The sequence below is a fragment of the Pagrus pagrus genome (assembly GCF_965226575.1).
Source record: "Pagrus pagrus genome assembly, chromosome: 4".
NCBI classification, from domain to species: Eukaryota; Metazoa; Chordata; class Actinopteri; order Spariformes; family Sparidae; genus Pagrus; species Pagrus pagrus.
Genome location: NC_140188.1, coordinates 22,928,073 through 23,000,161, shown reverse-complemented (window position 1 = coordinate 23,000,161; position 72,089 = coordinate 22,928,073). Strand labels below are relative to the sequence as shown.

The 72,089-nt window shown below is 41.5% G+C and overlaps 2 protein-coding genes across 2 annotated transcripts; both read right to left on the bottom strand.

Annotated features, from left to right (window-relative positions):
* Positions 1-40,791: 40,791 nt before the first annotated feature.
* barx2 (BARX homeobox 2) lies at positions 40,792-51,099 on the bottom strand (the record flags this gene model as incomplete). Its single annotated transcript, XM_084350965.1, has 4 exons — positions 40,792-41,298; positions 41,740-41,824; positions 45,055-45,358; positions 50,913-51,099. The coding sequence occupies 4 exons, from the start codon at positions 51,097-51,099 to the stop codon at positions 41,014-41,016; spliced, it is 861 nt and encodes a 286-aa protein (XP_084207091.1). The 3' UTR covers positions 40,792-41,013.
* Positions 51,100-54,474: 3,375 nt separating this feature from the next.
* rbm7 (RNA binding motif protein 7) lies at positions 54,475-61,143 on the bottom strand. Its single transcript, XM_084351939.1, has 5 exons — positions 60,887-61,143; positions 60,423-60,585; positions 58,699-58,774; positions 55,680-55,773; positions 54,475-55,487 (listed from the first exon to the last, which is right to left on the bottom strand). Exons 1-5 carry the CDS (start codon positions 60,977-60,979, stop codon positions 55,128-55,130), a joined length of 786 nt encoding a protein of 261 aa, XP_084208065.1. The 5' UTR covers positions 60,980-61,143; the 3' UTR covers positions 54,475-55,127.
* Positions 61,144-72,089: the final 10,946 nt, after the last annotated feature.

The window sequence follows — 72,089 nt, the reverse complement described above, 5'->3', positions numbered from 1 at the left end:
TTAAGCAGACCACAGAAAGAAAAAAAAAAGAAGACTAATCAGTTCATTGATTTCCCATTGGTGTGAATGCTCAGCTCTCTTCAAAAGAGGTGACACAATATACAGCCAGTAGATGGCATTACTGAATCAGTCCTAACTGACAACGTGAGCAAATGTTTGTTTCATGTCATTTTGACATCTCTGTTCAGGGTGTCTCAGGTTCGAACTTGTAGCTTGGGCTGTCTGTGAAAGCTAAGTGTATTTTTTGTTTTTGTTCCATAGAAACCAAATTCAAATTCATCCCCACAAATGTAAACTGTAAATGAAAAAAACAACTGAGATGTATAAAACAATAAGCCTGCTTGAGCTGGTGTGTGAAATGAAAATGGATAGAATGAAAGCAGCCGCTATTTTGCAACAAACTCCCTGATACATTCTTACCATGATAGGTGCTCATACATACTGTACTACACATGACAGTGCTCTGACAAAGGCCATACTTCATCCTCTATAGCAGACAATGGAGCAAACATTGATTCAGAAAACCTAAAACACCAAAAGCATAATTTCCTCTCATATTTAGTAAGTGGAAAAAATACGATCTTTTTGTATTTTTTTCATAGAACAATCACTTCACTCAAGATGTCTCTAATTCCTCTCAAAGCGCTGTATTGCTGCACAACATGGCACAAATCAAAGGACAGTATTTTAATAGGGTGAATCCAATTGATGAAAATCTGTGCTTATACAGTTCAATCAGCACGAAACAAATCCTACAAATCCCCAAAACATACTTCACAGTGGTCTGTGTGTTTCAAAATTTAAATTACTTCCCAATTTCCGCAGCTTTTGTTCTCTTTTTTTCAGTCGTTTTGTTTTTGCTCAAATTTTTGCATAACTACAGGATCACGTCTGTTTACTTTTACTTTTATTTGTCATTAGGAGGAGAAAGTGTTCTCCAGTTTAGCTCATTCCAGAGTAGATCACAGAACGGCCTGCCGGAGAGTTGGCGCAGCGGGCCCTTGCCACAGTCCCCTCAGCATTTGGCGATGCGATCACGCCCAGCCCTCCCCTTGTTGATCAGAGGCAAACTTGCCGACGCCACTGTGTCGCATTCTGGGGATAGCTGCACATAGGGACGCTGTGATGTGCCACCTGGCCCCTTGGCCCCGTTGGTCAGGAACTCTCCCTGACCTCTCCATTAAAACTCGTTTGCCATTGAGAGCCACGTCAGGGAGAGTCTCTGCGGACCACTTGTGTGCATTCTCCCCGTGATGAGGACAGACCAGAGGGAGATTTGCCGACACCTTTTGGGGAAGCTACGCCTGCCTCTTCCTCTCAATAGGCTCATGAAGCCGTCTGGCCCCAAGAACTACACAGTTGGAGATCAAAGATTGTCCATTTGGTCCGCAGCCAACAGACCACTCTGTGCCTCCTCGCCCCATTACTAATAACTATAAGCTCTGAAACAGCAGGGTGTCTGATTGATGCAAAGCCAGAAAGATTTTGAAAGGAATAATTGTTAACCCTGATAAAAAAAATTAGTGGATTTACATTAAAGAAAGCTGTTGCTTCTTATTTTGCCTAACAAGCGTGAACCTAAATTTCAAATGCAACATTTTGTAAATGTAGAAAGTCAACAAGTCATGTATGTAATTAAATGATTTAGATTCAAATTTCAGTGAATCATAATATTATTACCATATCGTCATGCCCACGCTGTGTTTTCATAGACTAAAATAATTCACATTACGCCATATATACATGCCTCAGATAACATACTATTCCTGGTTTACTGTCCCTGAGTTATAATAAAGTTATAATAAATTCTCCTTTGTCTCTGCACCCCCACTTCTCATCGGATTCCAATTGTGGAGAGTTGTAAGTGCAAAACAGGTGCTTGGTTTGTTTTCCTCATTCGGTCACCTAGCCTAGACCCCTTCTAGCCCCAGACACAGCATTTACACCCGCTATAACATGTGCTCTTAGACCTCACATGTCGTCTACACCATGTTTGTCTGAGCAGTCCTCAGCAAAATGATAATATTTGTCCAGAGAGCTGCGAGTAGATGCTAGAAAGCCCCTGACGCTCGGTCCAACTTGCTGGAAAGACACCGTCTCCACCTGTTGCAGGTCAGGGGCTAATGCTTTAAGGTCAAAGGTTGTTTCCACAAGGCTCGTCTGGAACTCTTGCTTTCTCTGGCTGTAACAGTTCCCACCCTGGGTGCTGAATGTTTGAATCAACAGCTAAGACCAATCAGTGAGATGCACTGAGCTGGCTAGAAAATGGACACTGGATACTGATTTAAGAATAATTACATTTTTGTCAAATTACCGCACTAACTAGGATTATATCATTATATTGTTGCGGGTCATTTATGGAAGCTGCTGTATTAGGGCCATAAAAAAAAGAAACAAACACAGCTGAGGAAGGGAGTAATGTTCAGAGAAAACACTGAAAAACAATTTAAAGATTAAAGTTGCAAATTTAACAGAAGAAGACTTCTGTCGAGGGACCACATCACTTCACTTTGCACGGTTGGATCAACCTCATCACACCCCAGATGCCACCGCTTGTCGCATATTATGCCTGCAGTGTACGAGCTAATCAAATTATACTTGACAATCAGATTTTGCAAAAAGGAAATACTTGTGATTTTATCCCCGAATCACCAGATTATCATGAGCATCCGGACTTTGAAGAAATGGCCCATAACCAGCGATATTGTATCTGTCCATTACAGTATGTTGTTTTATTCTGCACAGGCTCAATTCATGGCCTCTCATAATGAACATGGGTTTTTTCCTTACAAATGTATAACTCTAAAGTCTCAGAGACCATAAAAGTTTTTCACGTGGCTTTGTGAGTTTAATCTCGGAAATTCTGAGTTTCTTCTGGGAATATTACCTACACTGGCCCTAATACTCTGTCATATTTATGTGTCTTTAAATAATATCTGAAGCCTGAATGTGCCCATTTTAAATAGTACGTGGCAAAATTGTTTCCCAAGAAGTGCTGGAAAACTTAAATGTCACCCCCCAGTTTGCCACATAATCTCTTGAGCTTAGCTGCAGTGTCAATTGTGGGCAAGACAATGTGAGCTGGCAGCGCGGCGGATAAATGGACCACATTAGAGCAAAAGCAACTGTTGTGTGGTCACTGGGCTCCCAGTGTACCGGGCTGTGTTCGACAGAGCAATGTAATGAGCAGATAACTAGGCCATCGTCTAACACATCCCCAAATACCATTGACTTGTAAGGCTCGTTTTAATGGTACCAGGGATGTATGCCACTTTTAGCCACATTTAACTCCGGGATTGTACACCTCAGAGGATTCGGAGGTATGGCCAGAGGCTAATTAGCTTGAAAAACAATAGCTCCCCTGATCACCATTCCATTGTGCTCCCCTGCATTGTGCGGCGGATCTGATTACAAACTTGTGATAAACAAGGAGCTAAATTAGATGCGCAGTTGTTGCCATTGTCCCCGTTTTCTGATACCCCCAGCGTCCTTTGTATGCGGTATGTACGAGCCAGAGCGGACAAGCCTGAAAGAGTCTCCGGTCCCTGATGGAGTATAAATGTATGGTAACTGACAGAGAGGGAGAGCTGATACAGTTGCTTTGCTCTCTGCGGTCACCTTCTTCTGGCAGGGCCTGAGGTAATTAAGACCATGAATGCGGTCCAAGTAGTGGGCTGCTTAAGACAGAATATTAATGTAGCTTTGATGGATGGAGTCAAAAGTGATTTCTTGCAGCAGAGCGTGGGTTGAGAGCCAGCTGGTCTTGGGTCAGAGAGCTAGATGGTGGGCAGATGCTTACAGGCCCTCTTAGCCTCTGCTGATGGAGCCCAATTGATTAATGCCCCCCAATTAGGGAAACATTAAAAGCCACGTTTTCCAAAGCACAATTCAGTGTCACATAATGCATGTGGGGCATTTTGTGTATTCCCAGGCCAATAGAGGAAGAGGCAGCTCAGTTTGCATGGAATCCACGCTTGGCAAATTTCCACCACATTAACTGCGTGGCATGCGGAGTGTTGATTCTTAATGGTTCAGCTTTTAGAAACAGCAACGTAGCGGGCATTTAGAAATGAAGACATGCGTGTCAACAACACAGATTAATGGTATTCTTTTTATAATGGCTGTGGAAAATTGCTGTTTTAAAGCATGTGACTTACTCAAACTTCAGCCTCAACTGATCCTGAACAGGCAGCTGTCGGTGTGTCATGCCCGTCTCATTACTTTTATCCAGGTTTGTGTTTTTAGATCTCCTAGCTTCACCTACAGCACACCTCTCAGCCTGAAAAATAACACCTTATGATGATTTTGGCAAACCTATAAAACTGAGGTAATAAAAACATTAGCGAGGCATGACTCTTCCTCTTTTCACTATTAAAGTGGAAATATTTATAAGACTGTAGGCCTGTCAGGCCTGGGCTTGACGTTTTATTGCCTTAAATCTTTTCATAATAAAACAGCCGTGTTAGTCATCTCACGTTTACTTTACATTCCTTTTAACTTCATCAGTGTTACGCAGTGTGCTCAGAGCTGGTGAACGGCTAGCTTTGTTTCAAGTACGTACACCTAAAAGGATCCCTTTTCATTGACCTGCTGCGTTTTTGCATTTTGCGGGATTGTGCTGAATATGACATTGTAAAATACAGCCCCAATCTCTGTTCGTTGTCGGACAAGGACCCGACAAGCACCAATTTTCTCTCTCCCGACTTTCTGCCCGACACTGCAGCCGACATTTCTGATTCCCGTACGTGATCCACAGCCTCCCACTGGACGTGCAAGGAGCCAGGGAATGTGTCCTTGTTACTCACCAAGCAAAGTCTGTTATGGTCTTGTAACAAGAAGCCCCGAGCTGAGACATCTACTGGCCGGCCTGTCAGAAATCCTGAGACCTTCTCAAGGGAAGAGGCAGCAAGAGAAAAAGAGCAGACTCCAAACTGAGAGAGAGTGTTAATATAGGTGTTAACAGTGATATCCACATCTCCTGGGGTCCCCTTTTGTCTTTTTTTAATTTTTTGTTGCACATAATTTATTGCTTCTATAGTCAGTATATTATAATTAACATTCAAAACAATTAAAGTCAAAGCGACTCGCTGATTCAGTCGGCATCAACTTTCCCTCTGTCAAAACTTCCTCCACACTCTGTAATGGAAAATCAGCTATAAAATATTCCGAGAGATATTCTTATAATATGACAGAGTGTAATTGATCATGTCCCTGAGGCTCTCCCCTGTCTAAGCCCCATATGTGTCTTAAGACGAGACAGGGTCAAGGCCGGGGACAACTGCAAGGCGCTTGTTAAGTGTCGGAGGCTCGTGCCGCTGGGACCCCTGAGCCATTCCTGGCATCCTGCTCCGGCAGGCCCCCTGCAGCACGCCTGGGGGGTCCTGTCCCATGCTGTCCCTCTCATCCGTTGCCGCCGTCATATTATGTCTAGGTCTCTCCGCACTCCGAGCTCAAGAGGCTCTTGATTGTATAGAAACCAAAAATAAACAAATCAACAAAACAAAAGGGGAAAGGTGGACAAAGAGAGCGCGGCTGCATGGGATATAGACGGGCTCCTCCATCTGTTTGGAGCCGTCAGACTTTGAGCTGGAATGATTCCACTCAGCGACGCTCAGCCACACAGCCAGCGCTGTCAGCTGAACTCTGACTGAGCGTGTAGTGTCTTTGCTGCAGAGAGTATTAAATCACCGCGGCATCCTTTTATCATATCTGTTTGGATAATTAAAATATTATGCACAAACGACGCATATTAGCGTGCCAACTGTTAAAACAAAAACAAACACTGAGTGTCTGACACGTAAAATAGTAAGGGGGTTTCTGTCTGATGTTTTCATGAGAGGATACGTGTCAGGGTGTTCCAATATTTGTAGACTTTTGTTCCTGTGCTTCAGTATGCAGCATGGCGCAACAGGACATAAATTATCAGTCCTAGAAATCTCAAACAGTTTTTTTTTGTGTGTGAGTTTTTTATTCACACACCACATAAAACAGTTAATACTGTATACCCAAGCCGATCGGATCTGGTGATAAAAGTGATTATTGATTCAACAGGATTTAGTGTAAACACACCTGTCAGCGCCGCTTGCACTTTTCATTGTGGTATCTTCCCTTCATCTCAGTTAACAAAACAATTCGATCCCACAAGATGACTATTTATGTTTTCATGTCATCAATCGAACTGTTTCCGAGACGCTGCAGTGTTGTGGCTGTCTCCATGGGAATTAAGGATACATGTTACAGAAATCTTAATGAAGAAGGAGAAACTGGATGCAGTTTGTGTCTCGTCACGCAGATTTTTTTGGTGCACAACATTTCGGAAGTGCTTAAGAAGAAGACAGATTTTGCATTTCAAAGGTTTTTCTGGGGTCAAAGTGCTTTTTCAAAAATACACCCGGAGGTCAAAGGTGGTCGGGATTGAGAGTTCAGTCACAAGAGCCGTCCTTTATGTGGTCTAAGCATCACGAAATACAATTTGCCTCTTTAATCTCCTGATGATGGATGACTTGACATTCAATATTCCATTAAAAAGGCTTTGTCGAGAACAGCTCAGCTCCGTGGGCCCGGAGAGGATAAAGTGCGTCTGCCAGTTCTGCATTAGTAATGGAAGGATTCTGAAGTTTGTGAATGAAGTGAAGGCAAGAGATCATTTTATACGCTTTCATCAAACGACCCTCAGCACGCAATTAATAATGTGTTTTCTACGGCCTGTTTATTTGACACAAAGGTGTCATGGAAGATTTACTGCCTGTATAACGGAGCCATAAAGTCAACGTTAGCTGTAGAGAATGTCAGTTTTCAGACCAGCCAACCATCTGTAAGACAATATAAAGCCCCAATAAAACCAATGAGTTATTGTGAGGATTGATTACTATGTAGAGAGAGATACTTTCAGGTCACACCCGTGCCTCAGCTGGATGCCGTACAGAGTGTGGAATCTTTAATGAAGGGTTATCGCGCTCCATGTTTGTTACCGATGCAGCACACCTGGTAAAGACCCCTCCCACTCATTTTGCAGGCCTGCCATTACTGGACACCTGCTGTTGTTCTTGTTTTGGAGTGACTAAAGGGCATTACATCAATAAAGTGCAGGAGGAATTAATGAGAAAAGGAAAGGAGGGCATCCTGGCTGCTGGCACATTAACATCTGGCTGTTGATGTTTAGAATTACAGACGCATGAGAGCATTGTGCATTGTGCTTCTGATGAGTGTTATCAGTGCAGATAACTCTTGTAATAGCAGACGTGAACAAGTGTTTTTTTACAGTGTTGTTGACAATCTATATACACACAATAGATCCAGCTGTTGAGCGACGGGCTGTCGAGCGATGACGGCACGGCCCGTGTAACGTTGCCCTTTGGTTGTCGTGACTTTCTTCATCGCTAAAACCTTTTTATTATCGGTGGTGACCAACCTAACTGCCAATCAACGAGCTTTTGAAATGAGAAAAATGCCAATAAAGCTGCTGAGGGCAGACATCGACCAATGCATGTTGTCTCAGTGAATTATCCAGCAGGTCTGACGCTTCGAGCGGTGACATAGGCCGCACATCGCATCTATAAATTCCTCCTTCATCGCACCAGGACTAACGAGCTAATAACACCTCCTCAGAACCTTCAGCCTGGGCAGGAGGGCAAGCCGCGAGCACAGGGTCAAGTGTTAAGTGTAGGCTGCATTTGTGCACTGAGAAAACTCACTTAAAGCATCATGTATATAAAGTTATAACTCAGTGTTAGTAATTGCCAGAATTGTTATTTATTGGTCTTTTATCATTGAGTCATTTAGTCATTTTTATTTGTACTGTTAACTGCTGTCAGCTATGACATAGTGCAACTATGGCTTTTTTTCCAGTGTTTTGGTACAGTATTGGAGTTATTTTACTTGCCAAACAAATGCCAAAAAACAAAAGCAGTTGCACAAGGAACATGTAGAATAATTAAACCCCCCCTGGCCTTTTCTGCTTTTTCATAAATATCTGGATCAAAGTTGCAAGGGCACGTAATAAATAATCACATTCAGTGGAATAAGCTGTGACTCTCATTTCCATTTAAACTGTATTTCAGTGTTTTATTAGCATCAGGCGTGTTGAGACTCCGGCAGAGCATTGTCGCTAGCCCCTGAAGCCTTGTCGCACTGATGCCGTGCAGGTGCCTCATGAAGATGTGTAAGGAAAAGGCTCTTTGGGGCAACCACCAATGCCTACAACTCAACCATCACAACAGCATGAAACAATGCCTCCGCCACATCCCTCTCGGTCCACTCAACTGATGGGTAACTGGAGTCGCCTTGAGAGGAGCCCCGTGCAGCGTTATCAGGGGTGGGAAGGGGGTGTGAACAGCGGCAGAGATGCCTCCGAGGTCAAGCCTTTAATAATGATTACAAACTGGAGCTGGCTGCTGGAGCGACAGGCTGCAGCTGTGGGCCGGCCGGCCTTTGAAGTGCCCCCCGCCTGTTGCAGGGTCCCAGGCCCCCTCGCATGAGGAGACGCTGGAACTATGTGGCTGCCTGTGGGAAAGAATGTCATGCGACGCCAGGGTGACGGAGCGCAGGATGGCTGAAGGGTGGACGGCTCGGCTGGTGCTGCTGGTGGGCTTGTGGGCCGAACGTCGGGGACCACTGGGGATGGCACAGCGGGGATGAGGGAGAGGGAACAAGGCTGTGTGCATGTGCCGCTGTGTTCTTTGGTTACACACACAATCACACACACACACACACACACAGAGGGTGAAGGGGTTCCATAAAGTTAGTGCCAAAAAAGCACACAGGCGTTGACTGTGACAGACACTGTGGCTGCGCTGCAGTTGATGCAGTCTGACTGTTCAAGTTTAAATGTTTAAAATGTATAAACGCTTTCATTAGCAATACATCAGCTCTGTAATTTTTCATGCAAGTCAAACTCTCCTCTCAAACTAGGCATGGTAAACAGATTGAATAAATCCAAGTGGCGCTGTTTGTGCGAATGAATCTGTTGCTGACACAGAGCAACAGCGATGTTATGGAAAATAATTCAAATTTAGGCTAAATTGCGTCTCTAATTACAGCTCTTCACTGTTTCAGCGGACAAATTATTGAATTTAACAGTCTGATTTTAAAAGTTCCTGAAAGCCCTTTGTTTAAAAGACACACATGCATAATAAACGTGTGTGTACTTCATCAAGCAGCGGAACACACAGCCCCACAAACATATACTTCTCTAAAGTAATTTATAGCTTTCAACAGGGAGAGAAATGGAAACCTTTTAACCTCTGTTGCGAGATGTTCCTAACATGAAGTTCTTAGAAAAGATTTACGGCTGATCGACTTAATAACTACCTGCCTGACGATGCTGCGGGTGAATTATTATGCACACATAGTTCCTGGCCATATCAGGGCAACACTTCAATTATTACTTAGCTTGCAGAATGAGCATTTGACAGGAAGACTGCCATGATTTGCTGTAGTGATGACGCTGATGGGGAAGCATGCAATTATTTAATTGTTCTCGTTCACCTGTGAATGCAGGATTGCAGTACGGTGCTCACTTCAGTCTGGGCTCACAGCCTTAGATATTGTAGGGCATAACACGGGGCAACACACAGGAACTAGACGTGAGTGTGCATTGAAGGTGAAAGTTTGTGCTTGAGGTTGGAAGTAGAAAAAGAAATGGGAATTGGAGTTCTACTTGCAGCTTTTTCTGGGGTTTTTGTGAAAGCATGTAATTAGAAACGCTGAGAGAATGTGATAATGTGAATTTGGTGAGTCTGTCATGATACCGAAGATAATATCACTTCTTAAAGTCTTCCTAAAATTTGACATTAATGGCACGGGTGAATTAAAATGGGTTATAGACAGAAAATTGACAAATGGTGTGTTTCGCACACTCCAGATGCCAGAATAAAATGTTCAACATTTCTACAATGTGTCACATCACATTCACAGTGCGAGCTAGAGCTGACTTTCATGTCGACAGGTGGAGAGGACGGTGTCGGTGTGACAGCTGCCAAGTGAGACAACGTTTCGACATTTGTAAGCATGAAATCACCAGGTATTTTTAACAAAGTGTCAGGACGTTATCCAGCAATGTTCACGGCAACAAAACTAACCGTAAGCACAGCGCTGTCACAACATGAAAAGCAAAACTGAACCTAAAGAAAAACAAAGTCGCAGTGGGAAGAAATGTAAACTTTCACAGTATCTGTTTGCACATTTTCAATTTAATGTTTTCAGAAATTACCAATGAGAAACAAATCTTCATCAGTCAGTCAACTTTACGAGTTCTTGTAAAATGTTGGCTGTTTATTACGAGACCCATCCAACAACCTGGGAGTGATGGCAGGGTGTGCTTTGACCTTACGTAACGAGTTCGACTCGTTTGTGTCTTTTGATAAACATTACTATATGACATTGTCATAATAGCATATGATAACCACCAAACATTTGGACAAAGTCAGGGTGAGAGCTGACTTAGTGCAATCTTCAAAAGATGGTTTGTGAATTTATATTCGACTCTTTTTTTTATTAACAATCACATTAAAAACAAGAGTGAAAAATGCATTTTGCATGTTGCTTGGTCAAATTCTCTCTGATGAAGCAACATGCAAAATGCTTAGTATTTCCATGGCCACCTGTCAAATTCATATTCCAACAAATCACCAGGGTAATCGCTAATTGCTGCTAACTGTAGCCGATGTTAGCTAGTAAGCTCAGTTAACCGTGTAGCTAACCGTGTCATATTAGTTAAGTCTGAGCACACCAGGAGCTCTGAGTACCAGAGGAGTGTTGGTGTGGTTTGCTTTGAGCTCTTGAGGTGAAAAACTGGCTAGGGACTAGCTTATTAACATGCTATCTCACTGCTGTGCACGGGGTATCTTTAGTGTATTTGGGGGGTAATTTCTTGAATATCTTGTAACATATTTCTTCAACATATCAACCCAAGTTACACCTTTTTTATTCACTGATTTTTATCATATCTCATCAACAGTAACATATTTGTGTAAAGCTTTAAAGAATAAGAGACATGACATCACCAAAGATACATACAGATATAAAATAATATTTTTTTTTCTCTTTAAAGGAATGGGGAAAATGAAGAGGAGCAGCACCGAGCGCGGCGCAGTCATGACATCATCCATTCCATAACAATGATCCATTGTGTTGTATAGGCTTCTGCTCTCTGGCAATGGCGCTCCATAAGTTTTATTTGGCATTTTATAGCTGTTAGATCACAGCAGCTCAGTGCCATGCTCAAAGGTGGCCACTTGCTGATAGTCCACTGAGAGAGAGAGAGAGAGAGAGAGAGAGGAGATGGAGGGTGGGGGGTGGAGGGTAGAAGGGGGATCCACTTCTGGCAAACATTGTTGAGAGAAAGCGAGAGTGTGAGAGGGAGGGATGAGAGAGAAAACCAGCGAGAAGAAAAGAGACCACCACGGCTACAGCGGCAAGTCCTGGGTTTCAGCTCGGTCGCTCTGATGCAGAGCCGGCCTTTCATCTCCTTCACAAGGATTTCCGTCCTATTTCCCCGCAGCAGACGAGTAATTGCTAAATGACAGTGAAGCAAAATGGCTTAATACGCTGGAAAGCCTGGCTTCTCTGTAAAGGGAAGAAACGGGACTATCCCTTCCTCTCATGTTATGCTCATTTGAAACAGAACTTTCAGAAGGGGTGTCCAGGATGTTTTGAGGTCATTGAGGATTTCAGAGTGTAATGTTAGCAATAGTGTGATGTCACAGTTCTGTGCATGAATATCCACGTGTTACAGCAGGTAGAGAGGCTCCCGCGCTGCTTCAAAATATTTTTTAGAGTTTAAGGCGCGTGATAAGCTGAACCTCAGTAATAACAACCGTGTTTTATTGAGGAAGGAATCAGGCTATTAAACAAATTCTAACTCAAACTAAAAAAAAAGTTGCACCGTAAAATAAGCCGTCCATTTTATTCAGCGTAATGGCCATGGCTTAGTTTTTGAGATCATAAATACTTTTATTTGCCGTTAAGTTCTGTCCAACTGCAATACAAGTGCAAGCAGGGGACACTTTGACTGTCTCTGTTGTTGTTGGAGGGAGCAGAGGTCTGTCTGAGATTTGCATGTAAAAGTGACCAATTGGGCCCGTTGGAGAAAAGTTGTAAAGCCTCGCCATCACCAGGAAAAACAGACAGAAATATATTGTGTGACTGCCGAGGCCAAGCAAGCTGTTCAAATGTCAGAAAAAGAAATATGAAGTCAAATGAGACTGTCATTGGACTTAGTTAGCTCTTTCTTCCTCTCCTCCTTCCCTTTCTTTCTTTCCACTCTTTTTTACAGGTCCACACTGAAGCTGTCAGAGGTCCGTTCAGTATATTTCCCTGCAATAATCCAAGACTCAGTGCTGTATATTTTAAATGTCCAACTGTGATCTATAGAAGCCCATTACTCCAGCATTATTGAAAAGTAAACATACTTCAATGCAGATTAAAGGGCTAACTTAATGCTATTACTGCAATGACATGTCCCCCTGTTCAGATATTTTTAAGTACCCCGCTGCACCACCCCCCAAAACCCAACTTTTTACGACCTGCTTCATAAATGAAACCATTCTCTGCAAATGTGCCTATGTCCTCTCCTGTGACCAATAATGGCCCTCGGTCTGATTGAGTGTGCCATAATGTAATTTGGATATTAGACCGGGTTAGCTGCATATGTATTGGCAGACCTCTTGTCTCTGCGCTCAATGCAACCACAGGACTTAAGGATAATGTTTCCCTCTACCACCATTAATATCAGGGGCTTTAAATACTGCCGAGACTCCGACCAACAAGTAATATTGGGCTACCTGGCACCTCTGTCTGTTGACATTAAATCCTATTTCTGATTCAATCTTGTATGCCGTCATTTGAAATGTTTCCCTAGTAACTTTGACTGTTTGGTAACACACTGACTAGGGCTGTCTGAGTCAGTGACTTTACTGTGCTGGTATTTGACGGAGCAATCACTTGAGGGCTGTTCAAAACAATCACTTGTTGTCATCTGCAGCATTATGTCATTGATTTAAAACTGAAGCCTTTCATTAAAAAGAGCAGGATGAGCAGGAAAGTCGATACCATTTAGTTGATTTGCATATTAGTTTTTGCATTTATTGTGTTTCTTGCATTTTACTAAATCGTCAAACAGACTTGTATTAATTTTCTGTGGCGATGTGAATCATTTATCACACAGTTAAGTAATTTAACCTCGCAAATTTGTGGTTGTTTTAACCTTAGACTCACACTGTGATATAAAAGAATAGGCTCATTCTGAGCTCCCTAGTGCGATCAAACCCTGCAATCAGACAACATGTTCTCGGTTGCTGTATAAACAGTTCCAGCAGTGTGACTCACTCGATGTGCACTGTGTAATTTGGGGGTTGGTGTAAATACAACCTGTTTAAACCGACGCTGACCATCTTTTCATGACAGAGCCGGATGCATTATCCAAGCACCGTAACTCCGAAAATAAAATTACAAGGTCGAAAACACACCGTAGATGTTTTCCTCCACATTAAATCATATTAATAAAAAGCTACCTTTTCATTTCCTCTGCAGGTTTTACCGCTGCATGCACCTGCAAGAAAATGTTGTCACTAAAAGGTCACGGATAATAAACGCTTGCGTGTGTCACATCGCACTTGCGTACGTTTTGCAACCTGTGGATTGATTTATTGATGAGATGATGTATTGATTTACTGACATAATGAGTAATCATGTTTTTGTTTTGTTTGATAGGGCTTCACTTGTACGCATCAGATAATGCCCCTTTGCGGTAATTCAGGGTTTGGCAGCGTCAGTACACAGCAAAGTTCAGGCAGCTTCACATTGGTTTCTTATTTTATAATCTGTATTTTTCAAACTTTTGGTCTGATTTTTTGGACACTGGGTCCATTCGTTGTTGTCCATCAGGCTCAAGTGTGGGTGAGTGACAAGGACATTGGGTCTTGAACGCACCAGCTGACTGCAGGAGTTGCTCTCTGTGACCGTGTGGACAGCAGTCCATACCGGTGAGACAAAGAGAGAAAAACTGGAAGAGAGTAGAGCTTGCTATTGGCCGACCACCTCCTCAGACTTGTCTCGAGGCTCGGTCCCCCCCTTCTGAGCGATAAATGGGAAATGAATCCAGCGATTGTTATGTTTCACCTGCTGCAAAGTCACCCCGAAAAACACAAAGCGTCTCTCCAACTCCTGTAGCTCGCTGAACTACTTAACCCACTATTACATCACCCCTACTGGATGTGTGCCAGACGGGGTTTGGCTGCCTGCCAACTGACTTTCTGTCTGTTTCTTTTTTTTTTAAACGCTGCACACAGATGCAAAAATCTCTTGCAATGTTTCTTCCAACCTTTCTGCATTTCATTGCCTGATGGCCACCGCGCTTGCCCAAAGCTCCTGTTGCTGACAGTTTGTCAGTCGTCCCTGCGAGGTTGACAGGTTACCTTTTATTTATGCCACTGCTCACTTCATGTTTGCCATTTGACAGATGGACGTGTGTAACACCAGATTCTCTGCTGAATGGTGAATTGTACGTCTCTCTAAGTAAGCCCCGCAGGAGAATGCACGCTGAAAGACGTCCTCCTCCTTATCAGTCAATGGGCATAAGTCTATCAGCGGCTCAGGCCTGGAGGATGGGCTCTGTTTTTTAACTGTTATGAATAGGTGCTTTTCTTGCTTCCTTTTCCGTGAACCCTCTGCCCCGGGGCAGAAACTGTAGATGTCTTTGCTTGAACTTAACAGAACTTGTAAGAAAGTAGGACGGAGGGAAATAAACCCGTGGAGCTCAGTGAGTGTTAGATGAAGTTTTGGTGATCCCTCAGCGCTTGTATATTTCATTCAAGTGTTTAATAGTTCATCAAACACGCTTCCTTTTAAATTCTCACTAAACTGAGAGAAATCAAATTATTTGCACACAGACTTTGATTTCGCACTTCAAAGTCAATAGACGTGTATCACTCTAAATTTTAAACCACCCATAACTGCTTAACCATAATTCATGCTCACCAGAGTTAGGACCTGCATCAAATTGTGCTCACTCATAGATAGCAGCCACCTTCATGTGCCTGATTTTTTTAAATTAAGATTTTATTTCCTGAGAAATTAACAAAAATGTTGAAAAATGCCTTATGTTGCAATTAAAAAAAAAATGAAGGAACAATGCCTGGATCCATCCCTTTATCCTGATCTGAACCAAAAGTAAATGGGGTCTATTCTGGGCCGGGACCCATCCTCCATCCGACTTTCATGACAAACCAACCAACCAACAAACAGACACAAATGAAAATATAACCTTCCTTGCCTGAGGTCAAAATGAAAAAATTATGAAAAATGTACTCAGTTTTTTTCATTTGCACAAATATCTTTTAAAAACTGAAATGACTGAAATACTCCATGAACCTATTTAAAATCTTCTTACATAGATTCACAGATTCATTCAGAATCAATTCAACCCTGACTTAAAAAAGAGCAACACAAGAATAAAAAATGACATAATGTGTCCATTTGAACTGGGCACCTATGTGTATGACACAAAAAGTAACTTACTACTAACAATATTAAAAGTAAAAGTCCTGCATTCAAAACAATACTAAAATTATTATTCATATATATATACACTAAAATACAATATTAAAAGTACGGCAGTTTTACAAGAAAAAATTAAAATACTCATTATGTGACAAAATGACCTCTGTTATGATATATGATTTTACTGAATTAATATTACAGATGCCTAAATTTGCAAGCAGCATTTTAGTATTATCAGCAGTCAGTGGAGGTAATTTTAGCTACTTGAAAAACTGTAGGACAGTATATGAAGTATAACGCAGCATATTTTATAAACTTATTTGATGTTTTGTAAAAAAATTAAAAATTTGAATTTGTAAAGTAGCCGGTGACTACAGCTGCAGTGTGGTGGAGTAAAAAGTACAGCATTTGAGTCAGGTGAGGCCCTGAACCCCTGAAATAAAGCACCAGAAACCCTGTGAACTTTTTCTCCAAAGCACGTTTTTAATTTTAATTAACTTTATGTCATACCTGATGGTTTTCACTTTGTTCTTGTTGTGAAAGACTCAAAAGTCAGTTATGTATAAAAGTTTGTTCTTTTTAATTAATTAATAACATTTTTTGCAAATGATGTCATGACTGAACACTGAACTCTTAATAAATTCCTCTGTCTTCAACGGCTATTACCCCACTGTCCAATGATGAATCTACACAGCGATGGTGATGATTAATGTACCTGTTGATAGAGGCTAAGTCTTTGCTGTAGCCTGTTTGTATAGCGAGATGTCCAAGCATCAATCTGTCCGCAATGGCTTTATCAAACTTACAGTACTAAGCATTATCCCTTAATACTGTATACACTGCTGTCAGAAGGTTTGAGCTAATCTCGATTGTGCACATATGCACAAGGCAGGGCAAACATTATTCATTGTTTGGACAGGACTCTGATTTCTTTTTCCGACACTGCATATTGCACAGATCATATTTGTGACTCCTCTTAACTTGTCAAGTGAGACCTTGGCAGATGCCTCCAGGTGAAAACGGGTTTAAATCCCTCCAGGGTCTTTTTTTGTTATGATTCTCGTGCAGGTCTCCTTAGCAACGGCTCTTAAATCCCCCTCCATCTTTATGTCTATTTGCCAGTTTGCAGGGTATATAAAAGTGAGTGACAGGTATTGATAGGAAGGGATCTGATTCGGAGAATTAAGTGGGGAAATTGGCATCACAGTGACAGGGGAAAATAACAGCGAGCAGTGGAAAAAAACAACATGGCCCTCTTGTAAAATAAAGACAACCTCTAATTCACCTGGCGAGAAAGAAGCTGAGCGTGTCCAGTCCTGAGGATCGATGCCAACGGAGTGATCTCACCTGTTTGATCGAGCACTTGGAAAACAGTTTATGCTTCGTGGTAGATTGCTTTGAGGCGTTGCACCCAGAAAACAAGACAGCAGACTTGCATGTGACTCTTTGATAATCTTTATAGAGAATTAAAAGGGACAACTGTTAAATTCAGTCGCGACTGTTGAAAGTTTCTATTTAAACTAAGATTTTTTGGGATGGTGACGCAACGCTCTGCATACTAACACAAGCAATGGATGATTTATAAAGCACTGTTCACACCCAGCCTCGGCCATGCGTTATGTGTTGACAGCCGTGCCAAAATGCCAAGCCTCACGCAGATCCACAAACTTTGTGCTTTGTCAAGCAGTTGTGTAATTGCTATTTAATTTATAGACGGAGAACGCCTCGCAGGCAAAACACAGGCTGCGGGGAGCGGTGACGAGGGATTTCATGCATGGGCCGTATGACATTTCACATACAGCACGTATCTCCACAACTGGGAGATGATTGATGCCCCTGTTCTTGTCGAAAAAATAAGTATCACATTACACCCAGACAGGTGTCTCCATCCCCATGAATCCTTACATTAATTTGGCGCTTATAGAATTTGTCCCAGGTCCGCAGACACATGTCTCCTTGTGTGGAGCTGTGGGGGGCACACACCTGGAGGCAAAAAACAGGAGTACCACTCAATAATTTCACAGCAACACACATCATTTTTGCTGAGCTCTCAGCTTTTAGAGTAGCATTGTACCACGAGAGGATGTAATTCACCCGCGTCTGTATTATTCTTTTTGCTGTTTTTCATTTGTGAGCAGAATAGCCTGAAGCATTTTTGATGATTAAAGCTAATACAGCGTGCAGCGTGTGTGCGTGTCCGTGCATGTGTGTTTTAATTGTGATTAAACAGAATGCAACTTGAACTTGAATGGGATTTGAAAAAAATTAAACAAACTACACTCGAAGCTGCTGTATTGCATCTGCGCGGGCAGCAGAGGAGTGAAAGTTCCATTCTGAAGGATACACCTGGGCCTTTAGGAGAGACTTGTCAACGATTCACAAGTACAGCCATGAAATCTCCGGGGACGCTCTCTCCTCTGAATGGCTTTATTAGTGCCTCTGCAGTCATTCCGGCTTCTCTTAAATGGAGCAACACTTAGAAGTGCGATGAAGTAACGCGGGGCCCATTAGCTCACTTCGCTGCACGGCACCACGCCGCCGGTGCCGAGTGATATTGCCAGCAGCTGGGTTTGACAACATCCAGCCCGCATGAGGTTAAGAGCTATAAGGTGACCAAGAAAAGCAACCGGCAGAGCTCCTCGCTGTGTTTGTGCTTGAAGCAAAACAGTCAAATTAAACATCTGGTGTTTAATACGTTAAGGATAAAGCAATAAATAAACATTTAGAGATGTTTTTACGTCTGGACTTCCTGATAAAATCTATTTCTAGCCTTCCTATAAATAGTAGATGCTATTTGTGAGGATATTTTTATGATGAGCGCCTACCTTTGTAATCTGAGACTTCACTTCCTTGAACCTTTATCTGATACTTGACTTTGTGAATGTGTGTCATACGCTGGAAAGATATCAGGCCATCGGGGTCGGCGTCAACGATTTCTTCCCCTCTTTGAATGCACTTTGTGACATTGATCCAATGAAGGAACTGGAAATATGCTTGTCATGTCAACTGTCACTGCTGTGAGAGTATGCGGCTCGAGGACAACGAGTGAAAATGTTCGGCGCTGCGCTGCAAGTGTTGCAAGAGTCATTAATGTGCGCCTGTCACAGCGCGGTGATCCAGAGGTGCTGAAAAACAAGCCGTTGAACCTCGCCGCGGCCTCCGCCATTTTTTCACGTACATTCCTCAGCTTAACATGTCAAGAGGAGAAACACATTATGAGACGTTGCCATCCCTGTGGGTATGAATTAAGCGTGTGACAGGGGTGTGTGCGAGTGTGTTTAAGTGTGCCCTGTTCATTTGAAGGAATGTCCCCAGTCTACCCAGTCGAGCAGAACAGCATCGAAACCGCAGTGCAAGTATCACCTCAGCCGAGCAGCGATACCGAGAGGCCACGTTCAAGAGCAGATACCTACATCTCACGTTCACTTCACTTCGCCCTTTTAACTCGTCTGTCATCTGCCACCGCAGCTTGAGCGGAAAGAAAATTACACGCTGAGCGCTGAAATCTGACTCATCGCGTAAGGTTCATGTGTTCCCAAATTTGAAAAGCGTATCTTTTAGCTTTAAGAGGTCACATGAAAGTGTTAGCCTTCCACACGCCGCTGTGAAACGGGGTACTAAAGAGCAGTAATTAAAATTTATGGTCACAATGTGACAGGCTAATATGAAGCTGTCACATCTCTCGAAAAAAAAAGGTCATTATTAGAAGAGAGCTGCCTCAGAAACTGACTATATTTAACAGGAGAACTGTACTCACTCACTCATTAGTGCATACTCACTTGACGGTGATAAAAAGGAAGCATGGAAAACTTATATCGGCGTGCAATTAAATAGTTGATTTAAGTACATTTATTTATGTGCCATTTTCAAAAACTTCGTCACCAGGTGTTGACCAACGAGTTTTCACAGAAAATAAATGAAGTCATTTTACACTGAACGACCTGCCCCGTTTCATCAGAAGAAGGAGACAGAGATGGATGGATAACAAGGAGAAGAGAAAGAAAAGGAGGAAAGGTAAACGATTAGCTGCTGGTATTTCATGCTGGATGATACTTGGCCGGGCCTCCCTTGTGAAACGGGCTCTCTGTGCTTCAGTGACTGGGCCCTTGTCCCTCCAGGCTGATTTACACCCAACCTCTTCTTTTCTCTGCTCTGTTTGTTTGCCCGTTCCTTAGCAACTGCAGGTTATTTTCCTAATGCACTGTTACCTGTCCTGTTTGTCTCCTGACAAGCATAGTAAACGCTCATGTTTTTTATTGCCAAATAGCATTGTTGGGTTTGGGGACAGTACAACTGGTTATGTCTTCCTGGTGAAGGACAAGCCCTTGTCTGTCTGCAGTCGGACCATCCCTTGCAGACAGTTTCAAACAATGTACACATTATTACAAATGCACTTGTGCACAGGAGGGCTTTGATTTTGGGTAATTGCAGTATTTTAGTTAACATACGCCTTGTAATTTGGTATTTTTATAAGAGCTTTAAAGCTAAAGTAACTGTGTCGTATCCTTTTATTTCTTCTTATCAAAACAGAGTAAAAAGCACAGCACGGCTCTGACTGACAGCCTGTGGGCTGGCTGATTTAACCGCAATGCATTAATGCTAAACCATTACATGCTTGCTCAATCCATCTTGGCATGACTAAAGGGCTGTCATTGTCCGTGTAAATACATCTTTTTGCAAGAGTTAGGTGCGGTCATTCCTGGGTTGGGTAATCTGCCGACCTGGGAAAGCAGTGGGGTGGGATCGGCGATTGTCCCTTTTGATCCTTTAATGATGTTATTGTTTGATGAATTAATCTCTAAAAGTCTTAATCTGTCTTTCCCATAATTTTCTGGCTCAGCAAGTTCTCACTCAGTGGGACATTAATACGAGTCCACTGGGCTGTATTTTGTTTTACACGGCATTATGTCAGCTGCATAAAAACGCTCCAATTGTGTCATAATATGTTATAAGATCAAGTAATTCAAGCAAACAGTGACTTCTCGTATTTTATTTCCATAAGATGCACACATTGCCGGGGCTTTGCGTGTTCCACCTGCAAGTCGGCAGCACTTTTAAGAGGGGTAGTTAATTGTGAGCACTCACTCCCGCCTCCATTCCATTACAACAGCATTAGCAGTCATTTGCACAGTTATCCATGTAAATAACTCCCGTTTTTATTAACTTTTCTTGACACCGTTTTCTTTAAATTGCGTTTTTTTTTTATGGTCCACTTTTTCAAGATAATTGCATTTACGTGAATTACTGCACACACGGCTGGTTGTAAAGTGCTTGCAGGGACAATAAAGAACCTCCTGGGCCATACACACATTCATGTAGTCTTAGAGACATCTTTTGCCAGAGTATGAAGTCATGTTATAAAATTCAAAACACATTTCACATATGGTGCTTTAAAGTGCAACGGCTCCTTTGGAGACGAAATATGAAAAAAGGTTAAGACAACGTAGAGTTTGATCTTATAAATTCTCCCTGATTCTTGCCTTGTTCTTTTTAAAATATCCAGAGTAGATCCTAAATTGGGTCTGAACTGTCCCCTTCAACGCGGCTGTGGGGCAACAGGTGCGGCCCACTGTCTCCTCTGATGGATATAATAGCTGCTCTCTGGCTGGGATTCTCAGAGGCAACGTAATCCAGCCCTAATCTCCCTGTAATTCAGGGAGGATTGGGTTCTTCAGATGAGCAAGTGGAAACCTTTGCTGGTGTGTGAGAGCTGAATGCGTCCACGTTGGCCCTACATGAAAACCAGGCACGGGTTTGTTTTTGTATCCATGTCTGTCTTTTTTTTTTTTAATCTGTTTTAGTCTACATCCAAAACCCATATTCAGGGCTTTGGTTCTAAAAACAACTGCTGTTGTGGTGGTGCTACTGTTTGATCGTCCTTTTTCTCACTCAGTAACAAGATTTTATATATAAATCTTAAGTAAATATACATATACTGTATAGCCCTTTTGATGTGAAGTATCACATTTAGATAAAAAGGACTGAATGGTTAAACACAAAGCAGTCAAAAGTCAAAATGAAAATGAAGATATAACAGCAGTTCATTGCGAGGCTCTAGCAAAATCTCCCTCCTCCATGAACGTATTTATTGAGCCCCACATGATTTCTGAAGTGTTGTATTTACCATATGTACCACCATAGCCAGACATTGCAACAATCTATCTAACTGAATTTTCTTGCTTCACACTAGTGAAACATTCTCCATCGTCAAAATAAAGTCAGTTTAAGCTTTTCGCATATGCAAAAACCTGAGTGACTTTGTAGTATTTTATTTATTTGCCATAAATTATATTTCATGCTAGATTATTGTCTGGAATTTGGTGTTGACTTATTCTTTGTTGTTGTTGTTTGTTTGTTTTTCTGTAAGACTTAGGCCATGTGTGTAAATATACCTGAAAGGCTTTAGATCTGACAATAGGTGGGGTTTCTACTGACAGCTTATCCACTGTAAAAATCAATTGAATGCCTTTTTTTAATAAATTGTCATAATTTCTTATTTTCAGAATGGCCCTTTTAGGGACATGTGTTGAAAATCAGCATAGGCAATAAAGATTGTGATACTTGCATCAGGCAGCTGTCTCAGTTTGTCTGTGTATAGTACACTTATCTCAACAGTCCAGAAAGGTGAGCTGCAGCTATTTATTCACTCTCTAGGCATGAATGGTTTAAATGGTATTAATCACTGCTGTAGCAAATACATTTTTAATCTTTTGTCCCTGACCACATGTTGCACAAAAGTCTTTCCCATGATTCTCGACTATATGGCTATTATCATTATCACTGTCTTCAGTGTGGCTGGATTTCCGACCATGGAGGGGAAAAAAAGGCTTTATTGCATGAATATGTTCACTCAGAGCTGTCACACTTGCAATAATTCCGCTGTTCATTTTAGTAATCTCTCAAGTGACCATGACCAACCAATAAAACTCTATGTGTCATAGAAAAAGAAGAGTCAGGGCTGAATGTTTGAGTCATTCAGTGTTTCAACGCTGTTGTGCATTACTTTCAGCAGCCGTTGTTATTTTTAATTAAATATTTAACAATTAGTTGTGCTGCTGTTGTTTCTGCACACATAATTTATCGCATCCTGTGCAACAAAACATTAAGAAACCCTGTGATATCAATTAATGAATAATCAAAATAATGTTTAATTATTGTGTAATGAGGCTCACTGGGATCCATTTTCTTGATGTAATTAATATTTTTCTTCATTTCCTGCAAGGTCTCCGAGACTATCTTCAAAAGGTAAAAGCTTTCTCATTTTTGCATGAACCTTCTTTGACGAGGCTGTCACTTCAAACCTGTTCTTCCCTCTCACTTACAGAGAAATGAATAAATGCTCAACTGTAGGTTTGACTTCCTGCGTGTGTGTCAATAAATAGTTACAAATGCCTGCTGACTGAACAGGATGCTTTCTGCCGACATGTGTCACGGTGTCATCGGTTCAACTCCCTCTGAGCTCTAAGCTCACCCAGCAGGTTGCTGTCAACACACAAGTGCCCAAACCAAACTCACGCAAACAAACACACACACACACACACACACACACACACACACAGAGAGCGAGCGTACGTGCCTCTGAAGACACACATAGACACACAGATCAGCCAGGATTACTGTCAGAGAGGTTAGTACATCATGACTGACTGAGCAATCCACGTGCATGTGCCAACAATTTCCTTTCACCTGGGGACAAAGGAAAGGGGAGGAGAGTGAAAAAAAACTGAAGAGGATGATGGGGGAGATACCGATTGTTTATTTATATGGAACATCTTTTTCAAGGGAAACAGAGCAGAAGAAAAAAAAGGTTTTATTTCCTCCTGTATTGTCGAGATGACAGATTTATTGTCTCAATAAAAAAAAGAATTTGTAACAAGGATCCTTGTCTAATTGGTATTGAGAAACTGTAGACCTTATGAGATGGAAATCTACAATGATCCAGCTTGCTTTTTCCATTGTGTGGATGTGGGAGGTCTCCAAACTCACTTTGAGGTTTTAATCCAATTAAGAAAACAATAATTTATGTGTGCACAGTGCCAGAGGAGTCTGCGAGACTTTTGTTCTCAATAACTCACGGCCTAATGCTGCTTTTATAAATGAGCAGTGTAATAGCCTGGAGATCTTTACTGATTGAAATGCTGGAAAAAACACTTAAGAGACCCAACATAGTACTTTTATTTAATCTTTGAATCATCAGGCATTCCAGAGGAAAGTAGATAAAGACATAAGTTTAAATAAAAAAACGTAAAGCCTGAGTGCAGGACTGTCAGGACGCAGTGAGAAACAAGGAGTTTCATATGTATTCAGATCAGGACAGAGACTGACTGTGAAGACATTTCGCTAAATGTGCGGAAAGAGTGGAGTGTCATGGATGACAGTTAATGGAAAACACAGAAGTATCAGGTGTTCTTCGCTCTGTCTCTTGGCTGCCGCTCTGTTTGGGTAACCCTGCACACGGACAACAACCTACAGGGAAGTGAGCACGTGCTCCACAAAGCCATATGAGTATTTACATCATGCATGCATACACGGTGTGTGCATAGGCTCATATTGTACGTGTGCACATGCTGTATGCAAAAGACTGCTGCATGCAGATGTACACATGTACAGTATATTGAATGCATTCAAGTATGAAATCTGCAGCTTTGTGACTAAACAGATATATTCTCCCTCTGATGTGTCACCCATCCTAATGCTGCACATGCACAGGGCCCTGCCCTGGTATTAAAGGCTGAGTAAATCATTTATGTCTCACAGATTTTGTCAGTCAGTGGGGAACACTGCTTTCTTTGTGCGTGGCCACTCAAGCTAACAGAAATTTACCAGATGTGTTTCAAGCCAGTGTTGATAAAGATAGCAACCATTAGTTTTCATCCTACGCCGTGCCTGAACAATAGTCCCCATTGTGTCTTGTCTTCCACTGACTCGCCCTGAATACCAGCTGAAACGATGATGCATTGCTATTGACAGTTTTTCATAATATTTCAATGAACATATCACAACATTGCAAGTGAAACATAATGTTACGACGTGGTTTCCAAAGTAGAATTCTGACATAGGCAGAGACACCTGTAAGACAACAGGACCCTGTATTTGTATTTGTTCATACGTGCATGACTCCATGATTGCACAATGATATAGAGACAGCTGGAGATGAACGAAAGCCTCTTTTACAAACTGTTAAACTTACACGTAGGACAGAAAGGAAGAAGCCTCGTATCTGCAAACTCTATTTACATGTTGGAAACTTTTAAAATTCTAAAAGAAAACACACATTTAAAAAAGCAATAAAAATAGCTCACAAAGGTTTTCAGTAATACTTACATTTATGGTTGTCTTAATATTTTGAAATCAGCATTAGTAGGTGCCCCTGATGCATTTAAAGCAGCTACAAGGAACTTTCGTTTTGAGTTGATTCTGGTTTTGAGTTATCTGGTGATAAAGATCTTGATCTGGCTAGCTAGTTTGTTTTGGAAGTGAACGAAAGAAAAACTGTTTTCTTTTTTAAACACAGCTGTTTGTAGGATGCGTGGTGATTAGGTAATGTATCTATTTGTGACAATGTAAGATTAATAACTATAACATGACAATTGTCAGACTCCTCAATTCATCCTCAGCACTCTGATGATATAGAATAGTAATATAATATAATATAATTTTTGGAATCCAACCTGGTGGCAGGCTTTAAAAATAACTAACTGTATCAACATAGCCAATCTTCTTACTGATGGTTTCAGTTGTTTATGTTGGTCATATAGAGGCTTCAGTAATAAATATAAACTGTTTCATAACCAGTAAAAAGTTCATTCTCTGCATCTCATAACTTAACCAGAGTGCCCACCCTGCTGACGAGGATGAGTGGATGTGAGCCCTACAAACCATGGTGCTGACAGCACACAGAGTGATTTAACAGCAGGGAGTGGAAAGAGAAGGGATTCAAATACCAGGGGTTGGTGGCTGAGGAGAGAGTCGGTCATAAGGAAAGGAAAGGAAAGGAAAGAGAATCTGTGAGGTAGGACAAAGGTACACATGTGCTAACTATTTCCTATAATTTATCATAGACCTATTACTGTTATCGAATGATTATTATCATTTCGGATATGATTTAAAAACTATTCCTGACTTGAAAATATGCTGATTTTGATTATAAACATGATAATCTGGTTATTTTAGCTTCTGTTTTATAATACAAGTGAAGCTGAAAGCAGTGAATGCATCCTTCAAAAGCTAAAAAAGCCTCTTCTGTCAGACTCACTGAAATTTAACCCTCTCAGAGGTGAGGAAGGGTCAAAGCCACATTTAGATAACCACGTCTGACAAGCTGACCTCTGACACAGGCACCCCGCTGCTGCATTTGCTGGATGAGAAGTAAAACTAAGAAAACACTCTCCTCTACACCTTTCTGTTGTTTTTGATCTCATTCTCCTGTCCACCGTGAAATCAGTTTGCCCCCCCAGCCAAGAGTCACAAATTCCTCTCGGATGAATCTTTGTGTGTGTGTGTGTGTGTGTGTGTGTGTGTGTGTGTGTGTGTGTGTGTGAATGCATGTGTATGTGTGTATACGTTTGAAGGCTCGAAGGGTCATCGGTCTCTGCCATCCTCTTTCTTCCCTCTCCGACATCCCAGAATGCCACAGCACATGAGAGGACGGAGGATTAGAGAAAGTGTCCTCTCAGATGACTCGTCCATCTGTCCCCAGGATCGAGTTATAAGGAGTTGTGATATTGGGGCGATTCATTTCAATCAACAGCAGATCCAATTCAAATAAGCCCCTCAACTGCAAGGAAAATCCCCCCTGAGGCTCTGTTACCGTGTTCCTTTGGTGGAAGGAAAAAAAAGCACAGGGAGATTTCTTCTGTTTCCCTCGTTCTTTCATTGGGTGATCAACAAGCTCGGCTGCTCCTCTGCTTCATCACTCACCAAACCTAATAGTGAGGCCATTTTCATCATTTCTTCATTTCTTCTTCCCTTTTTTTTTTTCGCCTCCAGTTTAGTCACTAATCAGGAAGCACCTAGTCCCTATTTATCATGGAAATTGAATCATTACCACCCACACCACAGGAAAGAAAAACATCATCATTGCCTAATGCATTTTGTGGCTGCATTTATAGTGATTGCCATTATGCATTTTAACAGATGCGAGGGGTTAATGATAATGCTTTGATCTTCTTTAAACGAGTTGGCTTTAGATTTGACCTTTGAACATTTTCATGTTTTAGCACAATTCTAATTGTACCACAGGGAAACGTTCCAAAATAGCTTCATGTAACTGATTATTTCCTCTCAAACACGTCCACACCGTAAGATTGTGTTATTCATCTTAAAAATAATAAAAAATTCTACATCATCTCTTTCTGCCTCACTAGTAATGATAACTTTCATCTCATTTGTTTTTTGATTGTTTGTTTTATGATATGATTTAAACTCATCTTAAAGCAACGAAATGTAACTTCCTGGAGGAAAATAGTTGATTATTGAGTCTCATCTTACAGATTGTCAAATACTGATGCTTGGCAGCAAAGCGTCACGATTTGACACCATAAGGACGCGCAACGTCCAGTCACATTTTCAAAATAAAGGCACCAAAATTTCTCGGTTAGGTTTAGGAAAAGATCATGGTTTTCCTTAAAATTGACTACTTCCTTAATATAGTCACCACTGACTATTGGCTTCATATGGGAGGCAAACGCTGACCACCTGGGTCAAATAAACCATCCAACCAGCCCTTGCGTGCTTTCATTGCAGAATTTCTGTCTTTCTATACTCTATTTGTCCTCTGCTCCCATCATTATTGCCCCCTGCTGGCCCTGCACCTTCATACACCCATATACTGTACTTTTTGCGACTAGGCGAGGCAAACCGCCACACTCACACTGTCCTCTCATGGCGTGAGAATGGGCTGATGAAACATAGGGTAACACTATAATATGGTGAACCAAAATATGAGACGTTACCTCTTTGCCAATGGTAATTTTCATATGCTACCAACACTGTGGTGATACAAAGCTGGCTGAAAATTGGCAATCCAATCGGCAGAATGAATGTTAGCCAAGTATGTTCTGTTAAAATGTGATGTTTCTTTATGGAAGTTGAATTTTGTATTTCTCTCTTGTCATTGCTTATGCTGTGTTTAGGATTAGGCACCATGACAAATAGCTGGTTTATTGTTTTGGTCGCCACTACAACAGCTGGAACTGTCTCCAGGTGTCCTTAAAAATGATGTAAATTATTGTAATTGTTATTTATTAATTATTGTAAAGCCACCACCTCCTCCTGGTGGCAAAGAAGCATATAATGTGAATGTAATATGGCATGTTTGGAACAAAAGTCAACCTTGGACGTCTCTGAGGTTTGCAGAAATGTTGCCGACCGGGCTGAAATTGGAAACGTTCCTCTTTAAGTACTCACTTGATGGCCAATGCAATATTCTCACCAGTTGAATGGAAAATAAAGAGAAAGCATTCTTCTCATATTTAAGTTCTTCAGTCAACCTATACGTTATAATGATAAGTGTGATTTTGTTGCATTGCAGGTCACATAACAAACTAGAGAAACAGTAGAATGACATGGTCCATCGTTCATCATCAAGAGTAGCCTGGATCAAGGAGACCAAACGCATGAGCCCAAGACTCAATCCCAATACTCCCCTTGCCTCTAACACTTAGCCTACTGTAGGTGTGTCTACAGGTAGTTTGTCCAGATTCTTGTTGGGATACATGCTTGTCGACATGCGTCTCTATCTTCATCAGATAAACGGTAAATGGCTTTGTGATAAGATCAGGATTGCCAGAGAAATCACTGCAACTGACGACAGCATATCAGAGCCCAGTCACATCTTTTTACATCAATCACACGACTACTGATGACATATGTTGGCGAGTTGTCCCTTCTCATAGGGCGAGACTTTAACCACTATCCCTCATTAACTCTGTTCTGACGGGTGAGGGGTCACTCGAAAATGGGAACTCTGAATAAGAAATCATCAGCTCTGCCAGATCTAAACATCCAGCATATGACCTGATGCAGTTTACATGGCCAGGATGCTTTCTTTCCTTCTGCCCAGTGCATGCTGGGATAGGCCCCAGTCTTCGATGATGGATTAGGTGAACTGACAGTTAGAATGAATGAACTGAGCGGATTAAGGAAATGGAAATCACTTAATGAACGTCAATTTGTACGAAACGTAAACCGGATCAGTGGGGAGAGGTTCGACCAAGATCAGCAAAAAATGATAATAGCAGTATTGTCTCAGGATGTGTTGTGCATTGTCGAGGAATGTTTTTCTTTCACTTGCCTTTCCTTTTGGCACCTGCTGACACTGCCATAAAGTGTGTCTGTCTTTCCGTCAGTTAACACACACACACAAATCCTGGGATACACACACACACACAAATCCTGGGATACACACACACACACAGATCCTGGGATATAAAACACACCAGCGTATCTCTCTTCCATCTGCCGTGCCCTTGTGTTTCATCACCTTTAAGTGCTTATGAGATGATCTATATTCACCGATGGCTCAGAGCCTTTTCCTTTTGCTTCACTAGCCAGCAATGTTGTTTGTGCAGTCAGCGCTCGGGGCAAAGGGAGCTCACCTTGTCAGGGCTAGGGACAGAGACAACACCTCCTCATCCTCACTCCCCTCCTCATTTTCCTCTGTTTATTTCTTTTTTTTCTACCTTCTCTTATAATTTTCCAACTCGTGGACGTGTGTTTGTATGTGTGTGTGTGTGTGTGTGTGTGTGTGCGCTTATGAGCGAGTGACTAAGTGTGTATGTGTTTCAGCCTGTGCATACACCCTGAGCGCATGGCCCGGCGCCAGATTCAGGCAGATAACATCTTGAAGGAAACATTACAGTATTGCATACTCACTTCAAATTACTCAAATGTTTATAGCAACCAGCGCCACAACAGGTGGAGAGGGATGAACCTTTGGCAGGCTGGCAGGTCTCGCTCTTCATGGAGCTGTGGTTTCTGATGCCTCATGACAGCAAGTCAAGAGGAACTGACTCACTCGAGTGTGTCCGATATAAAGACGGTTTTGTCTGCTGCAGAGAAAAGGACTGAAATGTGCAGCATCGACGTGCTGAAAAGCATGCTCTCATGTTACTGCAGTGCAATCTGCAAACAACAGCCGTTATGATTTGATCGACTACGTCTTTTATGGCAACAGGCGTGTGTTTCTGTCTGAAACGGCACCTTTTAAATGAGAACAAATTGTATGTCAACATTGTTATTATAACATCATTACTGTTATTTCCTCTCCAAATGCCTCTTGCGCATACACTATTGCCTTTTGAATTACTCTTATTATTATACTTACCAAAACATCCAAGTGTGAGTAATTTTACTGAAGCTGCCCAGAAAAACTAATCATGTCAACATCTGTCTATGATCTGTTCTTCACACTTGTTATTTATGACAATCATGAGCAATATGTGGTACATTTTCCTTTGAATAGCCCACAGATGAGTCACGCATGCATCTGCCTCGCGTGTAGCAGCTTGTATGTGCCTTGGCCATAGGCACAGCTGTTGCAGCACATCTTAAATTGGCCCTCGTTTTAACGGCAGCAGCACAATTATCCTCATTGCGAAGAAGTAATAATTAAAATGTAGACGGTAGGACACAATTAAAAAGGAATCTGTGATTATTTCATTCATAAAAACCACATGTGAGGCTCAGTAACAGCTAGCGAAGCATGCCAGCGTGCCGGCTCCACCTCCCATCACTCTGCTGACTCCACCCCTGGAGCTGACGGCTGACCCCTGGCTGCTCCCTGACATCAGCCGAGGCAGAGGAGCGCAGAGCCCCTTCACAGGATCACTGACATGCTCTGCTGTCAAAGCAGTTGACAGAGGAGAGGCTAAACACGTTGAGAAAATAGAAGCTCCTCGCAGCCTGCCAATCACCGATACCCATCGCCTGTTTTGTTTTCACCTTTTTTTCCCCCCAAGTGGAAATATTTGAAGAGGAGGCCGGATCGCTCACCTGAGCTCATTAGCTGCCTGCTGGCACAACACAAGGCAATTTAAGTGACATTAAGTCCTTCTGTACACACACACACACTTCTTCTCTGCAGGAAGAGGCTGTAAGTGTAAAGGAAAGGCGATTCTTTCAGCGCAGGATTGAGTCCTGGCAGGTATTTGCATCAAAAAGGAAGTTTTGACAAGGAGGAAGTTTGGTTTACTCTCTTAGAAGAAGAGACAACATCAGTTGATAAAAGTGTTTGGATGTGGATACAGAGAAGGCAACAAGCACTGTTCATGCTCACAAAAACACAGACAAGCACAGACACACATACATTTCCTTGGTTCACTTCATTTTATTTCATTTGGGCACGGACCTATGAAATGAGCTTTCAACAAATACGTAATTGCTCAGTCATTCTGCCACTCGGTTGATCCCACATTACACAGCCGGCACTATTGCACTTTTTCCCCGACTCCCTGTGACATTTCCTTGGCTTTTACAGCGGCTTCCTTTATAAACTCAAGTCTCAGTGTAAAATGAGGATTACAAGCCCATTGAGCTCACTTTTTCATGTAGCCTAAATTAAGTGCATTAGGAGCTGCTCTTTGACATCAGGGAAAACCCTGAGTTAAAGCCTGGAGGCGAGAGGGAGGACGGTGTATAAAAGAGACGCAGGATGAGAAGAAATTATATTTGCGAGACAGAAACTTCTGCGAAATGTGTCGAACTGGCGGAGTCTGAGAAATGTTTCAATACAGCAAGTTAAAGTGTTGTTTTTTGTAGTGTAAAATATTAAGTACGGTTGTTACAGCCTGCAACTTTCTGCCTCGCCGTGGCGGTTTGGGAGACTAAAGCTTTGGTTATATACAGTATCTTGTCAGCAATCGACTGGCTGCCAGCTGTAAAGACTTTCCCCAGTAAGCCACTCTTTGTGTCTGAAAGGTTTGATTTGTTGCTGTAAAGCATAGAAATGAAGAGCGCCATAAAATTCCCTGTCTAAAATGGCAAATGAGAGTACATCTCTCAAAGGCCAGACCAGGTCATGGCAGAAGAAAAAAAAAAAACAGAACAGCAGGCTTTGCTGGATTTTGTATGGATGACTCCTGCATGTACTCAGCTGTGCCTGAGAATGAGTTATGATCACAGTGAGAAACTCTGACAGTACCCGCCACCCACATTGCCCTTGTCTCGCTTTGGATTTTTCTACCCAGTTGTTCCTGTTTGTTCTCATTTTGCCATAAATAAAATATCGTTTAGCAGCACAGGTGAGGCAAATCAGAGGAAAGTTTTCCCAAACTGAAAAACTGAACAAGAGTTGCTGCTCTGGTTCTCATGTTAACTTCATGGTTTTTGCTTGAAGTCGTCCTACATGAAACATTTAGCAAACCCGGAACTTGTTTGTGCACTTCTGGCCATATTTGTGTAGTGTACTGCTGATATCTGGAGAGCAGCAACAACAACAACAAACACATACACTGAGTGATGATGACAAACCTTTGGAGGTAAAACTAGAAGTAAAAGCCCCGGAAACATCACCTGCATTGCAGTGACACTCCGAGTGTGACTAAGTCCCTCTGCTTCAGCTTACATTAACTGCATCGGGGACGCATGATGTGTTATTTTATTCATTACTCCAGAACCATCTGGCAACCCCTGGAAATTAACTTTCAAAAACTTTAAGCCCGACTTTGGATACTTTCTGAGTTGCAGTGGCGGACTCAGGATGTTTAAGAGGCAAGAGCAGCAGCTGTATGCGGTGGGGCACCAGTGCATAGGAAGTCCTGATACATTTATAGTAAAATAGTTACAAACCCTGGTTAAGAATTAAAAAAAAATGTATTATGTGATTATAACTACTGTACCTCTTTAATAAAACACACTGGGAACTATTAAAAAAATGGCTGGGTGGGCACTGTAGAGGGCACTTAATCATGTTTTGTCCACTGCAAGGGAACCCTAGAGGACACCAGCTTTAAATTATGTATGCAATGATGTTCAATTTTGACATTTGGGAATGATTTATATTGTCAGGTGACCGAAAGTTCACAATGAGGCCACATGATGACCCTGAGACAGCCCTGTTCGCCTTGCCTACTTCCTGTATCGGCTCCTAAGGACACTGGACTGGATTGAAAGCACTCAATCTGAATTATTATTAAGTGGACCTTTGAAAAACTGTAAACATGTAATTAAAAATGCTCAGCAAAAATGTGAAGTTTTCATAATTATAAATGTACCTTGTAACCTTGCAACCTTTAACCTTGTATAATTAAAGAGCTAAAACTTGCAAAACACATCAGTATCCTTTAAACGCACACATTTGTAAGCTGTTAGTGTAGGGCTGAAGTCATTACTGACAGGGATCTTCGTGGAGGTCTGTGGGGTTTGGGGGAGTCGGCGGTGATTTGGACACAGCAGCTCCTGGGTAAAACTCAACTGACAGGTCTATTACCGCCCATCTCCTCAGCAGGCGGATATAGTACACCCCTGAGCCAGTGATCATGACTTCCATAACAAGCCCCTCAATATCCCTGCAGCAAAAACATGCATGCAGACACACACACACACACACACACACACACACACACTCACACACGCACACATGCTCACTGGTTGATTTATGAGCTTGAGAGCCTGGAGGTGGGAGGCAGTGTCGTCGTCTCCCAGACATGTTGACCAGAGGATGAGCTATCGAAAGAAGACAGGGAGGCGGGCAGCACTGTAATTATCGCACTAAATACATTAGGCTGAAAGATCCCACAGTACATCAACAGGGGATGCACTGAGAAATGATTTGGGCACTTAGTCCTAAAGCATCTGCGTTGGGGATGATTGCGCAAATGATGGAAGTGATTCATATACTGATATATCTGATTCATAAGGTCTTGGCAACACATGAAGGCCTCTTTGACTTTATTCCCAGTTATGGATTTGAATTTTTGATGCTTATTGAGGTGAAATAAATCCAGTCCTGAGGCCTGCACTGACATGTCGCTCTTATTAAATCGTTTATTGATTTCATAATATGTTTTGGTTGTTACACTACAATACCTCAGTTCTAGTCGTCGACATTAACTTAGAAAAGGACTTTAAAAACTTTAAAAGGTTCATTGACTTCCATCCATTCACGTTTGCTCATATCTGAGGTAGTGAACTCTAGAGGCCAATAGATGGTGCTTGATAATTGCGTAGGTTTTTATACTTATAGCACCCCAAACAGCCAGATTAACACATTAGCAATGGGCAGACAGTGTGTGTCTGTGTGTTTAAATTCAGGTCAACTCTCACTATTCGACATTCTCCAAGAGACTGCAATTTCTCCCTCTTCTTTTCCTCTCCACTCTCCACAACGTCTCCATGAAATAAAGTACATTTCCCATCCAGCTTCAGTCAGCAGTCAACCTTACAATATCGTGACATAAACACAGACAGCGGACGTCTTTTCAGCAGATCGCTGCCGCTGCAGTCAGGCTGATGAACAGCAGTGAAAATAAATCCGCTTTTAAATCCCAAAAGTTAAAAAGAAATCTCCGAACTCTCCTCCCGTCAGTGAACGGCTCCAGATCAGAGCAGAATCCCCTGGCGTTGCCTTCAACACTTCAACGGCTCCTCACTACAAAACACTCTGCAAATGTCTGTTTTAATAGGTCACTCCATAGAGGCGGAAATTACATATTGTATGTTAAAGGATGTCTTTCTGTCAGTGTTAGCAGGTTGTAGAATTTGTTCTTTTTTCCTAATACCGAATCATTAACCCAATGTGGCAAATATGGCAGCCTGGTCAGTGGTCCTTAGCTTCTCAGTTTGACACTGTAGGTAACCTTCTAGTGTCATTTCTTGAAGCGCCCCTCTAGGGCAGTCGTATAAAGCGTGAGAAAAGTCTAAGTCGGGGGGTTATATGGGTCACACACTGGACTTTTCCTTCGAAGAGCAGGGTTTGTGTCTTGAAGAGTCAAGAATGGTTTGTTTCTAGGTTATGTTACGTAAGTAAGTTAACATCGGAAAATGACGTAACTATGTCGCTTATTTTTCCTGATGTGAGTTACATCATTTTGACCCAAAGTATGGTCTTTTCCTAAACCTAACTAAGTAGTTTTTGAGAATAAACCTGACCAAACCCCGACCGTTTCACAATATTAATATCGATCCTGAAGTCATAATATGTCATAGGCTAATATGTGAATATACATTTGTCAGCAAACTTTATTTTGAAAGTCCAACCGGATGTTGTATATTAGAGGGGTAGAGCACCATAGTTTGAAGCTTAAAGCCACTGACCAAGTGGCCGTATATAACGAGCTGTGAGTGAGAGCGTGTTGACCAGATAAACCGCATCTTTCTCTTTTAAACTTGAACTACGGCAATCACAATGTTCTTGGATGTTTTGTGATTCAGTGTTCGCAAAGTCAGAAGTGAATTGGCAAAGAAAGTTGTTAGTTAGTCTTCTCCTTCAGCATGGAACAGTCTACAGACCTATATTAAACTTCAACGCATCGTATCCCTGTACGATTTTAAAGCTATGGTGAAATTCACTGACTCTGTGTGCAAACGTTTTATCTGATCACTTCAATGATCTTTTAATGAAAGTTACTTTACTGTTGTCACGCTCTTGATCACAGTGGGATAAACTTGATTAAGTAAAAGCTGAATAAATAAAATAAAATAAGAATAAATACATATTTTTTGCCATCTGTGCTAACTCAAGCATGATTCAGAGTCTAGTCTCTTCAAAGAGCACACTCTGAATGTACTGTAGCCTCCCAGGAGTTTGCTCCTCTGAATGAATGAATGAATGAATGATTCACACAATGATTTATTCTACAAGTTTAACAGAACTGTCATTCACTTCCCTTATCTTGTAATCAGAACCAATATATTGAGATCGAAAATTAATTGCAAAAAGATGTACAAATGTTTGCCAATGATCCACAGAGATAAGAGGCCCAACTTAAGCACTGACATAATGCAGTGTCAGCTGCCAATCAAGTGCAAGCACACATTCATGACACTTGGAGTCTTCCTACTGTTTATCTTGTTACGGCCACGACAACAGATACAATTATTTTTTCCGTGGCAACTTTCCAGAGTCGTAAAATTCTATCGTATCATACTATAAACCATTGTGCAGTGTTTTGGTGTCTGGAAAGATTTTAACTACCAACAGGTACAGGAAAAGGATGATATGAATGTGGTTTGATCAAGTTGTGTTTTAATTTGTCAGCTTCCCTGACAATGCAGGTTCCAAGCTTCTTCTTCTTCTTCTTCTTCTTCTTCTTCTTCTTCTTCTTCTTCTTCTTCTTCTTCTTCTTCTTCTTTTTTACAACTTTAGAGGAAGACAAACTGATTGTAATTTTCAAAACATGTGCCTCAAGGGTTGCGAGAGGAGGGAAAATTCTATGAGTTTTAACACAACAAATCTTATCAGCGCTATAGAATATTAAATAATCCTTTTGTGCTTAATACATCTTCTCACCTCCTCAGGTGTGCATAAACAACAGGTTATTTTTTCCTTTTATCGGTTATCTAATCTGTGTCAGCCATGAGAAGCAGGTGATTACCATTTATCGGTATGGAGTAGTTTGTGTCCACTCCGGCTTCACTTATTTGTTGGTAATAGGAGTCTGAAAATTGAACACATTATACACTACTTTATGCAGCCTAATGTCTGTTTGATATGTATTTCGCAATAATATGAGACATAAATGCATATATTCCACCTAGCAAAAATGTCTTGAACACACACCTTGCACAACAGATTCATAGCAACAGCTACAGCAAGCCACATGTCTTACACATGAGAGGAGGTGATCCTCATGCCTTTACAAGCGATGACGGCTTCTCTTCCACTATTATGGAAGACAAAGGGGGGCATTGTGCGTGCTGTAGAAAGCATCCGCCTTTATTGACTTAGGTAAGCCCTGCTGTTGCTCCTTGCACTCAACATTTAGAAATAACTTCCTCTGTCATGACACAAGTGAGGGTGAGCAACACCCACTCGCTCTCTCGCATCAGCCCCCGCTAACTACCTGAGCGTACACTAAGCTGACAGGTGAAGGTGTGCGACGGATGTCTTAGTGGGTGGGGGGGAAAGGGCTGGCTAGGTTTGACACCACTCCACTCCTGTGACCTACAGCTGAACTTGGACCTGTGAGAAAATAACAGGTTCTCCAATTAGGCCGCCAGTGTTTCACCTCGCCACACAACAATTAGCCCAGAGGAGCTCTTCAGCCTGTAAAGACTTGCAAGTCGCTCGCAGACCTGCCTCCCCCTGCCTGCCAGCCAGGGCCTCTGTTTTCACAGGGATGTTTAGTAGGAAAATGTTTGCACTCATTCCCTGCAATTAACGCGGATACACTACCTGCTACAAGGGCTTTTGTTAATTTCACCAGGTGGCGAGGCTGACTCACGGCTCAGTCTATATAAGCCTGGCAAGCGGCGAGGCCCATTCTGAATAATCACTGTTAACTATAATTCAAACAAGTAACTACTGCAAATGCCAACAGATGACAGCGTAACTCCTCATAGTCATAACACAAGATGCGTTCCTCATGTAGTTGGAAGAGGTCGTTCAGTACAGTTAAAGCAACTGGGCTTCGGACTCAAACACAATGGCGTACAGACTCTTGCATGTGATCCTAGCATCGCACAACGTGAATCAGGTTCCAACACAATCCTTGAATAAAGTAAAACCCGGCCGATGTATCGGTCAGCGGATTCAATGGGACGATATTGGCCTGTAACAGATATTTCTGTATTGGCATATATAGTAAAAACTGTTTTTTTACAGAACATAATGCATAAAATAATGCCCGGGATAATGTATTATTATGAAATTCCAAGTGAAGTTATTGTTAAACTCTAAAATATCCTGCATCCATTACATATTTAGATAAATAAATATCACAAATTTGCTAAGACTTTTTTTCACTCCCTGATATCAGTCTTGGCATCGGCCCAAAAAAAACAGTATTGTTTTGTCTCTAATATGTAGATGAGTGAAGAGTTGCCATGGGCACGAGTCTCTCGTACTGTTAAAGGGCTAATGACGGTACTGAATTAAGTCATTACCATTGGTATACCTGTGCTAAGGTAACAATCTTACTTAGATTGTTAACATTGGAGGAAATACACTTAGTGCCAGTTCCAACATTACTGACCTCTAACAAGGGATGCAAATTTTAAGAAATATCTTTAATTGAGTCAGCTGCCAGCAAGTTAGACAGCTGGCCCAGCAAAACCCAACCCTCACTGAGGCTACTAATTTACAGAATACTACTTTTTTAAATTAAATACATTTTCTCATACAAGTATTTTGTATTTTAATTTGATGATTCTGATTCTAATACATTTTCAATCAGTTAAAGGTGCATTATGTAGTTTTTAATTTTAATTTTAATCAGGAGAGACGGATCTTCATTGACTGATTTTTAATGTAAAGTAAACTAACTCTTCACTTTCATGACTGAATAAACAAACTGACCTTGAGGACAACACAATTTCATACTGTTTTACTTTGTTTATATGTGGCGGACCCTGCCACCTTTCTAGCTTCAAACAGTGTTCTGGGACCTTATTTTCCTCTGAGAACAGCTTGTTTAGTCAGCTATGGAAAAAATAAATATTTCTGATTATGTATTAATAATATTGTAAATATAAAAATTCAGAGTTTGAATTCCTTCTCCAAAACTACATAGTGCCCCTTTAAATTCCTAACAGCAATTAATCAAGTAATGATAAATCATTAACATCATGCCAACGCTTTTATTAGTGCCGTTGTTTAGGATGTTGTTTAGTTTGATTTTATTATCTGTTACTATTCACAGTTTATCTTAGTTTGTAAAATGATGGCCATTGTGCATTATCCATGGCACATACTGTACATGAAGGTAAACTAAATCACATTCATGTCGTTATTCACATTTTTTGTAATGATATGAATTAACAGTTCCTCTGCTAGTTAGGCTGAAACAGGAATAACAACACTGATCAGAAATTAATTTTGAGATCGTGTAAAATCATTACAAAGATGCCACATCAACTCGTGTGTATTGCACAGGAAAAATGAAAGAAAAGAAAAACTTTTTGTTTTTGTTTCGAAAAAAACAAGGAAAGGCTGCCTGTTTTATTTTCTATACTCAACAAATAGAAAAAGATGAATGATGTAGACAAAAGCTCTAATCAATCTTAACTGTTTTTCCCACAATAAAACAATTTGTCCACCGAGACAAGTAAAATGTCCAATCATACTTCCGAGAAGCTTCTGCTGTTGACTGCACACACATATGAAGCATACTTAGAATGTTTACACAAGGCGTTGAAGCACAGTACACATTACTCAATGCTAACCCGCGCTGTTTGCTTTAGAAACCATCCATGTCGGGTATCAGCCACTAAAAATACACTTTAGGCTGTTCCCTGCTCTCTCGGGGTCACAGAGGAGCCCTTAGGTGCACTATAGGCCATCTTGTTTGCTGTACTGATAAAGATGATAAATGTCACAACACAGAGTGCTTAAATGCTTTGTTCTCTTGAATATGATTTATGGCGAACTTTGACTGGGGATAATACATCTTCAAACGCTTCCTCAGTAATGGATCTGCCTGAACTCCAACCTGCCAGTGCTACTGTAAGTGTTTGATTTACACACACAATTAGCATGACGTGACAGTACATCTGGGAGGCTTTTGGAGAGTCATATCTAAGGATCCTGCCAGCAACTTTGATTTGTTGTTGCAGTGTTTTCATTCTTGACACATCAAAATAAACAGGCGAGAACATCTGTGTTGTATTTCTGGTTGCATTATGCAAAACTAGCGTCAGTGTGCATGCATTTGGCACATGAAGTCTGAGTCAGACACCCCAAGCAATCGCATCAAATAATACCAAGTGGAGTTTCGATGATTGCTGTTTTATTAAGTGCATTTAAATACATAAACACACACTTGTATATAGTAAAAATGATTGTACACAAACCTAAAAAAACTGCACACAAGCTTACCAAACACACATTATTTACATCAGAAAAATACTGCACTTTCCATATGAAACAAGAACAAATAAAAATAAATCTGTTTGATTCAAAAAAGTGAAACTCTTTCATTACAAACCGTTGCGAGGGAAGAAGGCAGAGTGGAGAGGAGTCAGTGACAGGCAGTCGAATGCAGTGTTGTGTTAATGCAAGTCTAGCATACTGATTGGGGTACTCATGCAAAGCCTGCAGGCTGGAAACATCTCTGAGATTTTAAATGTTGAGCGTTTGCTGTGCATCTTTGGCACAGGCCGTGATTTACTCCCTCTGAGAGTCTCTGACAGCTTAAGAGTCTCAGTGGCCTCATGGCAGAAAGCAAAGTCATCCCGACTCCCGTAACAGAAGAAAAAAGATCAGGGACGGCAGTAACATTATACATACAAACTATTTTAATCCAATTTAAAACAGCAGTTAAAAATACTGTTTTACATATATATATATATATATATATATATCCGAAAGACCATATATTTTATACTTTATACACATTTCTACAGTATGATACAGTGTATGGCTTGGCAGAAATATTGATTTTCAGACTGAAATAAACAAAAATGCACGCTTTACTGACCAAATAACGAGCACAACTGAGTCTTAAAGGTCCAACGTGCAGGGTTTAGGCGGATCCACTATAGAATATAACATATCATGTTTTCCGTATCTACAAAGGGAGCGAGTCCTCTTCCACAGAGTCAGCCATGTTTCTACAGTAGCCCAGAATTAACAAACCAAACACTGGCTCGAGAGAGGGCCGTTTGCATTTTTCTTTAATTTCTTTTTTAGCGGCCACCATAAGGGCAAGGTGAGGGGTGTTCAGTTGGTTGCAATGTGCGACCTCACTGCTAGATGCCACAAAATCCCACAGACTGGACCTTTAAAGCTGTAGAAGAACTCCAATCTAAACATAGAGGTGTTCCTTTCGAATCTTTACAACTCTGTCTCCAAAAAACGGCACTTGTAATCAAAGATCACGGTAAAAAATATACTCGTATTTGATAGTTATCTCATCAACACTTTAAAAGCTTTCCTCTGAGACTGACAAGGCACTGTAGCCATTTAATCTAACAGTTTTTGGCAGTGAAGGGATTTATAATACATAGATACACAGACACTACAGTAAGGCAAACTTTGATATTTTGGCACAGCATTATGTGAGGCAGCTTAGAGGATCAGTGTGTGTGTGTGTGTGTGTGAGTGATCGTTCGTGGTTGTAATGCTTTACCTGCTTGGGTTTGACAGACACACACTTATAGCAGAGACCTGCTCAAATACAGTTTTTAAAGGCCACATTTCAACCAGTACAATCTATGCATTTTAGCTCTTTGTATGGTACACTTTCCAATACACAAAACAAAAAATGGCTACATTAGGTAACATTTGGATGCCACCAATATGTTTCCAGTCAAACTCTCAAAGCAAATGGCTCTAAACACCACACAGGCTTTTTACAGTGATCCTGAGGCACTATTTGTTTTCAGGTTGGCTTAAGTCTTTGGCTGTTTCGTTCACGCTTAGCTGGCTGCGCGTGTCTCTGACTGCATCAGGAGCTCCCGCTCAGACCCCTCCATCGCTGCCGCGGCTCCATTGTGAGTTTCTGAACTGAGATCTTGCGGCTCAAGCTGTGACGCCTCTCCTGCGTGAACCAGCGCTGCTTTCTCTGCCCCCCTCTTCATCCTCTCCTCCGCCTCCACCTTCATCCGTCGCTCTTCAGCCTCGATTTCCTCCGTGGTGGGGATGGAGTTCTTCTTGGGTCTTCCCTTGGGCTTAGTCGGGGCCTCGTGACCTCCTTTGAGCACCTAGAATAACACACAGGTGATCTTAGAGGACTCGCCTGGTAATAAATGGCAGCAGCAGACGAAGGCAGGGCTTGCTATTATAGTAATTAAGAGAAGACATATTGCCACTGGCTGCCCCTCGTGCACTCATTCATCTTTAACGATTTCAGGCCTTTTTTGTTCTCCGAGTTGTTGACCCTTCTACAAAAGTGTTTGCTCTCACTGCCGTCATCATCGGTCACAGCTCACACCACACCTTTTTTTTTTTTTTTTTCCTGCTATTGCCTACCATTAGCTTATCTTGCTATTACAGTGCAAACCAGCATTACATGAAACAGTACGTTAGCAGTAAAATCAAAGAAGGACATTTGGATGAAAAATTCTACTTTGAAGGATGACAGAAAAGGTTCGTCATTTTAAAAATCATCGTGCTCAGACATTTACTGTGCTACTGTCTCTTACCATTTTCTTCCACTTCATACGCCTGTTCTGGTACCATGTCTTCACCTGGAGCTGTGTGAGTCCAAGTGACTGGGCCAGGTCTAACCTGTAAAATCACAAGCAAAACAAGGCTGCACATTAGATGGGCAAAGACCATGTCATTCACATGCTTTCAAAATTACTTTCATCATTTTTTTTCCAAAGGCACCAGACAGAATAAGTCATTTTTTTTCTCCCACTGACAGGAAAATAAAGAAAATGATAAGAATCTTGACACTAATTGTGGTTTTTACCTTTCCACAATATATATATACGCCTAGAGGTTGCCGGAAATTGCGCACTTAAGTGCAGTATGAGACCTCTCTCATACTCTTAACTCTGTCTTTGAATCTCACATCAAAGCTGATTTGCTGGTACTGGGACTTTGACACCGTGCACCTGCAGCTCAGGAAACACTGCTTGAAACATCTGTACCGACATCGGTAATCTAATCACAGCACTTGTAGCAGGACGATTTGGGCGGTTGGAGAAAAATTCAGAATGCATCCACCACATGTGTTGATCCATGACTAATAGGGCTATTGGTCGGTGCGTAACGTGATATCTCAGGAAGGGACAGATAAAGTGAACAAGGCATCCATTTGTGAAGGAGAAGGAGCGGTTATCTGGGTTTTTTAAATGAGATTTCCTCTTCCCTAACTCCTCTCAAAGTCTTTAACAGGCAGACGAAAGGGGCTCTCACCCCCACCGGCCCCCAGTGAAAGGAACCGACTTTCATTTGATGGTGAAAGTGGAAGCCGAGACGACGAAAAGGCGTGAGCAGAATCTAAAAAGCAGAGCGACGACAAACCCCTGAGATTCATGGGATTGTCTACATAACCTTATACCTTGCATAAAAGGCTGTGTGTGGTTTTGTGTGTATGTGTGTGTGTGTGTGTGTGTTTGAACTTTAAAAAAACACCAGACGTAGACGCAATCAAACTGTCTATCAGACTTCACCATCATACATGCCCCAGTCTGTGGCTCAACAACTGCAGGCAAGGAAAAGTAATTGCAGAAAAAGGAAAACACCCCCTTATTTATGGTCATTAGCTCTCAATGGAGGGAAACCACACACTTACAGCGATAGAGGCATTATTCAAGTTACTCCCTCCGGGCTACTCGGCCGCCATTTTGTTCCATTCTCATACCTTTCACAAGGTAATCTTGGGTGTAACTGAAACATTTTTAACTGTAATGATGATGATGACATCGAGGAGTATTAAGGCACTAATTATTATAATTGGAAGCTGCATAAAATCATTATTGCTCTATGATATAAATAATTTTTAGGAATACTTTTGGTTTGGGCTCCCTACCACCGCCACACATAGTCTCAATTCAAGACCACAGAGGTTCCAAGCCAAGGAGAGGAAAGGGAGTAAAAGTAAAGTTATCTTTGGATCAAAACAAACCAAAGTGGGGAGCACGCCACACCTTTGATGTGGAGCTTTAAAGGGGGGATTTTCTCTGTTGATGTTTTTACCGCCAGCTGGGTATTTAATTAATTTTCAACACAGTGTCAGAATCAGATATTTTGACAGGACGCAGTATTTTGGCACAGCGATCCATAAGGGTGGTTGGTTTTGATCACTGAGTTGTGCTCAGCCTCGGGGCTTCTGCTTCAAGATGAGGCATGGCGCCTTTCCAACGGCTCCGGGCGAGCCAAGATGTGAAATATTTAATAATGCATCGTGGGAGTTTTCCCCACGGATGGGATGTAAATGGAATGACAAATAAATCTGGTTCATTTCAAATATGCTAATGTCTTTTCAGATTAGATGTGGTAGCAGATACATACACAATGTTTGAGACGTGTGTGGGGAAGGTGTAGATCTTTTGCATTTATAAATGCACGAACATGCTGTACATGAAAACATTTTTTTTTATGTATCTATTTTTATCACCACTGATTTAAAAGATGGCTAACAGGGGGAGAGTGCACAGACAACTAATCTGCGCTTGATGCAATAGTTCACGAGTAGTTTGCGATTCCTGCTGTGCATGCGAAGAAAAGCTCTTTAACAACAGTATGGCTCAATATATTGAGTGGGGTTATAATGGAAAAGTAGCCCGCAGGCCAAATGTGAGAGCGAGCCGCACAATAAAACTGGAAAATATAGTCTAACCTCACGTAAGGTCCTAAAAATGACCCAGAGAATGGAACTTAAGACACAGATATTAACATGTAGATTACTTCATCTCATTGTAGACAGCAAAATGTCCTTTATATACACCTGCACATGTGTGAAATGATTGGCAGTAAATCAATGTATTACATTTTCTGTTTGCTTGTGTTGGCCACCGTCCCTGTTTTCTTGAATAAGGCAGTGTTTCTTTGTCCGGGATTTTTTCTTTCTTTCTTTCTTTTTTGCTGTTGGAGCGCTCAGGGTTAAAAAACGTTATTCTTGTCTCAACTAGAAACGCTGAGGTAATGCTCTGGCTTTGACAAATTCACATTACATGAGACGTTCCCCACAGGATAAATCAAAAATTATGATGTTAGGTTAACCACTGCTTGATAATTGCAGTTGTGGCTTTGTGAGTGTGCGTGCATGCGCCCGTGTGTGTATGAATGTGTGTGTGTGTGTGTGTGTGTGTGTGTGTGTGTGTGTGTGTGTGTGTGTGTGTGTGTGTGTGTGCATGTACTGTACTTTCAAAATGCGCTCTATGCCAGGCATGCAGGTTATCAAAGTGTCACAGTTGAGTGATGCATATTTGACTCTACAGTAGATGACTTTTACGTTTAACACATCAGTGGTTTTCTTTCTTTTATGCAACTTAGTCACAAAATCATGTTAGCACAGGCATTTTTATACCTTTTTTTATGTATGTGCTTTTATATGGTGCTGTTTCTGCGCTCAGTGCAGCCGGCTTCTGCAAATAAAATGTTGTCATTTTATGTTTACAGCTAGGCAAAGAGGCAGCCAAGCCAGAGACCACTGTTCAAGAAGGTATTCAACATTTGAAACAAGAAAACAACTTTTTTCCAGATGTGTTTGAGGGAACAAAACTGGGTATTTTTGATGAGATTTTGGGACAATTTACAACCGAGTTGTGACAACATGTAAGCCAAAACATGATCTTTTCCTAATCTTAAACTCTTCCCGAGCTTTTGTGCCTGAACATAAGGTGTAAAGTTGCAACATGAAGAAATTCCTGGTTTGCAGAAACCTGCATTGCCAACATCTATTCTTCCGACTGCGTTACTTGATGTGTTGTTGGAACAGACTTTTACTGCAATCCCAGTGGACCTAAACCCATCCAATCAGACGTGTGTTTCTCAACTGCACTGACCTATCAGGCGTGGACAGGTACTTCTGCTTCTGGAACTTCTTCTCCAGGCCCATGAGCTGCAGCTCGGTGAAGATGGTGCGGCTGCGGCGCGGCTTCTTCAGGCGGGGCGTGCTGCGCTCCGTCTCCGACTCGCTGCTGATGCTGAGGGGCGTCTGGCTGGGCGAGGGCTCGGAGCCTCGCTGATGCTGCGGGGAGAGCAGGGGCAGGTGCGAGGGGACGACGCCCGGAGATGACACCTGGGGGACGTGGGGCGGCTGCCGCGTGATCACCGAGAGGAGAGGGTAGGCACGCAGCGACGAGGAGCCTGGAGGAGCAGAGACGGAACATAACATGACAGAAGGAACATTGTGAGTTTTTAGTGAGCCTCTCTGTCACTTTGGTTGTACCATTATCGACCGCTTGTAATTGCTTAGACAGGTTCATTTTTAATTGCCCGGTGTTTGCTGTGAAAAGTGTTTTGCTTTTGACCTTCTCCATGTAGAGGGCTGTGATCCCAATGACGCAGACTGTGTTTTACACCGCTCCTCTGAACCCTTCAAATGAATGATTATTTTTTCAGGGGTTGTTAAATACTAACTGGCCCTCCCAACTCAGAACCACATGCACACAGTGAGCATGATGTACATGTAGAGACACACACGCAGACGCAGAATGAGCTGTAATAAAACCCCAAATAACTAAATCAAACACTGTTCAGCTAATAAACTTTTCACCCTCTCTTGCAAATGTGTGCAGTTACACACTCACACGCACGTTTTTTTCGCTCTTTATCAGAGCAGACAGAAGCAGCAAGACGCCAGAATCAATAAAAAGTAACACTTGTCTGGAGCCGATGTCGAAGCGAAGAGAGGTTGGCGAGAGGATGTGGTGGGTCAACCAAAGTGAATGTGATATCCGCCAGAAAAATCCTCAAATATAAAACCAAAATTTACAAGCCGACTGAGCACAGCGCAGGCTGTAATGCACTGGCTGATAAGGAGGCAGCAGAATGGACACCAGGGGGATTATGGGAGTAGAGGTGGAAGATATGGAGGGAGATATGAGGCTGTGACGGGGAAGAGAATATGTGAGGTTGTCACACAGGCCAGCACACAACATGTGTGTTCCTGGTCCGTCTGTGGTAGAGCTGTCTCCCTAATCTCCTCGTCGACAACCTAGACACCTGGACACACACGTACACACAAGACCTGAAGGAGACATAAAATCAAACGCTGGCTTTCATTTGTTTATTGCTGCTGCTTGATTGTTTTCTGTTCCATTTTCTTTTGACCTTAAGGGGGGGAGAAAATGGATTTCAGTATAAATGTGACAAAGAAGAGGAGGAGGATGAATGCTCACAAAGAAGGTGGAGCAGGCACTGTCTACTTTTCTAGTCTTACAGGATGATAAGACGTGCATTCAGACGCTTACACGTGTACAATGTGCACAAACCCACGGTAAACCTCACTACCTGATGTAAGTCGGGCGTGAGGAGCGTAAGCGCTGCACATAAGTCCATATACAGGTAAGTAGAGTCGCTCTACACACACATACAGACAGAAACACACACACGAGACACTGCCTTGGGCTCATCATGACATCATGCTAAGGTGCTGAGGTCATCACTAATCCTCCAACGTGAGATTGCTGCTATTGCAACAGGTCTAGACAAGAAGACCTTTTTTTTCCTCTGGCTACATGCTCTCTCTCTCTCTCTCTCTCTCTCTCTCTCACACTCTCTCAATTAATACCTTTCTATTTCAGCTGCTCCCAGGTTTTCTTTCTGTAGTCAGATCTGTATAAATGTTAGATTTTCTGGCAGATTAATCATCTGGTTTTCATGTTTATCGAATTACGATTCAAAAGTGAACGCAATGTGTCACTCATGTCATTCTGAATGGGGGAAAAAACATCTCAGTCAGGAAATCTCTTGTCATCAGAGAGCTTGAAGTTGTCTCCGGACGGTCCCACAGTCTCAGAGGCAGCGCGAGAAAGAAAGAAAGAAAGAGAGTGATAGACAAGGAAATGTCAGCCCTTGCGGTGACTTTCCACTGACAGCGAAGCCGACTCTCTGACATGTTGTTGACAAGTGCCAGTGTCCTGTCAATAGTCTACAAATAAACTGTTTGAGTAGCTGCAGGAGAGCAGCGCGGCCCCGCGCAGCAGCAGCACACTGATACTCTTGATAATCACAGTCGGAATGTGGGGACTTGCACAAGTGCTTATGGTAACCATTACAGAAGTCATACCTGCTAAGAATAGATCGAGAAGAGCTGTTTGTTCAGCATTCCTTTTGATACCAACAACTATCGATCATGTAGTTAATAAGACAGAATTATTGATAAATTAACCATGGTTTTAAAGAGGTCATATTATGTTTTTTGGGGTTTTGTCCTTTATTGTGTTGTTTGGCATTTTTGTGCATGTAAAATGTCTGCCAAGTGAGTCCACGCCAAATGGAGTTACTCCCTCCCGCAGAAAACACTGCTCCTGCACTGCCTGAAACGTCTGGTTTGGAGTCGGGCCTTTACTTCCATAACTTATGTGCGTCACTGTGTAATAGACGTTACATCAATATATATTTTTATATATTTATTATAAAATATAAACACTCCAGTCTGTCAGCAGACATACAGTTGCTACTGCTGTAGCGGCGTTATTTTAGATCACACTACCTTGCTCGGCATGACCCGCCCTACTCTGCCTCTGATTGGCTACATCCTGCCCGTTAGGTAATGCGCATGTGCAACTCTCACCATAGATTGAACACTGGCGAGATGTCTCACTCTGTAGCTAAAACGGAGCATTCAAGACACAGTGTGTTAAGGGCTGCTGCAGCAATGCACCATATGAGAAAAATAATGTGTTTTTTGAAAATTGAAGTATGTAAACCTATTCTACTAGGACCCCATAATAGAAGTATGAACCTGAAAATTAGCATAATAAGACCTCTTTAATCAAGTCCTTTTCACAGTGCCTGCTCACTTTCATCTACACTAATTCTCTCACTCTTTTTTGTCAATGGGATGTTGAAATGGGTGATTCACTGCTCAGATATGAAAAGTATACTGTACATGCACTGTCGTACATTTGCGGTAAACACTGTGGTGACAGCTAGGAAGCTTTTCAATTAAATGGTTTTGGTTTGTTTGGCCTTGCCCTGCCAACACAGATCAAACATTGTCAGGGTGGGAAGGGCAACAGGCCACACAGCTTCTTTATCTGTTCGAACTCACTGCTTTAATTGGAATCACTCATCTTCAGGGCATGACGGATTGGAGCAACTTTAATACCAGTTCTCAACGAATGATAGGAAGAAGTTGTCGAGAGCATCTTGTTGAGTTTAATTGTCACAGCCTTTTCCCAGGCACACTGACAAGCAAAGGGTGTTACATTAAACATGAGCGCTAACTGTTTAATCTGAAAGCCGATCCACTCAGATGAAATCAGCCTGTAGCATAAACTACTTTTAGAACTGATTTATCACTGATCCCCTGTCGAGATAGACAAATGTGATGGCAGTGGCTGTACAAAAATGACGGGGAGATGACAGCTTGTCAAACATTATCCTCAACAGAAGATGGAAGATGTGTGCACATTTTTTTCTTTGTGTGTGTGTGTGTGTGTGTGTGTGTGTATACTAGCCTCTGTGTGTTGACATGGCATCAGCCTTCTCAAGCCAGCTTTATGCTTAATAGGAGACTTTATTGTCTGCAGCGGATTAGAGTTTAAGATGGGATGAGAACCCTTTTGCTCACTTGGATTTCTTCTCTAAGTCCCCAGCCAATACCAAACCAGTATGCCGCGGCCCTCGGGCTGCACACACTCCTGCCTTTTTTATTTTTTTGTTTTTATTTTTCATCATGCTGTCAGGTGAGATTACACCACAGTTGATCTTAATCTCTCTCACCTCTTCCAGAAACCACCGCTAAAAGCCCTGCCCTGGGTCCCGCTGAGAGATGGGACTCCAAATGAAATATTGTAGGCTGCCATTACGTCGTTCACTGTTCAGCGCCGGGTCAGGGCTCACTCTCTCTGCTCTGACAGGGAATTAGCTCCACGTGTATCAGCCGCTTTTACTGTGCAGAATGATTGTCTTTGTTTCATTTCAGCTGAGTAAAAGTGTCCTGACAAAATGCAGAGGAGAAGATCATGTTGGTATTGTTTGTGATCAACAATGGAGATGAATTTGTTATCAGCTCTTGCTTGGCAACGTTATTGGCATCACTGTCTCTCAGCGGCCTCCGCTGGCAGCAGGAGGTTACAGCAGCCGTTTCTTTGCAGAATGAAGAAGTCAACTTTCAGTGTTAAGGGGCCATGCAGGGGCCAGCCGCCTCTCTTTGGCCCAGGACCTGTAAGCCTGCCAGCTTCTATATCAAGCACTAAAAGCCATTGATGTTGGGGAATATACTGTGTCTCACACCCCCGCAGCTACAAATAAGTGGTGGGCACAGTGTTCTGATATGCAGGGCGGGTTACTCTATCCAACCGAACAGAGGGGTGCCAGTCATAGCGCGCACCAATCCATATCAGAGGGATGAGGGAATCGCTTTCCCTATTTTTATCCAGCCGCCCCTGTCATCATCAAATTGCAGCGGCTATTATTTCAGACTTTGGAGCAATTATCCTAATGGTTACTAGAGTGTGCAGTAGCATTTGAGTTGTTTGGATTCATCTGGAATTACAATTAAGAATCAGTCAGGACGGTTTGTTTTGACAAGGCAACGTGGGCCGTGCCAGCAGAGATTTGTCATGCTATTTATTTGCAGCAGGTAGGAGACACACCCAAAGGGCTATCTGTCTATCTATCTTGTAGAGATTTAGGCAATTCTGACAATTAACTGAAAGGGAAATGAGAGAAAGCACTCCCTGGACTTGTAAAAAATTGGGAGAAATGTGATTATGATTCAAAGGGATCAGTTGTTTGTCAGTTTCGGCCCCTTTTTTCCAAGAGAAATCAGTGTGCACAGGGAAATTAATTGTTAACAGGGTGGAATGAGGAATGAAAGGTTTACGTGCAGAGCCTTGCTTTACAGCTTGTGTCATATCAGCAATCCTCCCAGAAGCTCATTAAAGAAGGCCTTTGGTTAAGCAGAACACCAGTATTCATCAAAGTCAATGATACCTGATGGAATAAAGGTTACAGCTCAGCAGCCAGGGGCTTCTGGAGCGAGACTCGACTGTCCCTCTTTTATCTGACACGCTGCCTCTCCGTCGACTTTTATGCGCAGCTACAGCGACTTTATCAGTGCAGTCATTCATCAAAAAGCCCCGATGCACCACTGACAATCACTCACTGAGTCGCATGTCTTTGATTTTCAACACTTAACACTCGGCTGCAGCGATTTATCATGTTTAAAGTGAGGAATGTGAAGTCGGCGCTGCAACTTTCAGAGGGAAGGGTGCACAAATGAATTGTGATTGGTAATTGTTATAATAAGCATCTGACACAAACCTACACGTGTGAGTGACAAAGATGATAAATCAAGGAGGCGTTGTCATCGTCGCAAATATCAATATTTCATTTTTTTTTTGCCCGCTTGTGTGGGAATTATGAGTTAAAAAATAAATGAATTCAACTTTGTGGCACCAGACAAATGTCATTAAACCAGCATAACCGACCACACGCAGGCCATTTGCTGTGGACCCACTTCTCCTGACCCATGCACCATTTAAACCCCAAATTCAAATAAAAAACTATATTAATAATGAAATTGATCTCATGCGTAAAAGTGCCAGAATCCTCCAATTAACATCTTCTCATTTTCTCACCAATCTAATTACCTTGGAGTCACTTTTTCCCAGTTAGTTTCTTGGTTAAAGTTTAATTCTAGTCATGAATTCGACAAGAAGAAACGAAGAAAACAAACTTCTCTTACCCGAACACGAATGGAGAGGCTTCGGTCGCACAATGAGCGAAGGGCACACCGAGTAGAGAGAAAGTTTCTCAAAATAATCACAAGTCTCCTTGGAGAGGATCTCGTCTATCATGAAAGTCTTGTAGCGCCGCCTGGCAGCCTTCAGCTGCCCGGGGGAGGAGAGCCTCAGCTCGGCTTGACAGTGCATGATCTGTCCCTGTGCGCCGCGCGCTGCCTTCGCTGAGCAACTTCACTGATGTTTTAGGGTTTTGCAGGTTTGGCCGCGTGGAGAAAAAGGCGACAGCTGGAGTTCATGCGTTTAAATAACTCATTGTTTGGTCTTTTCGAAGTGCAGCTCTAGGATTTCCCTGAAGTGTCGCGGTTGAAGATCAGCAGCCTTCAAACTTGAGCTGCGCGGAGCTCCACAGTGGTAATGAAGTGAGTGCGACGTGCGCTCACACCCACTGCTATATAAACCATCCCTGAACACATCTCTGCAGCTCCATCTCTCTCTCTCTCGCTCTCTCTCTCTCTCTCTCAAACACACACACACTCACACACGCACATACACAAACTCATGTACTGTACATACACATGGCCACCTCCCAAACACCGAAAAACTTCATTCTCCCTATGATACCTTTAATAGTTTCACAATTTGGTAAAACGACTCTAGAAGTTGAGCTGTTCGTCAGAAACAGGTCATATTTTCAGAACAAAAACGAATTTAATCAACACAGACAGAAGACCAAAACACCTCTGTCTTATTCATTTGTTTGTTTTTGACCAACACTGCGCCACCTCTGCGCTCCAAACGTTTCATTTAAATGAGCAGTTTATTCATTTAGCTGTTGATGGATCCGTGTAGATGTTATTTCTTAGTCAGCTTCACTTACAGCCCATTTTTATTCTGAGTTTGCTTGAGACTAAGTATGCGCAACTCGACTCAAAAGTAACGAGGAGTAAATAATAATTTATTTTTGTCTTTCTTTCTTTCTTTCTTTCTTTCTTTATTTCCTATTTAAACACTATAAGCTATGTAAGGGGTTTGCGTCCCGTGTTGAACGTCGAAATATCCATAACAATTTTTGAGCTACTGGATAACAGTTAAGCAGCAGTCAGCCTACATGACTAACAGTTTGAATTTCTTTGCAAACTTAATTTTTGCGAATTGTTTGAGTTGTAAAAAAATACAAGTACCAGATATAATAATAATAACAATAATAATAATAATAATAATAATAATAATAATAATAATAACAACAATAAAAATAATTATAATAGGCTAATTAAACTAAACAGGATAATTCTTGAACAAAGAGGACGCCATAATAAATACTTATAAAGCAGAAAGCAGGCTGCGGTTAGAGGCCACTCAGTCTTTGCTGTCTTGCCAAAGCAACTGACGCAGTTGTACTTTATTATTAATAAACAACTGCGTGCACATGGCAGTACATGAAGGTACGCCGAATGAAAGAGTAACTGTCTGAGTAACATCTCTCAATTCAATTTCCGGCGAAATAGAAGGCAACACCGCGTGTGATTCCTTCTCCAAGTTCTGCTTTGGCACAAACTAAAGTTTGGTTCAACGACAATCTGTTTTCAGAAGAGCGGGCCTATTATTTTGAAAGTCAGACCAAACAGGAAAAAAATGTAGTATCAGTTTCGGCCACGACATTAATGTTAACAGCTCACATACCGTCACTTTCAACTGCTCTGACAGGCTCTGCGCATGCTTCTCCCTCACTCAGACCTGTTGCGCATTTTCCATTATTTTATTTTACAGATCAGCCCTTTAACGGTGTTTACAGCGTTATTGTCTCTTTTCAGACAGACAGCACGTTTCTGTGGGCTCCGTTTTTCTCTGTATGTATCAGTCACAGTGTTTTAATTAAACTAATAATAATAATAAGAATGATCACTGTGGGGGAAACTCGGTGCAGGTTAGTTTTATGTATCTGTGTCCTGGTGAAGAGGAGGATGAGGAAGAGGAGGAGGGTGATCATCATCACGAGAAGTGGAAATAAATGGAAGCCGCCGCGTTCAAAGACCGGAGGATTACGGAGGAGGAAATGTGGGAGCTGTGCATGGGAAAGCTTCTTTACAGGGGTCTGGTGGCTTGATCGAAGAGGGGAGGGGGGACGAGAACAACTGTGGAGCACTTTTTTTTATTATTATTTATTTTTTGTATTTCTTTTTTTTATCTTTGGCTGCAGAGAAAAAAAACGATTTTAAATTTAAAAAACCCAAAATCTTTTAAACGCACATTTCAAAAACTTTTTAAAAACTAAACATCTGCACCGTAATTATTATTTTTAATTATTCTGAATCGAGTGTTACATGCGAGAATATATTTTCACCTATTTTAAAGAACTTGCGATCGCATGAAAACACTGTCCCCAGTGAGTGACAGGCCTGCGCGTCGGGGCTGCTGCGGCACCGATGAACCCAACAACCCGCCGCGGTGCCAGGATCCGAGGAATCACGGCTGCAGGCATCTTGACACTTGTGGTCTGCGTCGCGGGGCTGCTGGAAAGGGAGGGTCTCTGGGTGTTTGGAAGTGGATCATTTCAGGAGACACGCTTCTATATAAGTCCACACAGCAGCGGCTACTGAGCGGCCTCTCTAATCCGCCTGCTCCAGGGCTGGCGACGCCAGGCAGATCAACCAATTAAAAGAGTTATGCCACAGCCAGAAGCGTAATAAGGGCCTTCCTAGTACCGACACCGAACAGAGGATACTCTCTATTAGAGCGATTTGGGAGCATCAGGATGCAATCTGACACGAGGCAGATTACAGGCAAGACACAGAGCTTAGTGCGCAGGGTGCAAATGCACCTCCACTTTTGGACACTGGGAGGTTTATTAGGGATATAGTTGTCGATACAGCGCTGTTAGTGGCGTAAGCACTTTCGGAAGGGTAGATTATGACCTCGGCACGGACATTAAGGGATTTGATCATCACTTTGTTGTAAGCAAGCCTGATCACAGACACTGAGGCATCAATGCTGGGAGGCAGATAGCAACATGAGATGTTAAGGATCAAAGTGCTGCTAATTCTGGGATGGGACAACAGATTCTACCTTCCCCCCCAATCCATCTGTAAATTAACAGAAACCTGTGCCACTATTAATTGGTGCTAAGACTCTTCTCATAAAAGAACCAGATATCAGTGTTCAACCCCGGTGAGCAAGAAATAAACCCCCCCCAACATAATTGCATGCTGTAAAGTGAACAGGGTGGGTGTCAAATCCATGTAAAGACTTGAAAGCATCCGAAATAGAAAGGTCAAATGTAGGAGCTGATCATGTGGCTCGGTTATATTTAACATCTTAATTGATTCAATAAAAGGATGCATGTGGCGCCACCTGTAGATTACTTCATAACCCACTGCACAAGCCTATTAGTTACACGTAGGCCATTTATAGGTGCAGATGAGGCCGCGTGTGCATGTATAATGGCATGTAGCATCAACATACAATGGCTCACTTAGTCACATACACAAAGAGCTGTAAATAGCATTCATGGTGAGCTGCCAAGAGCCGGGCATTCGTGTTGTGGTCACATGAAAGACAACGCAGCAGTCAAATCAAAGGAGCTTTATAGTAATGAAAATGTTCATTTTAAAACAGTTTGTCTTACAGACTCAGAATAAAAAAATAAAATAAAGCCCATTTTTACAAAGAGCAAGGTCAACAGATCAAACATTAAGAAAGGGTGGTGCCCTGTCGCAGTAAAACTGGTGCTGGTGGAATCTTTAGCTGGAAAATTTGTTCTTTTTTTGCAAAGTACCTGAAGAATTTTAAAGTTCTCGGAGCACCATTTAAATACCATTTGCATAACATAAAAGCTGGCCAATATCCTAAACCTTTTTTTTTCTTCTTCTTTTAAATACGTGTTTTTTTCTTCTTCGTCTTCCAAAATGACGATCAGTCACGTCTGATTTTTTTTCCCCCCCTTGCTCTTGTGACAATACAATTGTTCCCCTCAAAATTTTTGCGACATCTGTGAGGAAAAGCTCACATGAAAGAAGTGTACAAATTTAAAAACGCCTTAAAAGTAAACAAAAATGGCTCTAAGGCATAAGTTATTAAATCTTTAAACTGGTAGAATCATGTACAAACAACCTGAGTATACATGTGAGTTTGTGAACATAATTTCATGATCGTTTTTAGGAAGCTGTCCATATATTTGTGAAGAGTTGAAGTCTTTGCAGAAATCCTTTTTACGTGTCTCTTTACCGCCGCCACCTAGTGTCTTGGTAGCCACGGCTGCCACCCCTTTCGTCGTGGTGTCTGCTTCCGCCTCTGCTGCTGTGGTGGCGGTTGCCGCTCCTGTCGTTCTGGTGGTGATAGTTGTCCCTGCTGTGGCCGTGTTGCTGATGACGGTTGGAACCCGGCTCCTCCGCGTAGCGCTGGTTTCTGCCACCGCTGTGTATCTGGGACGGCTGATGTCGATACGGGGCGTTACTCTGTTGCCTTGAGCCCCCTCTGCCAGAATTTCCACCTGCGGACGCCTGCCTCTGAAGAGGCGTGGAGAGACCGCCATTCAACTGCTCAAGCTGCTGCATGTGGAGCTGCCACATCATGTTGTTCATCTACGGATGAAGTAAAAGACAGACAACAGGATGATTGGAGCTAAAAAAACATGTCTCTTTTGCTAGTTCAACTACACAGTGTACACATTTATTAATTTGTGTCCAAGAATCACACTTTAAATAGAGACTAAATTCAAGACTGTGCAGTCCAGGGTCGTTATAAATGTATACAAAAAAAAAAGAAAAGGTTACCATGGCATGCTTCTGCAGATTATCAGGAGATGAATAGGACCGCTGCATCTGGGGCGGAGGAGTATACGGTGGGGAACTGAACTGGATTGGGGTCCTGTTAGAGGAAAGGAAGCCGCTGTCAAATATTTTCTCCTCATAACAAACGGCACGAGCAACATGTCCACATAACATCAGGTGCATATTCCACGTAATGAATAACATAAAATCCATGCTGGACTTCAACAGTTTTGATTGTTATTCAAATCATTTTCAGTTCATGTTTTAATTCATTCTTTGATCTTATTTCACCTCTTGCATTTCAATTTTTTAAGAAATCCACTGGAAGAATAAAAAGGCAAACATAAAACTGTACAAGCCAGAAGAAACACTAATACAGATGTTAATATTACTGAACACGCCCAGACTTCAGTGGTGCCAATTTTTTTTATGATGCATAATCCAGCTACACAATAATTATCACATAAGACCCACTATTAAATGTTGCTGTAATTAGAAAAAAAGAAAAACCTGGGCTTATAGACATTTCTTAGCATTTCAAGCATAGCACATCCCTCTGATGACAACAACAACAACCTGCAAACAGAAGTCTGACCTGAAGCCAAAAGCAATTAGTACCGAGCCAAACAACATGAATTAGTAACACATAATTCATCCATCTAGTCACATCAACTAGACATTACAAGCGCTGCATCGACCACAGAAATAATTGTTGTGTTCGCTGTACCCTGCTGTTGTTGGAAGAACCAAGCGACAGAATTTTATTTTTTAAGAGGGTGTGTGCCAAAATCTGCTACTGAATATCTGGTGAACAAGTCTATCAGCAGAGATGGGAAGCCAAGTCTGACTGATCCAGTTCCAAGGGCCTGGATTTATACACAATTAACGTTGATTTCAGTGTTCATTATCGAACCTTTGGCTTGTTTTTCCCACCAGGCAAATGCTGCTGCAGTGAAGATGCTTCATGTCAGGTAAAAAGACAGACACGACTGAACTGTCCCAAAGCCAACAGTGGAAATTAGTGACGGTGACAAAGACAACAGCACAGAGGGGTTTAGGAGTGAGGAGGAACATAAATGGATTCTTGAAAGATTATGTCTTGATACAGAACAGTCTCAGTCACACATTAAAACCCAATTTTCATCATCATGATTCGCCAATCATCATCATCATCAATTTACAATGTTTTCCACACAGACTTAACTTGGGTAGGCTGCCCAGGCATATTTACAGTCACTCAAGTCTATTTGGTAACCAATTTTAATCTTTTTTTAATTTGTCCGAAAAAATGCTGCCATCTGATAACTAGTGGACAATCTCCACTCACTATCACCCGCTGCTGAAATCTGCTGAAAACCCAACATGTGAGAGAGAGAGACACACACTTTCTGGTATTGCGTCCCTCCTGTGTTTGAGTTGCGACCTCTATTATTTAATGTCAGACTACTTATGCCGTAGTTTCGTAAAAGCCTGTAAGTGCACCTGGTTGGTGTGATGACAATCTGTACTGTGTTGGTTTCAATAGGCTACATCATGAACAATCAACCTCCTCCACACGCTAGCTCACTGACTGCTCTTTGTGATACGACTTCCTGGTGATGCATCTACTGGCCTGCCATCTCTGCTGTTAAGTCATTTTTGGGTGTTTTAATCTTCTGTCAGTAACTGAACACGCAAAACAAAATCAGATCATTCCTCATATGAGAGCTTGCTCTAATATGTTGTTTTCCAAAAAATGCTCTAGAAGCTAAGTCTCTCTCCACTCTAGTAGTACAACAGGACATAATTTAACCAACACAAAATGCACAACTATATTACATTAGTCTGATACTGTCTAATTTAACTCTAAGGCCAATACTTTTAACTTTTCCAGTAAATGCCCTGAACATGCACTTGGCATGAAATTTGGCATGCAACATGGAAAGGATTGCACACAGAGTCTTCTGTACGTGTAAATACAGACCAGTCCAATCCCATTTCATGCAACATCTTTTGCCAGTGCTCCAATTTTTGTGCACAGGGTACTGCCAACAGCAGCAAGTAATATTCAATAAGGAGGAAGCAGGAACATATTCAACGCGCACACAGAGCCTGGTATCAATTAAAAACTCCAAATTATTAACCGTGTTACCAGAAGGCTGCATTCACAGCCCAAAAAATTAGTGATGCATTTGTTAAATCTGTTATTACAGTAACACAATTATTTGCAGGGGAAAATAATGCAGATTCATGAGGTGTTTGGCAAAAACATTTCAAAAGGTGACCTTCAGGCTTATGAAGAAAAAATTATCATTAATTTATACTTAAAACTGCAGTAATTGAAAGCATTCACAAACTTTTCTGCAAGTTTTTAAATGGAAAATTAAATTGTATGACTGATAAAGAAAAACAGACAATTAAAAAAACTAAAGAAATTAAGATAATTTTTTAAAATGGATAATTTCTTTAGAAATAAAATCCAACTGAAAACTAATTGCCGTGTATCCCACTTGATCCAACATGTTGTACCCTAATCCATTTTATTGAGCGGCCTGTTTGTGAAATGGCCTATGTAAATTTAAGTCCCCTGATAAGCATTTACACGTGTATACTGATATCCAGGACTCTTATTGAGAGGTAAACAGGGAAGGAGTCTGTGACATGTGTGCAGAGTTAAAACTAGGCTGCTCCGGCTCAAACAATGGAACCTCCTTACTGTTATTTTATACTCAATTTATAAGCACGATTTATTTGGTACAAACTGGATGTATCTGACACTGATGGCAGAATATGCTTAGAGTGGCCGATTCCAGTCACTGGCTGATTGATTGGTGCATCTCTACTTGACACATGCGTGAATGTATGCATACAGGTAAGCTCAAAATGCCACCTGCTTAAAATGTAGCCCAGAACCATTATGGTAATTGTTGTATCTGCAAAGCTAGAAAGACACAAAGGTCTATCCAAGTTGAGGCCGAGAGGTAGAGAAGAGCCAGAAGCTGCTGGAATTCTACTCATAAAACTGTTCATGGGACACTCTTACCTTTGGCCATGGGGATTTGGGGTATTTACAGGACTTGAATTCTGCGAGTTCCCTGGACTGCTGCTATGACTGCTACCTATGATGGGGAAAATGAACAGAACACAGGGTATTAGGTATTATTAAAAAAGGACAAAACAATACAGCTTAAAAAATAAGTATGACCATGATGTGCTTTGTGTGTCATACTGTGATACATAATCACAAAAATAAACACAGGGACTATCAAATCTGCCATGCTGTAGAAACAAGCAGCACTGTATTTAATAACAGTTACATTTTGTTAGAATTGTTTTGTAAAATATTTTCTGCAACCTCTTGACGGAGCTAAGGCCCAAGCTGCAAACCTGACTGACTAACGGTGCTCTGAGTATACCTGTGAATACAGAGGCTGCAAATTAAGACTTAATTTCCTCATTTCATTTGGCTGTGTGGGGATTGGCGTGAAGACTGTTTATTCATTTTGTGATTGTGAACTGGATTGAACCAATTTGACTCTTTACATAGCAGGGTGAACTCACATACACATCAATATCGTTTTGCTTTTTTAAAATGTATTATAATAACAATAATAAATTACAGAACAGTGCTCTTTTTTGGTGACATGTATTTCGTACTTGCTGTTAGCTTTATTAATAAATGACTTGAGGGGGCTATTTTATTTCTATTTATATTATTTGCCAGAAGTGAGTGACCGGCACACCGCGTAATTTATAAAGTGTAAAACTGGCAACAGTACATAACAAAAGGAAATTGTACCGCTCTTTTTGAAGAATACACTACTGAAAATTTGTTAGGGCTATTGGGATATGGGTGCATATATGCAATAAAAAGCAAATTAAATGTGTGGCATTATTTCTGGGGACCAAAAATATTCACAAAACACAAAATAAAATTTCTGATTTGTCACAGAATAAGCAATCACGTGAAACACTAAAATATCCCAATATCCCTCACCAATTTTGAGCAGTGCATTTAAAAATAGAAATCACAGTTGCATGAAGAAAGGTCTACTGATCTTTACAAATCAAAACTCAATAGTCTTCAATGCTGGAAAAATGTGTAGTAAGTTTACTAAAGTAGTGTACCTAAGTATAAATTTGAGGTACTTGTACTTTACTTGGGTATTTCAATTTTCTGCCCTTTTATTTTTCCACTATATTGTAGAGGCAAATATTGTTATTTTTATTTACTACATTTAATTGGCAAATGTACTATATCAGAGCCAAAGTGGGGCATTTATTCTAATAAATTTACCTTCAATTGTATTTAAAAAAGAAACACTGATTCCAATAATCAGGAAACTCCTTAATTTTAGATCCTATTATCGGTTAACCATGTCCATATATACATGCTTCAGTTACATACATGGTGTCACTGAGCATTTGTGCTGTTTAGCTAATCAAAGGATGCAGGATTAGACAGAAAGTCAATGGGGTTACAAGCAAGCATTGTTATAGTTTCTGGAACACTTTGAGACCATGTTAACAGCGATTTTCGACTTGTGAGGTAAAATAATTAACATATAATTTATATTGAGTTATTCCTGCAAGTCAGATCATTATAAACACATTATGTTAAGATCCTGTCCTGTCTCCGTATCAAAAGATGGCAGCCCGCCGACTGCATGGATCGAAAACCTAGCAGCAACTCGGAAATGTATTAAACATCAGTGGTGGAGAAAGTATTCACATTCTCCTCCCAACTAATTCATAAAGTCACCTCACCTGATCTGAACTGCACATGAAGAGTTCTCCCATGGAGCGATGTCCCGTTGAGTAGCTGCACGGCGTACGGCGCGGACACCTCATGTTTGTAAACGGCGAAACCAAATGTTTTCTGTTTCCCATCCGCGTCTTTGGGAATTTTTGTTTTGATGAGAGGTCCTGCCTGCAAAAAACCCAAACAATTAATGCTAACGACTCCGCTAGCTACCCAAACAACAACTAGCTAAAGCTAATGCTAGCTGCTGTTAATGAATCAATAACATCCGTTGGAACTGTCCACAGCGTTAGCGTAACATAACATATGAAAAGGAGCCACACGTAATGCAAAATAAGCCTAGCACTTCAAGACTTAACATGTTATGGCCATGTTTTACTCTGTCATGCTTTCTATTTGTTAGCATTATGTTATGCTATCCATACACTTGACATTTGCTAGCTAGAGCTAACGTTAGCAACAACAGCACCTGTACAAACAGCTCGAACAGCAGCTCCTCCGTCACTCTCGAGTCCAGATTTCTTATGAAGAGCGTCCGGTCCGTTTCATCCTCTATTCCCATTGTACCTGAGCAGATCGGCGGATACTGGCACTCTCCGGGCGGTGTGTGGATGCTAGCGTATAGCGTTATTAAGCGCTCTGCGAAATTTAAACGGAAGGCCTAGATCGTCGTAAAGTGAAATGCCGTAACACTTGGGCTTCCGTCGTAGCGAACGGCGGCTACTTTACGACACATAATGCGATAGTTTTTTACTAGATGGCGAAGGCATGACCCGCCCTACTCTGCCTCTGATTGGCTTAATCTGATGTTGTCACCCTAACCCTAACCAATGTCGCTCCTGATGCCTAGATCTGACCAATCCAACCAACGAACGCAATAAATACTAGCCAATCAGAGGCAGAGAAGGGCGGGCTATGCCTTCGCCACCCTGTGGTAATAAACTACATGAATTAGGCCTATCATGAAGCCAAACTAATTCATCCAGGAATGTACAATAAATAACAGTATGTTATGCATGTCCTAATGCGTGAACAATAGGTAAATCAATGCAACAACTAAGGTATTTAAATTAATGATTATTGTGTTATTAATGATGTTGTAGGCAGAAAAAAACTGACCAGTCACATTCATTCTATATAATTCAAAGTGTTGTAATTATGATTAATTATGTCATTCATTATCTCCCATGTTTGTGGCACTTTATTACCATAAAAATAAGTTATTACAATCCATTTTCATAAGAGTATATTACTCTATGCTGCAGATTTTCTACTTTTGCTTTTAGAATTTGTCATTTGTAATAATACATGATATATTTTATATATGGTCACAAAAAGAATGAGTATGAAAATGAGTTTTACCTTTATCTGTACAACTACAATTTCTTAATGGTAACATATAATTTGTATAATTAGGTCTGTATGTGTGCAAATGATTTTTAAATGATTAATTCACATATCGATTTTGTTTAGATGAATCAAGTAATTGTTTATAAAATGTCAAGAAATTGCCAATTTCCCAACATCCAATCTGACATCTTCAAACTCTTCTTTTGTCTAAAACATGCACAAAGATGACAAAGAGGAAAGTGTCTGGATTTTTTTATTTTCTTTTTTCTTAAATTAAAAGTTTTTGCAGATTAATTTTCTGCGGATTAACAAATTAATTAATTCACTAAATCCCTTCCGTTCTTCAGGCTACATGTACATGACTCACTTTGCCTGATTTTTTACATTTCTCTGTATTTCTTTCCTGAGTAAGACAATGAATCCCACGGTTTGTTAGATGTGTCCATGCACCTAAATGTGTTCAAGAGAGGGAGAATGTCTCTTAAATGTCAGACCTACACAGTATTTTTGGTTGATGTTCAAGCTTAAGCCCAAACAGGACGAATTGTCTGAGTTACAAATCAGTTCATAGGACTTGCCAAAAGACAACCAGTCCTTGTTAAAGAAGAGTGATTTTCTGAGTAACACGGGCTGCTGTCTCGGACACAAAATGCCTTTTGCACAGCAGACATTTTGATTTGTCATAGCAGGAACAGCACAGGTGTTACTAATAACATTACAGATGGTTCCGATCCATTCATGTATCTCAGTAGGCCATGACAGTGAGCCAGCATGAACAGCACCAGGACCATGAAGCTGCAACAGCTAAATGATTTTCAGCCATTCACTTTGTTATTCAGACCAGTGCTTTTCCTGCAGTGACATGTTTAAAATGCCCACTGTGAAAGAAAACAGCTTCAATTACTTGCAGTATTGCTTTAAGACGTAAGTAAAACAACCCCCACAGAGGGTTTCCTGCACACACTGCACTTTCACCTGTTCCTTGGACTATAATTTTCATTCTTTTTACTACTTTTTAATGTTTCAATGTCCTTTTTTTATATGCGACCCATACTTTCAACCAATTTCCTACCTTGTACCTTTGCTAATATAAAGTCAGTCTTCTTCTTCCCTTCTGTGGCATATTCAGTTTCTTAGACTGTCTGGCTGTTGCACACAGATAAGGTTTTCTTTTTTTCCCCCTCACCCTGTGGCTCGCTGTGATTGGGTCGGTGACTCAAGCGCCTGGAACCAAGTGCTCCTGGTGCCGGCAACATCATTGAGTGTGGAGGTCAAGGCGAGCGGCGCGAGAGGCTCGACTTCCACCTTAATCAGATGGGCCTCTGTGTCCGTCCTCCATATTAATTAGATCAATTTAAGCTGTAATGATTTTCCCCTTCATGCCTGGGAAACATCCTCACAGATTCTGGCCGAGTAAAGTTCAAGTAAGGGAGGCAGAGCTGGCACATGGGCGAGAATCTGAAGACTGTGCTCCTTCTACTTTTCATTCTAATTTTACGAAAGATCAGCGTGGACTGCATGCTACATCCATTATAAAATAATCCACACCTTGCAATCTCTGCGACATTTAATATTTATTCCACGCAAGGTGCTGCTGTTTCCATCGCTTATATTACTCACGTGGCAATAAACACTGCAATTTAACACCAAAAATCTTGGCTGTCATCATCTCTTGTGGGACCCTTGCTGTTGAGCATAGCTGTTAACACTTGATGTATTGGATGTACGGGATGTATTGGCGCTTTCCCACAAAATGCTTATGATTTAAAATGGTGCAAGGTTGCAATGGAAGCAGTAAAAAAAAGCCTAAACCATAAAACCACACCTGTGCAGTACACTATTTGATGACTAAAGCCCTTGCATCTATTTTGGGTCCCTACATTGCCATTACCCCATACATCTCCCTGATGTATTTCCTCCTCCCTTTTTTATAACCATTGGAAGGAATTCAGAAGAGCACTATGAAAGTGCTGTTCCCTCGGACAGAGTATACCGTGTGGAAATGGGGGGGAAAGGGATAAACATGCCGGATCTGTAAAAACCCTCATTACTGAACTGACTGAATACAAAACAATGTATTTTTTTTTTGCTTTGTTAATAAATAAAGTCATTTTTCTTTTCAGTTCTAATCTAATCGAGTAAATCCCTTAACAAAAATCACTTCATTCATTACTCTGAATACTGTGATGTAAGCTGAGCTGAAGCTGATGAGTCTGAAAAGTAGCAGTAGGTGGCAGCATTGATCCAGTGATACTGGTTATGTCAGCGTTGCGTTTGTGGGGCTTCATCTCTGTGGGGATGCCAGGCGGTTGCTATGCGCTGTTGAAGGGAAAAACACTGAATTTAAGAGTTTCTTTTTTTCTTCTTTAATGCGGAGAAGGGAATTGGATTCGATTGTCACAGGAATATCCTCTTTTCATGTTTCTCTTTTAGCCTGTAGCCCACTTTCAGGTTTCTCACAACATTAAAGGGTTCCAAATGGCTTGTTATGGAGGTGATATTGCCGTCCTTGGGACTATTTTCAAGAGTATTTCTATTGTAAAGTTGAAGTCGAGGATTTAGCAGATTTACATCTCAAATCAATGGAACTCATGAGGAGATTTTAGATAACACAAGGCCTTCGCTGTTGTTCATGCATCACGTATGAGAACATTGAGTATTCTGTGTATCAGTGACATCATGACATTCATCGTGTGTGGTTGACTGAAAAGATCCCACGTTCAATTCTAATTGATCAGTGGTTCGCATCATATGTCGCTAAAATATCTATATATTTCTGAGTGCTCATTATTTTACATGGCACATGTGCATTGAGCTGTTCGAGTTTAATGTACTGTAGAAACTCTCAGAATTGCCTGACTTTCACTTTATGATCCAAGACATTAACAAGCAGAGCACTGTTATGCCTTTTAATCTGTCTGGAAACAAGAAGTGCTCAAGCAGAAAACCATTGTGCTAATTTATAGCAATTACAGAAACCATTTTGGAGCTAAATATGAAACAGCGGTACGCACTTTAGCTCGAAAACACATCACATCCTACGCCTGATGTCATTAGTGCATCGGTTTCTGTTTTTATGACTGAGGGTTTTTTTTTTTTTTTTTTTGGGATGTCTGCACATGAGACTTGGCCACATTGTTTTAATTAATAGACGAGGGGAAGGAAAATGGGAGCAACGCTCAAGGGCAAGATGGTGGCCGGCGAGCGTTCAAGTGACAGGGCAGGACCCCAGAAATAGGCCACCACCAGCCACCGCTGCTCTGGTCAGATCTGGGTGACATCTTATGGCGGTTTAGTGCTTCCACACAAGGTTACTATAATGAGACCACACACACACTGCATGCTCACTTCCAATAATGACCTCTGGCCTGCAGGGTTTGCTGTCAAGTGATTGACTGGTGGCTCGACACATCTTTCTCCTTCACCAGCATCCACCCTTGCTTTAGGCTCCAACGTATACACAACACAAACTCCCGCTGCCTTTCTCTCCTGTTCATTAATATTCATAATTCATGTGGAATGAAGTGATTCGGGATCATTAAACGCACATGAATATTTGTCGGATGAAAGTTTAATTAAGCCATCGCTCTTTGGCGGCGTGATGTCACAGAGCTGCTTCCCATTCAATGCATCCAGTGCACGGTTTAATGGCCTGTACCCTTTATAAGTGCTGCTCAGTGCTTATCCTGCATCAACCCCCAGCTATTCGCAATCTTATTTTACACCTCCTGTGCAACTATAGGATAGACTCAATTGATAGTGAGTGCCTCCTGTAGTTCCAGTGGCAATATGTGGATCAATCATACTTAATTCAACAGAGCAGGAGAACCACTTTTGTGGCGGATGTCATTTATTATTCAGGACTTCGGACTATGCATGCAGGCTGGCTTTCAGATTGTTGAGTTAAAGGCGTATGCATATTGCATACAGTATGTCTCTCTAACAATAGTAATGTGCTGTACTATGCTGAGTTGAGCTGTTATAATCCTGTATGTAACCAGGTGACTGAGTCAGAAAGATTCTTAGATTACAGCAAAAAAGGCCGAGTACAATGCAGCAGGAGAAAAGCTACAGTGCGCGCGCTCAGCCGCACATCCGAGTTAAGCATTACTCATCCTTTCCCCGGCAGAATAATAATCATTTTCAATCAATCAATTTCTGCAGGTTTGCTTCAAATATTAAGTGCAGGACTTCAGGGAAATGTTCTGTCCTCACTTTGTAAGACACATCTGATGAAGTGACTCTCTCTCTCTCACACACACACACACGCACACACACGCACACACACACACACACACACACACACACACACACACACACACAGACAAGAGCTCATCACTGGCAGCACGCCACCCCATCTCAGCACCCTCCTGAAACAAATGGATGCAAAAATCTTCTGAGGGGCGTCCGAGCTGCTTTGTTTTCTCTGCCGTGTGCAACATGCTTGTTATCTCAATATCTGCGCCGCATGTTGCCGCCGCCCTGACATGCTGTGACTTCATTTTCATTTTCTCTGGCTCCCCTCTTGTGCTTTGTCTCCCTCTCTCTCTCTCTTTCACACACACACACACACACACACACACTCTCACACACACACACACACACACATTAAGGGAGAGATCCATCCTGTTGCTACAGTACTGCAGTGCTGAGTAGCAGTATCAGAAAGAGAGAGAGAGAGAGGGGGGGGTGTCTGGCATCGGCCCCACACCACAAAAGGGACTGCGGCAGGGCATCCAAAACCCTTTTTCCTTTTCCATCACTCCACTCAGTAACCCCTTATTCCATAGTTCCTGCCAAAGAGGGTGTCTGATGACTAATATTAACTTACACTATATGATTTAGAGCATGAGAAGGAGCATCTGTTGCTATAAAAAGAATAAGGGACATTTCTTTCTTATTCACTAATCCCCTAACCCCACTCATCCCATTAACTCTACAGAGCTAACTGTTCCAAAAAGTGTGGTGTCAGCACATTTCAGATGGCCGGCCTCACCCCTGATGCCTGCCCGTTGAGGAGCAGAATGACGCCCTTTGCCAAAGGTGCCATATGGAGGGTGTTTTATAGCCAGGGAATAGAGGGGAAATGACTGTCCTAGAGGAATAATTAAGAAATGGATCCCAACTGTATAAAGCTCATCACATCACCAGTCTCCAGCCTCTCTGGATGTTCCATCTCCAGCTCCTCTCCAGTCCTCTCTGCTGCTGCTGCTGCCGCCGCCGCTGCTTTTTAAAGCCTCCAACACCTTCAGAGAAGATAATGAGCTCTGTCAGAAAGAGACTGCTTCTCCCTCTTTCAAAAGTAAGCTTTTTGCCTTTTCCCCCACTTCATTATAATCAACAGTGGAGTGTCCCATATTCCTGCGGCTGAGCAGAACATGCCCTCAGAGACAGTCAATATTGCTGCTCATAACCTATAACTCCGAGCGCAAGCCCCCGAAGAAGAAAGTTTTCCCTTTGAAGATTCTCATCACTATGTTAATCAGCTGATCAGAGGATGCTACGCCAGCTCCTTGTGATGCAAATATTTACTTTACATGCAAAAGCTCCAGATTAGAAGTCTTTCTCTAATTTGCACTGGAGTTCAGGCTGGCAATCCTGCTGCCACCAGTGATGTAATTGCGCCCGCTGGATGAAGAACCCCGCAGTCGGTCAGACCAACATCTGTAATGTCAGTATATTGAGGAAATTACACAGGAACTGGAATGGGTTTTATAAGGAAATTAAGACGAGATAACACAGCTGCTTCCAATAGAAGTCCCTCTCGATCAAATGCCACTTGAGAAGCAGAAATTTCACAATTCCTCTGAAGTGGTGGTGTCATCATACTTGCATGTTTACTGCGGTTTGACAAATGCGTGACTTGCACGAAGTTATAAGGTTGTTAAGATACTCGACTCTTGGGCTGGAACTGCCAACTTCCAAGAAGTCAATGATGCAAATGAAATAAAATTGCATTTAGCCTTGTCATTTCACGGAGAGGCTGCCCGGGTGTTTACGGAGAGCATTAGAAGGTCAAAATCTTTTCAGCGTAATGCTCACATTGTAAATTAATTGCTTGCAGTAGCTTCTACCACTTGAATCAAATGCCGGTCTTATATTGGCATAAAACTGCAGAGCTAACCTTCAAATTCACAGTAAGCTCTCTTGAGACCTCAGAGTTGTTGTTTTTTCCTCCTCACCCCAAGCCCCGGCCCTTTATCTTCACTGTCAGGGTAAAGCACATTACTTCAAACCCGTGCAGGAGCTGCTCTAGGCTGCACTGTGTTCCTTACCGCAAAATAATAGAAAGAAAAGTTCAAGAGGAGTTTGACAGATCCGGAAAGATGGGACAATGTCAAATCCATTGAAAGCCGTTCCAGGGGTTTGGATCTGTCATTGTCACAACTAATATTGTGTGGTCCCTCTATCCTTGGCTTGTGGGTTCCTCTGTACAAATGTTCAGCATTTGCCTTGACATTCAGCTAATTTATTTATGATGTCAGAGAGCTGCAGACGAGCTCTGAACCTACCACGAAACGAGTCGAGAGACAGATGTTGCGCGGAATACATGAATCGCTATTTCACTGTCAATTGTTTTATCCAGTTAGATGATAATTTAGTGTAATAGAATAATAATTTATCAGCCACAAAAGGCTCATCTGGGTTTCTCAGGACAGAAATAAAATTATGAAAGTGAAACTTGTTTCAGTAATTCTATGAGATGTACATTATGTATTCCAAACCAGATGGGCGTTGTAGATGACTGATTTTCTTAAGTTCTTACCCCAATAGCAAAGACATTTCCCTATCATTAATATAAACTGCAGTTTATTCAGGATCATGCCTTGAGTCACTGTGTGGGTCCAGAGAAGATAGACAAAGCTTTAAGATCTTTCCTTTTTTCTTTGTCGGCCATTTAAGTTTCGATTCAGATTTCATGGATGGCCGTGGCCCTCGAGGCGAGCCTCCAGGCACACGCCCCGAGACCTGCAGGTGGGAGACAAATGTCAAAGAGGCAGAGAGAGCACATGATAATTTATGCTCATTAATCTTTGAAAACATTGTCTCTGGGTGTCTGAACTTCAGAAACTGGGTTAGTTTCAGTGTGTATGTTTGTCATTGCAAAGTTTGTGTATAGTATAATGAATTATATGTAACTACTAGATAGTGATTTACTAAAATTAGGTTGCACCATTAAAACTTAAGAAATGTCAGAGCTATATAAAAATGCAATATGCACCTCTTATGAGGTGAGCTGTGAGAATCCTGTATGTAACCAGTTGAGTCTTAGATTACAGCAAGTAATGAAGTTAATGCTAGTTTTGTCTGTCGGTTCAGTTATACTTTATATGCACAGTGATAGTATGTAATGAGTTACATTTACTTAAGAACTATTTTAATCTTTAATAAGTACAAATTTTAATTACTTGTACTTAACTTGAGTATATCCATTTTCGGCTGTTTTATACTTCCACTCCACTACATTCTGGAGGCAAATATTGTACTTTTACTCCACTACATTTATTTGCTAACTTTAACTTTAACTAACTTTTCTGATTGCATGCTCCATCCAAGCCAAAGAAGCACAATTTGGACAATCAGAAAAATGTTGTATATCAGATTTGGTAATCGGCCTTACTTACTTTTACTTGTACTGTTGATACTGAAGTATATTTAATATCAAATACTTTAAGACTTTTGCTTAAGTACTATTCATATGGGTGACCATTACTTTCATCACAACTTTTTAACTTGGCATCTTTACTTTTACTCAAGTATGACTTCTGGGTACTTTCTACAACACTTGTTAAGCAACCGTAAAGTAGGCAGAGTAGGCCAAGGAGCAAATATTTAAAAACACCTCATCTCTACAAAAGTTTGTAAGGTGCAACCTGCTTAGAATTCAGTTATGTTTAAGTATCTACTTTGTGAACATGTACACAAAAACAAACTAACTTCTACTACTATAACTATAAGTTTGAACTTACAAAGAACTGAAGTTTAAACAACAGAATTTACCATTAATGTTGCCATAGGAAAAAAAAAAAAAAAGAAGAAGCTACATTTGCAAACTATTTCCAGTCAGTCACATGTTTCTTTCCACAGAGATAGTTAATTATGGTGTTAACAGGTGAGCAGGGGTTTTACACACACAATGTAATAGAGATGACACATTCCTGTGACATGTCCTGCTTTCCATTTTCCCGGACGACACTAATGCATGCAACAATGCATCAGTTGGCTGCCCCCCTAGATTAGAGGAAAGAACCGGGAATCTTCCAAAAATAGCCCTTGAATCAACAATCCCACCAGCTGCTTCATGCTCCACCCAGGGACATCATATTCCATCAATCTTTCAACATTTATTGACGGGATGTCCACATAAATTTGTCTGACGGGCGTTGGAGCACTATGAAATATTAATTTTATACTCTCTGTCTGGTGGTCCGGTGCAAGTTCTGTCCCTCCGGCAACAAAAAGCAGAGGTTCATACATTAACTAGAAGATAATGTTGATGGAATACTGAACAGTGGGAAATGTATTGACGGCACTGGCTCACAGAGTGTATGCAGAGTGTGGAGTGAGGACAAATGACAAGAAAGTCACATTGTAACATGGGCTACAGGGTGACCTGGTTACTACAGAGACTGAATTATACAGTTACACAATCAATCCCCATAACAAAACACTGTTGAAAGGTTCTTGAGTACAATACTGAACCCCTGCTAGCTCACTCACGGTGTTGCTTCAGCAAAAAGCCGTGATTTCCCTGCATGCGTCACACATCAGGGGCTTTGAGTTTCACTTCAGCCTGTTTTTGAGACCACCTATCTCACCAAACATGCATTTCAGTTTGTCACCAGAGTAGTGTCAATGAGCTTGATAGCTGTTCATTGCATTTTCATATTTGTGCTAATAAAAACAACAGAGCGAGTCATTGCCTTCTAACTCTGGCGGCCCTCGTAAGGGTGCGTAGAAATGAAACAAATTTGCATTTTTACACTCGGTTTTCTTCAAAGTGACAGCGATCTGACTGCACATGGATGAGGCGCCAAGGTTACTCCGTGGTTTGATGCTTCCTATTTAAAATCTGTCGGGAAGTAAATAAATTATGCACATCAATCCGCGCAGCAAGTACAAGAAAAATGCTGTTGAGTGTAATTATAGCAGCGGATATAGATGGGTATCGGAGGGGTGATGGCAGTGTTCCATAAATCATATTTGTGTATTGTACAGCCTTGCATGTGGTTCTAATAGCAACACATGCCTTCACTTTATGGCAGTACATTCCAGTTCTGCAACCAGGATATTGCGCGCACATCACCGGTGCAGGAGATTATGTAGACAGTAGATTTATTGTTTTCTTTATCGTGTTTTACAAAGAATCCGGACAAAGTCATAAACCGCAGCATAAACGTACATCAACACAGACTGTCAGGGTGTGCAGGAGAGAAATATCAATGACTGGAACAGATTGAAAGTCAAATTCAGCAGATTCAGAGGCACAGTAGGTGGAATGAGGAGATTTTAATGATAAAGGGCCAATCCCAAACCAATTCTTTATTCATCAGCGGGGTCAGGAAGGTGTCAGGCACGTGCGAGGCAACTGCAGTGCAGTTCAAGAATGACAACAGCCGAGTAAGCAGTTCTCATGTTGATATATGACTTTATTAATGGCCGACACGTGACGGGGGAAGAGGTTGGGACCATCACCACTATGGCAGCAACATTTCCCCCCAGCGATCCCAACCTCTGCTTCCAATGTTTTAATTCTATTATGATGCAGGGACGAGATAAGATGAGCTGTTTGGTAGGTCAAAGACCGCCAACACTGAAATCAATATTGCTATCTACTACACAGCAGCCCAGTGAGAGGACATAGGCATTGTTTAGTGGAGTGGAACAAATCTTCTTTTCAAATCAAGATAACCAACATAAATAGCACTAAAATAGAGAAATCTAGCTAGTCAGTAAAATATGGCAACCTGCTTCTGTTTGTGCACCTTCTCAAATTGGTTGCATTTACTAATGAGATAAACAGTATTTTTCTCCTCCTTATGAATATTCTTTGTTGATATTCATTTTTGGTAAATAAAGGCAACATCTTTAACTTTTCCACCCCACACAGCCTTGCACTGGGGGAGGGCCTCTTATTATCTTATTTTAATAATTTCCATCTGGCTAATGAGGGCTTATTTTCACTGTGCCCAGAGGCACACTTGTTTGTATTGTTGTATTTCATCACTTGGTTAAATGTTAATTGAGTTTTCCATATCATTTGTGCTGAGTTAATGTCTCACTCAAAGGATTTCTCCCAAATTAGCTTTAAGGGTCTCTGC

Coding starts and splice junctions, on each gene's coding strand:
- rbm7 (XM_084351939.1), bottom strand. CDS start 60,979: ATGGGAATAGAGGATGAAACGGACCGGACGCTCTTCATAAGAAATCTG. Junction 58,775..60,422: donor TCATGTGCAGTTCAGATCAG/GTGAGGTGACTT, acceptor TCCCCATCATAG/GTAGCAGTCATAGCAGCAGT. Junction 55,488..55,679: donor ATCTGCAGAAGCATGCCATG/GTAACCTTTTCT, acceptor CTTCATCCGTAG/ATGAACAACATGATGTGGCA.